General features: G+C 43.9%; 1 protein-coding gene across 1 annotated transcript; it reads right to left on the reverse strand.

Moving 5' to 3' along the window:
- Positions 1 to 14,472: 14,472 nt before the first annotated feature.
- GYPC (glycophorin C (Gerbich blood group)) lies at positions 14,473 to 56,004 on the reverse strand. Its single transcript, XM_066575575.1, has 3 exons — positions 55,850 to 56,004; positions 33,976 to 34,020; positions 14,473 to 18,426 (listed from the first exon to the last, which is right to left on the reverse strand). The coding sequence occupies exons 1-3, from the start codon at positions 55,881 to 55,883 to the stop codon at positions 18,215 to 18,217; spliced, it is 291 nt and encodes a 96-aa protein (XP_066431672.1). The 5' UTR covers positions 55,884 to 56,004; the 3' UTR covers positions 14,473 to 18,214.
- Between the last annotated feature and the right edge of the window lie 16,085 nt (positions 56,005 to 72,089).

Genomic DNA, 72,089 nt, shown 5'->3' on the forward strand with positions numbered 1-72,089 from the left:
CTCGGCGAGGACAGAGCGGCAGCTATTTGTATTGAGCGTATACACAGAGAGCTCAGACCGTTGCCCCCTGCATCTGACCCCCCGAGGGATGTAGTGTGTAAAATCCTCTCCTTTACAGACGCCAGCGACGTATTTAAAGCCGCAAGATTCTCCAAGGACTTAAAGTATGGAGATGCGGCTATACAAATTTACCAAGATTTGGCCCCTTCCACCTTGGCCAAACGTCGCTTGCTGTGACCGCTATTGGAGGTTCTAAAAAATAAAGGGATAAAATACACATGGCTATTCCCTTTTGGACTTGGAATAAATTACCAGGGTCGCAAAATAAACATCCGCACCCCTGAGGAGCTTCAGCAGTGCTGGCAGCTACTGAATATTGATCCTGTGGAGGTGCCGAGCTGGATGCCACTACCGGAGCTTCCAAAGTTCTCTACGATGCCGAAGCCAGAGATTTGGCAACCAGCTACAAATCATAAGTCCCCTAGGGGAAAGAAAAAGAAATCAAGAGAAGATCTGGATAAGATAGACATTTGAGCTCCTTATAGGAAGGATATGTTTTTTTTTCGTTTATTACAGCGAGACTGTTGCTCGCCTATACCCTTCATTTGAGCCTTACGAGGCAGCAACCCCAGGAAGAGTCTAAGATTGGAGCTCGTTGAAAGACTATCTAGATCCCTCCGGAGATGTGGTTGCCAAGTCCGGGCTGTGTGATGACGACGTCGTCAGAGTTCGGAAGTCGAGACCCGGATTGGAGATCCGGGTTGAACCCCACCCAACCTCCTTGTCCGCACGTTTATAGGTTTAGTAGTGTTACAGCTTAAGTGAATAAGATAAAGATAATAGTAATATCAGTGTCTACTAATGCGAGAATCGCATATTGTTATCCAGCCTTACAGGATTAATAGTAACGAAAGTTTCCCCAACTAGACAAGTTCCCCGACCGTGCCTGTCAGGTCAGGCCAACTACGTATAGCCTTAGAACAGGTCTTGCCGCTGCAACACCTAGTTGGCTCGCCCCCAAGAGGGTTCTGACTTATATCAGACCCTCCGGCTGAACCACCCAGCCTAGTTAATTACAACTGTATTTGTCTTTCAAGCAATTTTTTAAGTTTTATTGTCTGTACCGTCCTTTTTTGTATATCCCTTTCCTCTCATACCTTTGACCTTCCCCCCCTCCTCCATCCCCCCTCCTATCCCCAAAGAAAGTTGATTGCATATAACTAATTGGGCTTTTCACTGTTTAGAAGTAATCTCTAATGGACGATCTTCGATTCACTTCGTTCAATGTCCGGGGTCTCAACGCGCCGGCGAAGCGCCATAACATCGCCCAGCTCCTCAGGAGATACGGCTCGAAAATAGTACTTCTCCAGGAGACGCATTTTAAGGGGGACAGGTGTTTCGCGCTGCAAGGTAAGACATTCTCCCAGCACTTCCACAGTTCCCACGCCACATCAGCATCCAGGGGGGTGTCAACTTTATTCCACAAGTCCGTCAACTTTGTATGCGACTCAAAGTATACAGACGGTGATGGAAGAGTCCTGTTTCTAAAAGGCTCCATCAACGGCCTGCGAGTCACGGTAGCCAACCTATACGCACCAAACACCGACCAGGTACCGTGGCTGGTAGCACAACTGGAAGTTCTAAAAAATTTTGCAACAGGACAGATAATCCTTGGAGGAGATCTGAATCTTACATTGAACCCTCTTTTGGACTCCTCCACCTGTCGCTCCCATATCTCTCAGTGTAAACTGAAGAAACTGATAAAAAAACTACAAGAGCTGGAACTGATAGACGCCTGGCGCCTATTATACACAATAGATAAGGATTATTCCTTCTTCTCACAGGTACACGGTACCTTCCAAAGACTGGACTACTTGATGATTTCTTCTAGTCTCCTCACATCACTGAAGGGGGCAAAAATAGATACAGCTACTATTTCAGACCATGCACCAATCCACATAACTTTACAGCCTGCACATCAGCGTCCCAGGGAATGGAGATGGAGGCTGAATGCCTCCTTATTAGACAATAAGGAAGATACATCTGCCCTTGCCGCTCTAGTCGAGGAGTATTTCCAGATCAACTCCCAGGGAGAAGTGAGTGTTCCCATGGTGTGGGAGGCCCATAAGGCCTATGTCAGGGGTTTATTAATAGTGCTAGGCTCCAGGGTCAAGAAGAAAGCCCAGAAATAAATTGACGAAAAACTTATACAGATCGCCAAATTAGAGCAAAAAGTAAAATTCTCCCAAACACAGTCAGCATTAAGTCAACTAACTGAATTGAGGAAAGACCTCTGGTTATGCCTTAACGCTAAATTCAATAAAAAGCATCTATACTGGAGACACACTGTGTACATCCAAGGCAACAAAGGGAGTAAGCTCACCTCTGCACTAATTAAAAAGGCTCGGGCTAAAAATACAATCTCTACTATAAAAGATAGGTCGGGGAAAATGGTCACCTCCACTACAGAGATCGCTAAAGAGTTTCAACTCTTTTATTCAGATCTATATAATCTCCAACATCATTACCCCACCGACGACCCATCCAATTCAATAAATATAATTGATACCTTCTTGCAGCGGTTACCTCTACCAAAACTGACGGATGAGGAAGCCACCTCGTTATTATCACCCGTAACCCAGGATGAGATTAAAAATTTAATAGCTTCATCCCCTCCCAATAAAAGCCCTGGCCCTGACGGTCTGTCCTTGCCCTATTATAAAACCTTCCAACTAACACTAATCCCCAGATTGACCACCTTATTTAATACTCTCCTAGCGGGAGCTCCTCTCCCCAGACAGGCACAAGAGGCCGTTATAACTCTAATTCATAAAGAAAACAAAGACCCGGCCCTCTGCAGCAGCTACAGGCCCATATCCCTAATCAACCTGGACGTCAAGCTATGGGCGAAGCTACTAGCTGAGAGATTGTCCAAATTTATTCCCAAGTTAATTGATGCAGAACAGGTGGGGTTTGTGAGAGGAAGGGAGGGCAGGGATAACTGCCGAAGACTCCTACACGCGTCAAATTATGCCCAACTCCACAACATCCCTCTGGCTCTCATCGGAACGGACGCCGAAAAGGCGTTTGACCGGGTTGATTGGGGATACATGAGGTCTACGCTGCTGCACTACAATATCCCGTCAGAGTTCGTGTTAGCCATTTTCTCCCTATATGCCTGCCCTTATGCCAGATTGAAGGTGAATGACTCCTTATCTCCGGCTTTTAACATAAAAAATGGAACAAGGCAGGGCTGCCCTCTGTCCCCCTCTCTTTTTATCTTGGCCCTGGAGCCCCTGTTGCTACAGGTAAGACAGGACCCTGACATAACGGGCCTGTCCATTGGTGGCGAACTCCTCTCTACAGCGGCCTTCGCGGATGATGTCGTTTTCCTAGTTACAAAACCAGAAACGGGCCTTCCTAGACTTGTGGATCTTTTGAAGGAGTTTGGTAAACTCTCAAACTTTAAGATCAATTTTGAGAAATCCACAGCCCTTAACATCTCTATTCCCTACTCAAGGTACATGGTGTGCAAGGACGCCTCCCCCTTTACATGGTCCGAGATATCTTTAGATTATCTTGGTATCAAGATTCCCAAGAAGCTCAAAAATCTATATAAGACTAATTTTGCTCCTCTGCTGGACCGGGTCAAAATGCTATTAACAAACTATGATATACCGTTCGTATCCTGGTTTGGCAGAAGGAACATATTGAAATCTTATATTTTGCCAACAATCCTTTATAGGATTAGGATGATACCTATCTACCTCCCACCTAGTTTCTTTAAAACATTACGTTCAATGTTTACGAGCTATGTGTGGAGACAGAAGAGGCCGAGGTTGGCATATAGCCTAATGATTAGAAGAAGACGTGAGGGAAGTATGGACCTGCCGAATGTCCAAGATTATTACCGGGCCTCTCAGCTAGGATATTGGATGGACCTAGTACAACCAAAAAGGGACGGTCTTTTACCTAAATTAGCCACAGCCCATAGTATCAGTGGATCCCAAGCGGATCTATGGTACCCTAAAAGGAGCAGTTACAGATCCGGAGATTTTAATCTCCTCTTGAAAGGCCCCTGCGAGGTATGGGATGGTATAAGAGCAAACTTAGCACCAGCCCCCTCCCCGGTTTCTCCTCTGAACCTCATTTATAGACTGATGGATCTATCATTAGATCCGGTCTCCTCCTCGGTCTGGAAGAAATTCAAAGAGCTCACGATAGGAGATCTACAGGCCCTAGTACATTTACCGGTACAAGAAATATCAAACTCTCTGCTCCCAGAGTGGAACCCTTCTTTTCTCCTTAGAGCTACAGTCGAAATAGTCCTGAAAGAATTCATTAGGAAACATATATCGACCAGACCTCGGACCCCATTTGAGCGCTCTCTAATGGAATCCAGTTCAAAGGCTAGAAAAATCTCCAACATTCGCCGGCAGTTTATTGCACCACATCCCTCAGCTAAACCAGCGTTCCTAGTATCCTGGGAAAAAGAACTGGGCATATCATTGTCACAGGAAGATGTTGACAACATCTTCTCTACCTCATATGGCCTTTCTCCATGTGCACTGGCTCAGGAATCTCATTATAAATTATTGATAAGATGGTACAAGACTCCTCAATGGTTACGTGCATATGGGTTGGCGGACCACGATAGGTGCTGGAGGTGTAATGACAAAACAGGCTCGTATTTGCATATTTGGTGGACGTGCGAGAAGTTGATACCTTTCTGGAAGGGGGTAGTTGAAGTGCTGGAAAAGATTAAACAGAATTTCTGCCTCACCCCAGAAATAATGTTTTTATGGAAGACGTCCTCCGCGTTCCACCCGCGTAGGGATACACTGATAGCATATCTAGTTGACGCAGCAAAGGCGCTGATCCCCTTACATTGGAGGCGCGAGAAACCTCCCTCCCTATCCCAATGGAAGGAAAAGGTCGACATGATCTATAACTTGGAGGAGCTGGCGAGCTGGCAAAACAACTCGTATGATAAATTCTTGAAAATCTGGTTTCAGTGGCGCGACTTGAGACTCCTGGACGCATTGCAGCAGTGAATTGAACCAATAAGGTATTATTTCCCGTAGTCCCCTATCCCGCTTCCCGCCCTTGTTTCCCCTCCTGCTATCCCACCTCCATTTCCTTATTTTAAGTGTTAACCCGCACTGTTGAGATGTGAGCAAGGGCCTCCCGTCTTCATTAGCTGGCATCCTTGCTTAGAACAGAAAAGGGGAGGTGCTAACTGGCGGTTCCCTAATTGGTTGATAGAATGGATGCCGCGTGGAGGAGAGCGGGACGTCCTGTACTTCATATTATATGTCTGTACTTTACTCAGCAATATCAGAGTTTACATGTATATGTTCCCTCCTTTGTTTTTGTAATATAAAAATCTGAATAAAAACTGATTTGAAAAAAAAAAAAGAAAAATGGTCGGTACAACAGTGCTCATCACATCCATACAAAATAGGCCACTAATTGTTTACATTTTATATTGCTGTAGATTTCAGTGGATGTGATTTAAACCGAACTATTTTCCATACTACGCCCCCCCCCCCCCCCCCCCCGACACTGGTAACAGTTCAGCAGAAGATGACCCCACTGCTGAGATGTGAAGTTGTCCTGCTGTGATTAGTTGCTGTGGGGCCATGAAGTCAATACGCATCAGTTGGTGTTGATGTAGACGTAGCAAATTTTAACTTTTTATGAACAAGGGTCACTAATGCTCCTGCTTCCAGGTCACACCCGCAGTTCTCATATTCCCACTTTCAAAAAATTCCTTTTTTTTTTTTACTTTGGCATATCTACATGAGGGCCTGTTCTTTGCGGGATGAGTTGTATTTTTCAATGGTACTATGTAACATACCAAATAATGCATAGGCAGACTTTAAAAAAATTAAATGCTACTTTCAGAACTGACAGTAGCATTTAAAAGGTTAACAGCCACAATCAAAGTTCTCTCTGATCATGACTATTGCAGGCGGGTGTCAGCTGTAAGAGACAAGCCCTCTCTACATATACAGCATAAGCCGTGAATGGCTTGAGCTGACCCCACTGCTCAAGGTATGCCCATTTCGGCTTGGCTCACATAAGTGGGTTGGATTCTACATGTGGGAGGCCCACAGCGGATTCTGGCTGTGAGCCCCGCTGGTGTCCCTGTGTATGGCGCTTTACTGTATTGCGCATGACCGCAGAGGCACAGTACCGTTTTTTATTATTTATATTTCCTGCACCGTCTCTTAGCGATGACACCGGTACCTGCAGTCCACTCACAATGTTAATTGCCTATGGGCTGCGGGTCGGACGTCTCCATTGACATCAATGGAGGCCATCCACATTGATTCCACAATAAAATAGAGCATGCTGCGATTTTTCTTCTGCTCGCGGAATACGTAATTCGAATCTGCGAGTGTAAAGGAAAATTCAAAAAGGCATGCCTTTCAATGCCCACAATTTAATGCGGAAAGTCCGCGCGGATGCCAGTTATGTGAGCCCGGCCTTAGGATGTCAATAGCAGTATGGCTAACGTGAAGGGGTTAATTTGTGCCACGATTATTCTGCCCTTTCAATAGCTTTACAATATATTTTGTGTTATGAGAACAGCAGCTTTTTAATGGCTTAAGATAAATTGCAGCGTAATTGCACAACCAAAATGCGTCGACACCAAGGTGAACAAGCCCTCAGGCTGCTCTTACAAGAGAACCGTTAAGGCTGGCTTCACGCGGGCGTATTAAAAGGCGCAAAATTTGTGCACGGGATACACACAGAGTAGAACCCGTTGATCTTCTTGAACTTTCTCATGCATTCCGGTTGCGCAAAAAAATAAATAAAAGAGAACATGCTCTATTTTTCTGCACCAAAAGGTACCCAGAGAAGTCGATGAGGACGAGCGCAAATATGCAAGGAAAAGCGAAAAACATTACGGGATTCTGCTGGAAAAACAACACGTTTGGAACACATGACCCACTTCAATCAGTGCAGGCGCTAATACTACAGCAAATTACGCTGATGCACGCGCAAAAGAGCATTTCGCAGGGATGCACCACTCGGGCGCACACAAATACGCTTCTGCTCGTGTGAAGCCGGCCTAAAGCTTGGGTAATAGAGCTAATTGCTGGGCTGCAACTGCAGGTAACACCCCACAATTACCAGGACAACGCAAGCGCCAGCGGCAGCCGCTACCACTCCTCTAGTAGCAGCCTTAAACCTGTTCTGGCGCTTACAGACACATAAAAGAGAAAACTGGAATCTAATGTGACCAGAGAAGCTGCTGACCTTTATTAGAACAGCAAACATTGATTTAACGTTATAAACCCTAACAGCCACTAAATGTCAGTAATAAGACAGCCAGGAATACCGGCTTAACCCCTACACTGCCGAGCGCAACATAAAGACATCAATAGTTATAATTTTCTACCTAGGAGCAGTATTATAGTAGTTATATTCTTGTACATAGGAGCAGTATTATAGTAGTTATATTCTTGTACATAGGAGGCAGTATTATAGTAGTTATATTCTTGTACATAGGGGGCAGTATTATAGTAGTTATATTCTTGTACATAGGAGCAGTATTATAGTAGTTATATTCTTGTACATAGGAGGCAGTATTATAGTAGTTATATTCTTGTACATAGGGGGCAGTATTATAGTAGTTATATTCTTGTACAGAGAGGCAGTATTATAGTAGTTATATTCTTGTACATAGGACCAGTATTATAGTAGTTATATTCTTGTACATAGGAGGCAGTATTATAGTAGTTATATTCTTGTACATAGGAGGTAGTATTATAGTAGTTATATTCTGGTACATAGGTGCAGTATTATAGTAGTTATATTCTGGTACATAGGGGGCAGTATTATAGTAGTTATATTCATGTACATAGGAGGCAGTATTATAGTAGTTATAGTCTTGTACATAAGGAGCAGTATTATAGTAGTTATATTCTTGTACATAGAGGGCAGTATTATAGTAGTTATATTCTTGTACATAGGGGCAGTATTATAGTAGTTATATTCTTGTACATAGGGGCAGTATTATATTAGTTATATTCTTGTACATAGAGGGCAGTATTATAGTAGTTATATTCCTGTACATAGGAGGCAGAATTATAGTAGTTATATTCTTGCACATAGGGGGCAGTATTATAGTAATAATATTCTTGTACATAGAGGGCAGTATTATAGTAGTTATATTCCTGTACATAGGAGGCAGTATTATAGTAGTTATATTCTTGTACATAGGGGCAGTATTATAGTAGTTATATTCTTGTACATAGGAGGCAGCATTATAGTAGTTATATTCTTGTACAAAGCGGCAGTATTATAGTAGTTATATTCTTGTACATAGAGGGCAGTATTATAGTAGTTATATTCCTGTACATAGGAGGCAGTATTATAGTAGTTATATTCTTGTACATAGGAGCAGTATTATAGTAGTTATATTCTTGTACATAGGGGCAGTATTATAGTAGTTATATTCTTGTACATAGGAGGCAGCATTATAGTAGTTATATTCTTGTACATAGCGGCAGTATTATAGTAGTTATATTCTTGTACATAGGGGGCAGTATTATAGTAGTTATATTCTTGTACATAGGGGGCAGTATTATAGTAGTTATATTCTTGTACATAGAGGGCAGTATTATAGTAGTTATATTCCTGTACATAGGAGGCAGTATTATAGTAGTTATATTCTTGTACGTAGGGGCAGTATAATAGCAGTTATATTCTTGTACATAGGAGCAGTATTATAGTAGTTATATTCTTGTACCTAGGGGGCAGTATTATAGTAGTTATATTCTTGTACATAGGAGTCAGTATTATAGTAGTTATATTCTTGTACATAGGAGGCAGTATTATAGTAGTTATATTCATGTACATAGGAGGCAGTATTATAGTAGTTATAGTCTTGTACATAAGGAGCAGTATTATAGTAGTTATATTCTTGTACATAGAGGGCAGTATTATAGTAGTTATATTCTTGTACATAGAGACAGTATTATAGTAGATATAGTCTTGTACATAGTGGCAGTATTATATTAGTTATATTCTTGTACATAGAGGGCAGTATTATAGTAGTTATATTCCTGTACATAGGAGGCAGAATTATAGTAGTTATATTCTTGCACATAGGGGGCAGTATTATAGTAGTTATATTCTTGTACATAGAGGGCAGTATTATAGTAGTTATATTCCTGTACATAGGAGGCAGTATTATAGTAGTTATATTCTTGTACATAGGGGCAGTATTATAGTAGTTATATTCTTGTACATAGGAGGCAGCATTATAGTAGTTATATTCTTGTACATAGCGGCAGTATTATAGTAGTTATATTCTTGTACATAGAGGGCAGTATTATAGTAGTTATATTCCTGTACATAGGAGGCAGTATTATAGTAGTTATATTCTTGTACATAGGAGCAGTATTATAGTAGTTATATTCTTGTACATAGGGGCAGTATTATAGTAGTTATATTCTTGTACATAGGAGGCAGCATTATAGTAGTTATATTCTTGTACATAGCGGCAGTATTATAGTAGTTATATTCTTGTACATAGAGGGCAGTATTATAGTAGTTATATTCCTGTACATAGTAGGCAGTATTATAGTAGTTATATTCTTGTACGTAGGGGCAGTATTATAGTAGTTATATTCTTGTACATAGGAGCAGAATTATAGTAGTTATACTGTTGTACATAGGGGGCAGTATTATAGTAGCTATATTCTTGTACATAGGGGCAGTATTATAGTAGTTATATTCTTGTACATAGGAGGCAGCATTATAGTAGTTATATTCTTGTACATAGCGGCAGTATTATAGTAGTTATATTCTTGTACATAGAGGGCAGTATTATAGTAGTTATATTCCTGTACATAGGAGGCAGTATTATAGTAGTTATATTCTTGCACATAGGGAGCAGTATTATAGTAGTTATATTCCTGTACATAGGAGGCAGTATTATAGTAGTTATATTCTTGTACGTAGGGGCAGTATTATAGTAGTTATATTCTTGTACATAGGAGCAGTATTATAGTAGTTATATTCTTGTACATAGGAGCAGAATTATAGTAGTTATACTGTTGTACATAGGGGGCAGTATTATAGTAGCTATATTCTTGTACATAGGGGCAGTATTATAGTAGTTATATTCTTGTACATAGGAGGCAGCATTATAGTAGTTATATTCTTGTACATAGCGGCAGTATTATAGTAGTTATATTCTTGTACATAGAGGGCAGTATTATAGTAGTTATATTCCTGTACATAGGAGGCAGTATTATAGTAGTTATATTCTTGCACATAGGGAGCAGTATTATAGTAGTTATATTCTTGTAATTAGGGGGCAGTATTATAGTAGTTATACTGTTGTACATAGTGGGCAGTATTATAGTAGTTATATTCTTGTACATAGGAGCAGTATTATAGTAGTTATATTGTTGTAATTAGGGGGCAGTATTATAGTAGTTATATTCTTGTACATAGTGGGCATTATTATAGTAGTTATATTCTTATACATAGGGGCAGTATTATAGCAGTTATATTCTTGTACATAGCTGGCAGTATTATACTAGTTATATTCTTGTACATAGGGGGCAGTATTATAGTAGTTATCTTCTTGTACATAGGGGGCAGTATTTCAGTAGTTATATTCTTGTACATAGGGGGCAGTATTATAGTACTTATATTCTTGTTCAGTGGAGGCAGGATAATACTAATTATAGTCTTGTTCATAGGAGGAACTATTATAGTAGTTATATTCTTGTACATAGAGGGCAGTATTACAGTAGTTATACTCTTGTACATAGGGGACAGTATTATAGTAGTTATATTCCTGTACATAGGGGGCAGTATCATAGTAGTTTAATACTTGTACATAGGGGGCAGTATTATAGTAGTTATATACTTGTACATAGGGGGCAGTTTTATAGTAGTTATATTCTTATACATAGGGGGGATATTATAGTAGTTATATTCTTGTGCATATCAGGCAGGATAATACTAGTTATAGTCTTGTTCATAGGAGGCAGTATTATAGTAGTTATATTCTTGTACATATAGGGCAGTATTATAGTAGTTATATTCTTGTAGATATAGGGCAGTATTATAGTAGTTATATTCTTCTACATATAGGGCAGTATTATAGCAGTTATATTCTTGTACATATAGGGCACTTTTATAGTAGTTATATTCTTGTACATAGGGGGCAGTATTATAGTAGTTATATTCTTGTACATAGGAGCAGTATCAGGGCGCCCACCCACTGGCGTTTTTTTTTCACTGCGAAATTCGCAGGTTTTTTTTCTGCAGGGGGTCTATGGGACTTGAAATGTAAAAATCGCGATCGCGCAAAATCGCGATTTACCGCGATATCGCGATTTTGCGCGATCGCGATTTTAGCTTTGCATGTCCCATAGCCCAAAGACCCCTGCAGAAAAAAAAAAAACGCTGCGAATTTCGCAGTAAAAAAACGCTAGTGGGTGGGCACCCTTAAAGTAGTTATATTCTTGTACATAGGGGGCAGTATTATAGTAGTTATATTCTTGTACATAGGGGGCAGTATTATAGTAGTTATATTCTTGTACATAGGAGCAGTATTATAGTAGTTATATTCTTGTACATAGGGGACAGTATTATAGTAGTTATATTCTTGTACATATCGGGCAGTATTATAGTAGTTATATTCTTGTACATATCGGGCAGTATTATAGTAGTTATATTCTTGGACATATTGGGCAGTAATATAGTAGTTATTTTCTTGTTCATAGGAGTAGTATTATAGTAGTTATATTCTTGTACATAGGGAGCAGTATTATAGTAGTTATATTCTTGTACATAGGAGGCAGCATTATAGTAGTTATATTCTTGTACATAGCGGCAGTATTATAGTAGTTATATTCTTGTAGATAGGGGGCAGTATTATAGTAGTTATATTCTTGTACATAGGGGGCAGTATTATAGTAGTAATATTCTTGTACATAGAGGGCAGTATTATAGTAGTTATATTCCTGTACATAGGAGGCAGTATTATAGTAGTTATATTCTTGTACGTAGGGGCAGTATTATAGTAGTTATATTCTTGTACGTAGGAGCAGTATTATAGTAGTTATATTCTTGTACATAGGAGCAGAATTATAGTAGTTATTTTCTTGTACATAGTGGGCATTATTATAGTAGTTATATTCTTATACATAGGGGCAGTATTATAGCAGTTATATTCTTGTACATAGGGGGCAGTATTATACTAGTTATATTCTTGTACATAGGGGGCAGTATTATAGTAGTTATATTTTTATACATAGGAGCAGCATTATAGTAGTTATATTCTTGTACATAGAGAGCAGTATTATAGTAGTTATATTCTTCTACATAGCTGGCAGTATTATACTAGTTATATTCTTGTACATAGGGGGCAGTATTATAGTAGTTATCTTCTTGTACATAGGGGGCAGTATTTCAGTAGTTATATTCTTGTACATAGGGGGCAGTATTATAGTACTTATATTCTTGTTCAGAGGAGGCAGGATAATACTAATTATAGTCTTGTTCATAGGAGGAACTATTATAGTAGTTATATTCTTGTACATAGAGGGCAGTATTATAGTAGTTATACTCTTGTACATAGGGGACAGTATTATAGTAGTTATATTCCTGTACATAGGGGGCAGTATTATAGTAGTTTAATACTTGTACATAGGGGGCAGTATTATAGTAGTTATATACTTGTACATAGGGGGCAGTATTATAGTAGTTATATTCTTATACATAGGGGGGGATATTATAGTAGTTATATTCTTGTGCATATCAGGCAGGATAATACTAGTTATAGTCTTGTTCATAGGAGGCAGTATTATAGTAGTTATATTCTTGTACATATAGGGCAGTATTATAGTAGTTATATTCTTGTAGATATAGGGCAGTATTATAGTAGTTATATTCTTCTACATATAGGGCAGTATTATAGCAGTTATATTCTTGTACATATAGGGCACTTTTATAGTAGTTATATTCTTGTACATAGGGGGCAGTATTATAGTAGTTATATTCTTGTACATAGGAGCAGTATCAGGGCGCCCACCCACTGGCGTTTTTTTTTCACTGCGAAATTCGCAGGTTTTTTTTTTCTGCAGGGGGTCTATGGGACTTGAAATGTAAAAACGATTTACCGCGATATCGCGATCACGATTTTAGCTTTGCATGTCCCATAGCCCAAAGACCCCTGCAGAAAAAAAAAAAAACGCTGCGAATTTCGCAGTAAAAAAACGCTAGTGGGTGGGCACCCTTAAAGTAGTTATATTCTTGTACATAGGGGCAGTATTATAGTAGTTATATTCTTGTACATAGGGGGCAGTATTATAGTAGTTATATTCTTGTACATAGGAGCAGTATTATAGTAGATATATTATTGTACATAGGGGACAGTATTATAGTAGTTATATTCTTGTACATATCGGGCAGTATTATAGTAGTTATATTCTTGTACATATCGGGCAGTATTATAGTAGTTATATTCTTGGACATATTGGGCAGTAATATAGTAGTTATTTTCTTGTTCATAGGAGTAGTATTATAGTAGTTATATTCTTGTACATAGGGAGCAGTATTATAGTAGTTATATTCTTTTACATATAAGCAGTATTATAGTACTTATATTCTTGTACATAGGTGGCAGTATTATAGTAGTTATATTCTTGTACATAGGGGGCAGTATTATAGTAGTTATATTCTTGTACATAGGAGGCAGTATTATAGTAGCTATATTCTTGTACATAGGAGGCAGTATTATAGTAGTTATATTATTGTACATATCGGGCAGTATTATAGTAGTTCTTTTCGTGTACATAGGGGGCAGTATCTGGGAATTTAAGTTGATGTTTTGGACATTTATATTATATTTTGGTTATTTGTGTACATCTGCTTTCACCTGCCTATAAATTGTAAAACCATCCTATTTGTTCAGGCTTTATAAAAGTGGAGGATTAGATGCAAGTTGTCATAATAATAAATAATAATCTTTATTTTTATAGAGCCAACGTATTCTGCAGAGCTTTCAAAGCACAGGGGAACAAAAGAAAGACAATAATATATGGCATACACTTATTTGGAGAAAGACGGGGTGGTTCAAGAGGTACTAGTGCAGGAGAGGAGGCATAGGGAAGCAAAAAAATAAATAAATAAACCCAAAATTACATACAATATTTAATTATTAGTAAACAGAACTGGGGGGTCATAAGGAGGTACAGCGGCAGTAGATGTATATGATAAGCATAGTGGAAGGTGTGGGGAGCTATAGGGAGGGGCAGGAGGTATGTTGTGGTGGGGGATTGCATCAGGAAATTAGGTACGCCTCCCTGAAGAGGTGTGTTTTTAAGTCCCGTGCATCGGGGTTTGTCCGGGTGTTTTGAAGTAGTGCACTTTAGAGGATGGATGCTGCTCTAGAGGCGTCATAGAGAGTTGTGAATATAAAACACATACAAGTTGTTACAATACATCATATTTTAATGTACTTAATTTGAAAAACAAGGCACTTAATGAAGATATAATATTGCTTTGTCAGCCAATTGCAGAATCGGCTATACCATAAGTGAGGCTGGATCCATAGCCTGGCTTGCAGCTTCCTTATAATACACATTAGGTATCTGCATGAAACCCAGTTGCCTAATATATTGTAATTAGAGGAATTGCTCCCATAAGCAGTAAACAATCTGAAAAGATATAACAGGCCAGAAAATCATTTTAATTTCCATGTTACCCTTCTATAATGACAGATTGCTGTAAATGTCTATTTCAGCTTTCTTTCTCTGGCCCAACCTCATTGCATCCCTAGGGATCGTCAGTTCCCTGCAGACGCTCCGCTAATTCTGTTTATATCACTTTCAGTATTTGCTTTTAAATTGCTTTAAGATGAGCCTTTAATTTACATTCACACAGGCGTGTCCCTACAGTGAGGCAGCAGTCTGCAGGACCGAAGAGGGTCGACGGGTTCCCATCCGGCAAGTAATTGTTTTTCACTGGCCATATTAATGCATGGTAAAAAAATAACTATAAGCTCCCAACACTATTACTACTGCGGCCATTAAGGGGTCACGATTACTTCTGGGGCCAATAAGGGGTCACTATTACTACTTGGGCCATTAGGGGGTCACTATAACTATTGGAGCTACTAAGGAAGTCAATATTACTACTTGGGCCATTAGGGGGTCACTATAACTATTGGAGCTACTAAGGAAGTCAATATTACTACTGGGGCCATTAAGGGGTCACTATTACTACTGGGGCCATTAAGTGGTCACTATAACTATTGGAGCTACTAAGGAAGTCAATATTACTACTTGGGCCATTAAGGGGTCACTATTACTACTGGGGCCATTAGGGGGTCATTGTAACTACTGTGGCCATTAGGGGGTCTCTATAACTACTGGAGCTATTAAGGGAATTACTATTACTACTGGTGTCACTAAGGTAAACACTTACTTTTTCACTTCAGACAAGTCTTCATAGTTCAAATATGTCTAGGGTATATGGTGCATTGGCACTTTCAATGCCTGTAAAATGAGTTTGTTTTTTTCCGGGGTGGGGGGTATTTAGTACTTCACCACAGGCAGCATAAAGGCTCAGGGCGTCCCTGGATTCATGACAAAGCTTATAATAGTGAACTGCCAATCTGAAAACCCTAAAATGGCAATTCCCTTATATCCACTTCCTACTGGCATTTCTCCTTCTACTACAAGGCTGATGCCTGGCAAGACTGTAGTGCGAACTGCGTCCACTGAAGAAGAAGCATTCTAGTAGTGATTATAACGTACGATGGAAAGTTGCTCTTACTGCGACTCCCTAATATAATAATGTTGCTCCAAAGCAAACTTCCCACTGGATTCTATGAAGTCCTGTAAATTCAGAGCCTATTTTGTAGAAAACATACCAGGTGTAATACAGATGTGATTGTACAATGTAGAACAAACCAGGATTTGGAATGGAGTATAAAGAGAACAGACCAATATATTTTGCATGTCTATCCCAAAATCTCAGTAGTTATACAGAGTGTTAATAAGCCAAAGTTTAAAGGGTATGTTTACCTCTGATCAGCTTTATACGGTTTACATATAGAATACATCTACATAGAAAGTGCAGTCACTGTGTACATACATTACTAACCCTGTACTGATCCTGAGTTACATCCTGTATTATACTCCAGAGCTGTACTCACTATTCTGCTGGTGGAGTCACTGTGTACATACATTACTAACCCTGTACTGATCCTGAGTTACATCCTGTATTATACTCCAGAGCTGCACTCACTATTCTGCTGGTGGAGTCACTGTGTACATACATTACTAACCCTGTACTGATCCTGAGTTACATCCTGTATTATACTCCAGAGCTGCACTCACTATTCTGCTGGTGGGGTCACTATGTACATACATTACTAACCCTGTACTGATCCTGAGTTACATCCTGTATTATACTCCAGAGCTGCACTCACTATTCTGCTGGTGGAGGCACTGTGTACATATATTACTCATCCTGTACTGATCCCGAGTTACACCCTGTATTATACTCCAGAGCTGCACTCACTATTCTGCTGGTGTAGTCACTGTGTATATACATTACTAATCTTGTACTGATCCTGAGTTACATCCTGTATTATACTCCAGAGCTGTGCTCACTATTCTGCTGGTGAAGTCACTGTGTACATACATTACTTATCCTGTACTGATCCGGAGTTACATCCTATATTATACTTCAGAGCTGCACTCACTATTCTGCTGGTGGAGTCACTGTGTACATACATTACTTATCCTGTACTGATCCTGAGTTACATCACGTATTATACTTCATAGCTGCACTCACTATTCTGCTGGTGGAGGCACTGTGTACATATATTACTCATCCTGTACTGATCCCGAGTTACACCCTGTATTATACTCCAGAGCTGCACTCACTATTCTGCTGGTGGAGTCACTGTATACATACATTATTTATGCTATACACACGCTGATCTGCAGCTCTGGAGTATAATACAGGATGTAACTTAGGATCAGTATAGGATAAGTAATGTATGTATACAGTGATCCCACCAGCAGAATAGTGAGTGCAGCTCTGGAGTATAATGAAGGATGTAACTCAGGATCGGTACAGGATAAGTAATGTATGCACACAGTGACTCCACCAGCAGAATGGGGAGTGCGGCTCTGCAGTATAATGCTGCATGTAATACAGGATGAGTACATAAGTAATGACATGCATTTAGAAAGTGGCCGAACACTTGGTGTAGGTGACGTCGATATGTATAAGCAGTATATTTTATTTGAGAGGGTACCATGCACTTTAAATACATTAGTGACAATTGATAAAACAAGATATTCTATTCATCACAGCATTTAGGTTATCATTTACATTCCGCATGGTTACATTGTAACAGCCAACTGCGTGTGACAGTTGGGTCAGTGACAAGATTACAGCAGGAGGTCTCCTGAAGGGGTCTTAAGCCCCATTTACACACACAGACGATTACTCAAAATTTGTCAGAAACAGACAGGTTTGAGCGATCATTTTGCATTAGCTACTAATGGGCTAATCCGCCCATTATTAGTCAACTAGCTTCATTTGCATGTATTTAGAGAACAGCAAGTGGTCTGTTCTCTAAATACATTGTTATTGTTCTCTAGTGGGACAGCAGCTGAAAGAATGTTATCAGGGCTGCCTGCGGAGAACTCAGAGTGCGGTTCATCTTATCAGGGATGACGGACTAAGTTTAGCTCAACTCAGCGATGGACGAAAAGTGCGCAGTAAGTGCACGATGGGCACACATTTACAAGCAACGATTATCGCTCAAAAGATGGCTTTTGAGTGATAATACTTGAGTGTAAAAGGGCCTTTAGTACATTTTCCAGGTGTAACGATGATGGTTTTTGTCCTTTTCTTGATTAAAGGAGTGGAAATTTTGCTGCTTTGAATTTGACAGGTCCTGAGTGGCAGCACCCTCTTAATTCCTCGGCTCTCCTTGCCGGAGGGTCAATGGTCAACTCCTCAGCAGCCGCTCAGCCTGGCAGTTGGATGCTCCCAGTGTTGCGGATAGATTTTCTAGTATGTAATCCAGAGTTTTAGTGATGATCATGAGACAAACGTTTCTGCTCATAGACATACATGTCACACACGGCGCTCTCCTCGCACAGTGCGGTACTGTAAACTCCATCACCACAATGTCACCGCCCGCCACTCAGATGAAGTATTCCTTTTTTGATTCGTCTACGGACTCCTGCAAAGATGGGTCGTTTTTCAAAGCGGTTTCAGAGTTTTCCGCGAATTCGGAGCCCTTGTCCTCATTGGTGCGGTACGTCCCCTTGTGTCGGTACAGGTAACAGAGAAGGATGGCGACTATAAGCAAAACCACAATAATGATGACCACGATGATCACGGCCATCACAATACCTGGGGAAGGGGATAAAAAAAATAATGACTTTGTGATCAGTCCATCAAAATATCAAATGCAACAGAAAACATTCAAAAAGTAAGAATATAGAAATATATTATATAATGTAACATCAGCCATCTGAAATCATTGGCCGCATGCAGACTCTGAGCCTGTACCCGGCCGGCATCGCTGCGTACCTCTTTTACTTGATCTCCATCTGTACTGTGGATGGTCCACACAGTGTGCGTTGGACATGCACAGTACAGATTTTTTTTAAACTCCTGCTTTTGCTGCAGAATTCGCGGTTTCTGGGTCAAACAGCTTCCATTGACTGCGTGTGGGAACCGCAGGAAAATGGAGCATGCTGCGATTTTTCATCCGCGAGCGGTAACCGCAATTGGTTTCCGCTCGTGTGGATGAAAAATCATTTTTCTATAGCATGCTATGGAGGATCATTGCTGCGGAATCCAAGGCGGACGCCCCTCTCCGGATTCCCCACCAAGGGTTTTACTACAGGGAGTGCTATTAAAAGCATGTTGTTTGGTAACCAGACTAACCCCCTTTAAAATGACACATCTGCAAGAAAATAAAACATTTCTCACAAGATTTGTATTAAATCCTTTAAAAAAAAAAAAAAGGATCAAAATACTCATAACAAGCCTGAATGAATGGGGTCATTTGTGGGGGAATCCATTATTTCGATGTCTATGAGCCTCTGCAAACTTGCCTTGATGTAGGAAAACAAAAAATGTACTTAAAATTTTGAAGTAATGTTCATTTTGCAGGTCACCGAAATTACTCAAAAATGTAAAAAAAATTCAAATGTGCTCCCTAAACAAAAGGAAGCTGATGGAAATATACATATCTTTAAAAAAAAAAATAATAATAATAATTAAAAAATAAATAAATAAAAAATATCGCACAGTATGTATGCACACACTCTACCAGGAAAAGGTTTTAGAACACTTCAATTTTTCCATTTTTTACTGATATTTACAATTTATTGTCTCAAATGAACTTTGAAATGAAAGCAGAGAAGAAATAGACAAGTTAAGATGAATATAAATAATGGACTTAGGCTGCTTTCTCATCTGCGTCAGGGGTTTCATTTTCATTTTGGGAGCAGGAATACAAAGTCTTATGAGGGAACCGAACGGTACCACAAGGACTGTTGACAAAGGCTTTTGCCGAAACGCGTTCAGCGTCACCTGTGAGCTGTATGCTTTATTTTATTCAATAAAGAAGGAAATTTTTAACGGTAGCAGCTCTCCTCCATCTCTATTTTCTGCTCATATGGAATCTGGCCGCTTGCCGTCGGCTACTTGAGGATGGAGCTCCTGTTGGATCCCAGATCTTCCTGCAACATTGAAAGTTACTGCTGGTGAGGTGAGCCCACATATTTCTTTTTTGGGGTACCACAAGGACCCCCATTGACTAGAACAGTTTGGTCCGCTCAGCTGTCCGGCGTTTTACAGAAAGAAAAAGTCCTGCACGCAAGACTTTAACATTTTGTGCCAGATCTGAGACTGAACTTTTGAACTGAGGCTCCAGCGCAGATGTGAAAGCAGCCTAACTTTGTTTTACCAAATTAAATCTAGATGTTTAAGTCTTCACAGTCGCCCCTCCAGCTGATATGACAGCTCTACACAATTGAGTTATTCTTTCTACAATTGCATTCAGATATTGTTCAGAAATTTTCTCCCGATGTTGTTGCAGAAGTTCCCACAAATGTGCTGCACTTGTAGGTTGCTTTGCTTTCACCCTTCTGTCCAGTTCATCCCAAATAATGTCAATAGGGTTTAAGTCTGGACACTGTGCAGGTCATTCCATTTTTTGGTGCTTACCAACTTCTTCTTGTCTTCTTAAGTAGTTCTGACATAACCTAGAAGTATGTTTTGAATCAGTGCCCTGCAGACAATCACACTTCCTCCTCCATGTTTGACAATTGGTGTAACACACTCAGGAACTGTCCTATAGCTTACTTGATGGCGTACAAAAACCCAGGGTGATGTACCAAAGATGTCAAATCGGGATTCATCAGTCTATTTTTTTTTCCACTTTGCAATCTTAGCAGTGGCTCTCTTACTGACACTCCACCTGCCAAACCTGCAGATAGAAGTCTTCTCTTCACAGATGAAATGGAAACTTCTACTAAGCTTGAGGTTTTTGTGCTGGGAGGCGCCAATCACACAAACTGTTGACTCTCAATAACTTGTCATCTGATCTTTTAGTGGCCTCTTCCTGTCAGAGTTTACTCCAGTTTCTTAGAAATCTTGGCTTTCTTTGCAATTTGTAGAACTGACTTGAACTTCTAAGGGTTATAATTCTTTGTCTTCTTTGGTTAATTGCCTTTTTCTGGCCATTAGGATAACAATGTGCTCCATCCTGAAGAGCAAAACTGTCCATATCCTGCTCTAGAGGGTGTAATGCAGTCTGTTCCAAAACTGGTTATATAGGATCAGAGGGTTTGAAAGTAATCTACAAAAGTTGGGATCCCTGTAGGAATAGTTTGCATCCAATTTCAAACCATAATTTGCTTTCTGTCCTCGATGTGCTCCCTGAAAAATCCCTTTGGTTAAAATCATAAATTCAGACTATTTTTGTATTTCAGATTAAAATTTCATAATATTTTTAAGTGTTTGACTTACTTTTGAACCCTTGCAACATTTCATGTTATTTGCTGCACTTGAACTGTGTAATGTCAAAAAACAACTGGAAAAATTGTGGTGTTCTAAACTTTTGAGTATCAGTATATGTGACGTACTGCAGTTCAAAATACAAAAAACCCCCAACAATTTGTAAAAAAACTTTACCACAATTTTTCGGTGTATAATAAACATAAATAAATTCTAATCAGTCTCCATATAAATAAAGGATAATACATGGTGAAAAATCATTGTCAGAATTAGGCCCCCTGTCCACGGGCGTTGCGGTATCCCGTTGCGAATCTCCGCCGTGGGAGCCGCCGCTGAATCTCCGACGGTCAGCCCTATCTGATAGATAGGCTGACCGCGGAGAATCGGGGGAATTCGCAGCATGCTGCGAATTGCCCACTGCGAGCGCAGAATCGTAATAATTCTCCGCTCCTGGACCGGTGGCGGCACTTTCCTCAGCAGTACTATGAAAAGCTTTAGAGGGCGTGATTTGCCAGCGGTTTACCGCCGGCGAAATCACGCCCATGGACAGGCACCCTTACTCAGAGGTACAAAACAATTACATTGTTTTCTGTTAAAGAGGTTGCCCATTTACTGGAGGATTCTTTAAGTATAGGCTTAAATGTTTTAACAAAAGCCGGGTTATTTAGCCATGCTCCACAATTCACCACTGCAGCCCCACAGTCCAGACTGTCCTGGTTATGGATCGGATACCACCTGACAGCTGTAGCCAATCATAGGCCGTTACAGTCAGGTGCCATTGTCCTGGCATCATGGCTCTCAGCATCTGAGCGCCAATGCCAGGAGAAGGGCCGATGACTGTTGCAGCCTCAGATTGGCTGCAGCAGTCAGGTGGTATGTGTTCCACAACAGAGACCAGGCTGCAGTGCTGGATAACTGGGGCAAATCCCCCTGATTTTGCCGTTTTACAAAAAGGTCATATAGTGTTTGCAAAATTAAGCTTCCACAACTCAGAGGCCTCTGGAGTTTGTTCTGCTTCTCCAAGTGAGATGTGATTTGGATAAGGACCACTTCAGGCGATGTACTTGCCATTTAAAAAAAAAAAAATTGTAAAAAAAAGTCACCAATAGGTGGCGCTGTAGCTATGCTAATCATGCTACAAATGTTTGATAAGTCCCCTTTGGCTATCAACAAACCTCTCCATTAACAAAACCATGTTTTCCATCACTGAATGCAGTGAGTGAACTCTAGGTTGCTACAACATGCCGATGAATGTGGTTCTTCCGATCTGACACTGATACAGGTCTGGTAGACCCGGTCCACTATAGTGCCCCCTATTGAAGACTTTACTAAATATTTTAATTTTTTTCATAAATGGCAAGTGCATCGTCAAAAATAGCTGTTTTCCGAATTTCATCTCATTTGGAGCAGTAGAACGCCCCCCAGAGGCCTGTGAGTTGGAGAAGTTTAATTGCACTAATCCTGTACTTTAAAAATTAAAAAAAAAATAAAGTTATAAGAAAAAAAAAAATCCAGCACCCTGAACCCCTTAGTAACCAGACTATGTTGTGCCTTAAAGGACTTAGTGATTTTTTTATTGTCGCATTGCAAGAGCCATTACTTGCTGACATATGACATATGAGGGCTTGTTTTTTTGTTGGCCGAGTTGTACTTTTAAATGGCCCCACTGTGGGATACATATAATGTCCTCGTTTATGTCTTATGTCGATGCTCTGTGCAAAACTGTCTTGTCAGTCTGTTATGTGTATTGCACAGCTGCAGCAAATGATGAGTTAATGTCTGCAAAGTGTGAGCTGTCTGTCTGCAAATGTATCAATTTATGTCCTGTCACATGGTATGAGTGAGACTATAAATGTGAGTGCTTGAGAATGGGAAAGAGAGTCAAGAGTCCATCCTCGGGAGCTGACAGAGCAAAGCACAGAGGCACATGAGGGCACCTTCAGCCCTCATGTGTTGAAGACGGAAGAGGAGGAGAGATTTTCCGAAGAGAGAGAGAGAGAGAAAGAGAGATCTTTCCTACACAAGGCCCAGTGCAGAGGTACTCTTCTTCTCAATTGTTCATGCCCAAATGTCCTGAAGTCTGGGACCGCTGGGTGGTGGTACCATCTACAATTGTCACACACACAGGCATCCTGAAGTTGCTGTGTTGAGGTCCTCATCTTAAAGTCTGTCTGTGTACATGTATGTATAGATCTATATCTATAGATAGATATCTATACATTTATATCCATCTACATCTATTAGAGATGAGCGAACGTACTCGTCCGAGCTTGATACTCGTTCGAGTATTAGCGTGTTCGAGATGCTCGTTACTCGAGACGAGTACCACGCGATGTTCGAGTTACTTTCACCTCTGAGACGTTAGCGCGCTTTTCTGGCCAATAGAAAGACAGGGAAGGCATTACAACTTCCCCCTGCGACGTTCAAGCCCTATACCACCCCCCTGCAGTGAGTGGCTGGGGCGATCAGGTGTCACCCGAGTATAAAAATCGGCCCCTCCCGCGGCTCGCCACAGATGCATTCTGACATAGCTCAGGGAAAGTGCTGCTGCTATAGGGAGAGCGTTAGGAGTTATTTTAGGCTTCAAGAACCCCAGCGGTCCTTCTTAGGGCCACATCTGACCGTGTGCAGTACTGCTGAGGCTGCTTTTAGCAGTGTTGCACTTTTTTTTTTTTTTGTATATCGGCCGTGCAGAGCATTGCGTCCGCAGTCTGCAGTCATTGTACAGAGTATAGGGCCAGTACTGGTGAGGCAGGGAAAGAGATATTCAGGCTATATAGGCAGTGGGCTTTTTCCAAAAAATTGATCGCCGTCATCCCGCCAGAGGGAAAGAGTATACATAATATTATACGCTGCCTACAGTATCTATCTGCTAGGGGTAGTAGTCCTAATTAATACGCAGCTAAGCGTTACAGCAGGCTTGCGCAAAATTGTTTCCTGGATCTGCTGTCTCTGTTACATCAGCGCTGTCATCCCGCCAGAGGGAAACAGTATACATAATATTATACGCTGCCTACAGTATCTGTCCGCTGTATCAGCTCAGCATTTTAAAAAAATAGAAGCAAAATACTTAAGGCCTACTACTGGCCTTTGGCCACTTGACTGCTTCGGCGCTGTGAATTCCACTAGCTCAGTCATACGCACCTACGTCTCACTACAGGCGTGCACAAAATTGTTTCCTGGCTCTGCTGTGCGTTCCGTAAGGGAAGTCAGCCTCCAACCACAGGCAATAAGCGGCACATTTAATTACAGCGTTCTGTTTCTGCACTACTGGTAATACAGCATGCTGAGGGGTAGGGGTAGGCCTAGAGGACGTGGACGCGGGCGAGGACGCGGAGGCCCAAGTCAGGGTGTGGGCACAGGCCGAGCTCCTGATCCAGGTGTATCGCAGCCGACTGCTGCGGGATTAGGAGAGAGGCACGTTTCTATCGTCCCCACATTCATCTCACAATTAATGGGTCCATGCGGTAGACCTTTATTAGAAAATGAGCAGTGTGAGCAGGTCCTGTCGTGGATGGAAGAAAGTGCATCCAGCAATCTATCCTCCACTCAGAATTCTGTGCCGTCCACTGCTGCAACTCTGAATCCTCTGGCTGCTGCTCCTCCTTCCTCCCAGCCTCCTCACTCCATTACAATGACACATTCTGAGGAGCAGGCAGACTCCCAGGAACTGTTCCCGGGCCCCTGCCCAGAATGGCCAGCAATGGTTCCTCTCCCACCGGAGGAATTTGTCGTGACCGATGCCTAACCTTTGGAAAGTTCCCGGGGTCCGGGGGATGAGGCTGGGGACTTCCGGCAACTGTCTCAAGAGCTTTCAGTGGGTGAGGAGGACGATGACGATGAGACACAGTTGTCTATCACTCAGGTAGTAGTAATTGGAGTAAGTCCGAGGGAGGAGCGCACAGAGTATTCGGAGGAAGAGCAGCAGGACGATGAGGTGACTGACCCCACCTGGTTTGCTACGCCTACTGAGGACAGGTCTTCAGAGGGGGAGGCAAGTGCAGCAGCAGGGCAGGTTGGAAGAGGCAGTGCGGTGGCCAGGGGTAGAGGCAGGGCCAGACCGAATAATCCACCAACTGTTTCCCAATGCGCCCCCTCGCGCCATGCCACCCTGCAGAGGCCGAGGTGCTCAAAGGTCTGGCAGTTTTTCACTGAGAGTGCAGATGACCGACGGACAGTGGTGTGCAACCTTTGTCGCGCCAAGATCAGCCAGGGAGCCACCACCATCAGCCTCACCACACCAGCATGCGCAGACATATGATGGCCAAGCACCCCACAAGGTGGGATGAAGGCCGTTCACCACCTCCGGTTTGCACCACTGCCTCTCCCTCTGTGCCCCAGCCTGCCACTGAGATCCAACCCCCCTCTCAGGACACAGGCACTACCGTCTCCTGGCCTGCACCCACACCCTCACCTCCGCTGTGCTCGGGCCCATCCACCAATGTCTCTCAGCGCACCGTCCAGCCGTCGCTAGCGCAAGTGTTGGAGCGCAAGCGCAAGTACGCCGCCACGCACCCGCACGCTCAAGCGTTAAACGTGCACATAGCCAAATTTATCAGCCTAGAGATGCTGCCGTATAGGGTTGTGGAAACGGAGGCTTTCAAAGGTATGATAGCGGCGGCGGCCCCGCGCTACTCAGTTCCCAGTCGCCACTACTTTTCCCGGTGTGCCGTCCCAGCCCTGCACGACCACGTCTCCCGCAACATTGTACGTGCCCTCACCAACGCGGTTACTGGCAAGGTCCACTTAACAACGGACAATTGGACAAGCACAGGCGGGCAGGGCCACTATATCTCCCTGACGGCACATTGGGTGAATTTAGTGGAGGCTGGGACAGAGTCAGAGCCTGGGACCGCTCACGTCCTACCCACCCCCAGAATTGCGGGCCCCAGCTCGGTGGTGGTATCTGCGGCGGTGTATGCTTCCTCCACTCAACCACCCTCCTCCTCCTCCTCCTACACAACCTCTGTCTCGCAATCAAGATGTGTCAGCAGCAGCACGTCACCAGCAGTCGGTGTCGTGGCAGCACAGCGGTGGGCAAGCGTCAGCAGGCCGTGCTGAAACTACTCAGCTTAGGAGAGAAGAGGCACACGGCCCACGAACTGCTGCAGGGTCTGACAGAGCAGACCGACCACTGGCTTGCGCCGCTGAGCCTCCAACCGGGCATGGTCGTGTGTGACAATGGCCGTAACCTGTTGGCAGCTCTGCAGCTCGGTAGCCTCACGCACGTGCCATGCCTGGCCCACGTCTTTAATTTGGTGGTTCAGCGCTTTCTGAAAAGCTACCCACGCTTGTCAGACCTGCTCGGAAAGGTGCGCCGGCTCTGCGCACATTTCCGCAAGTCCCACACGGATGCTGCCACGCTGCGCACCCTGCAACATCGGTTTAATCTGCCAGTGCACCGACTGCTGTGCGACGTGCCCACACGGTGAAACTCTACGCTCCACATGTTGGCCAGGCTCTATGAGCAGCGTAGAGATATAGTGGAATACCAACTCCAACATGGGCAATGGTATCCAAGGAGGCGGCAGCATCAACGGTGTAGAGATTATAAAAAAAAGGGTTTTATTGCTCCATAAAATGGCGACGTTTCGACTTAATCTAAGTCTTTTTCAAGACTTAGATTAAGTCGAAACGTCGCCATTTTATGGAGCAATAAAACCCTTTTTTTTATAATCTCTACACCGTTGATGCTGCCGCCTCCTTGGATACCATTGCATTTATTTGGGGTTTGGTTCATGACCCCACAGGTGGCTTGGCATATACAGACTGGAACCTCTGCACTGAAGTGCATGTGTTAGGTGTGCTGCGGGACTTTCCTAATTCCAACTCCAACATGGGCGGCGCAGTGGGAGTCAGCCTCCTCAATTCTTTACAGAAGAGTGGGCCTGGTTGGCAGACATCTGCCAGGTCCTTGGAAACTTTGAGGAGTCTACCCAGATGGTGAGCGGCGATGCTGCAATCATTAGCGTCACCATTCCTCTGCTATGCCTCTTGAGAAGTTCCCTGCAAAGCATAAAGGCAGATGCTTTGCGCTCAGAAATGGAGGCGGGGGAAGACAGTATGTCGCTGAATAGTCAGAGCACCCTCATGTCTATATCTCAGCGCGTTGAGGAGGAGGGGGAAGAGACAGCTTGGCCCACTGCTGAGGGTACCCATGCTGCTTGCCTGTCATCCTTTCAGCGTGTATGGCCTGAGGAGGAGGAGGATCCAGAAAGTAATCTTCCTAGTGAGGACAGCCATGTGTTGCGTACAGGTACCCTGGCACACATGGCTGACTTCATGTTAGGATGCCTTTCTCGTGACCCTCGCGTTACACGCATTCTGGCCACTACGGATTACTGGGGGTACACACTGCTCGACCCACGGTATAAGGAGAACCTTTCCACTCTCATACCCGAAGAGGAAAGGGGTTCGAGAGTGATGCTATACCACAGGACCCTGGCGGACAAGCCGATGGTAAAATTCCCATCCGACAGCGCTAGTGGCAGAAGGCGCAGTTCCGAGGGCCAGGTAGCAGGGGAGGCGTGGAGATCAGGCAGCATGTACAGCACAGGCAGGGCAACACTCTCTAAGGCCTTTGACAGCTTTCTGGCTCCCCAGCAAGACTGTCTCACCGCTCCCCAGTCAAGGCTGAGTCGGCGGGAGCACTGTAAAAGGATGGTGAGGGAGTACGTAGCCGATCGCACGACCGTCCTCCGTGACGCCTCTGCCCCCTACAACTACTGGGTGTCGAAGTTGGACACGTGGCCTGAACTCGCGCTGTATGCCCTGGAGGTGCTTGCTTGTCCTGCGGCTAGCGTCTTGTCAGAGAGGGTGTTTAGTGCGGCTGGGGGAATCATCACAGATAAGCGTACCCGCCTGTCAACCGACAGTGCCGACAGGCTAACACTCATCAAGATGAACAAAGCCTGGATTTCCCCAGACTTCTCTTCTCCACCAGCAGACAGCAGCGATACATAAGCAATACGTAGGCTGCACCCGCGGATGGAAGCATTGTTCTCTATCACCATCAAAAACGTGGACCTTTTAGCTTCATCAATCTGTGTATAATATTCATCCTCCTCCTCCTGCTCCTCCTCCTGAAACCTGACGTAATCACGCCGAACGGGCAATTTTTCTTAGGCCCACAAGACTCAGTCATATAATTTTTCTAAACAATTTTTATACGTTTCAATGATCGTTAAAGCGTTGAAACTTTCACCTGAACCAATTTTTATTTTAACTGGGCTGCCTCCAGGCCTAGTTACAAATTAAGCCACATTAACCAAAGTGATTAATGGGTTTCACCTGCCGTCTTGGTTGGGCATGGCCAGTTTTTCTTACGTACATTAGTACTGTTGGTACACCAATTTTTTGGGGCCCTCGCCTACAGTGTAATCCAATTAATTTTTTGCCCACCAGCATTAAAGCTGAATTTACATCATCAGCTGTGCTGGGCACTGCAATGGGATATATTTATGTACCGCCGGTGGGTTCCAGGGAGCCACCCATGCTGTGGGTCCACAGGGAGTTTTAACTGCATGTGTCTACTTCTAAAGAACCCCAGTCTGACTGGGGCATGCAGTGTGGGCCAAAGCCCACCTGCATTTAATCGGACGTTACCTCAGCTGTGCTGGGCACTGCAATGGGATACATTTATGTACAGCCGGTGGGTTCCAGGGAGCCACCCATGCTGTGGGTGCACACAGAATTCCCATTGCAGAGTTGTACCTGCCTGTGACTATTTATAAAAAAACGCGGTCTGACTGGGGCATGCAGACACCTTGACAGAATGAATAGTGTGTGACACATAGGTTCCCCATTGCTATGCCCACGTGTGCAGCTCCTGATGGCGATGGCACAGGATTATATTTCTCGTTGCTTCTGTACAGCATTGTGGGCTATCGCCCCGCCCCTTTTAAAGAGGGTCGCTGCCTAGCTGTGCCAACCCTCTGCAGTGTGTGCCTGCGGTTCCTCCTCATGGCAGACGCACTTATAAATAGACATGAGGGTGGTGTGGCATGAGTGCAGCTGAAGGCGAGGGGAGGGGGGGTTGGGCCGCATGTAACCCAGGAGAAGTGGCAGCGGAGTGTCATGCAGGCAGGGATTGTGCTTTGTTGGAGGTAGTGTGGTGCTTAGCTAAGGTATACATTGCTAATGAGGGCTTTTCAGAAGTAAAAGTTGTTGGGAGGGGGGGGGGGCCCACTCTTGCCGCTATTGTGGCTTAATAGTCGGACCTGGGAACTTGAGATGCAGCCCAACATGTAGCCCCTCGCCTGCCCTATCCGTTGCTGTGTCGTTCCCATTACTTTTTTGAATTGCCCAGATTTTCACAAATGGAAACCTTAGCGAGCATCGGCGATATACAAAAATGCTCGGGTCGACCATTGACTTCAATGGGGTTCGTTACGCGAAACGAACCCTCGAGCATCGCGAAAATTTCGTCCCGAGTAACGAGCACCCAAGCATTTAGATGCTCGCTCATCTCTAATATCTATCTATCCCTAAGTCTTCCTGAACTTGGAATACGGTCTATTTAAGCCTTGTAACGTTGGAGTGTTTATTCAAGTAAAGTTATTCCGGGCCCTGACCCTTCCTGGGCTCCTGAGGTACTATACTCCTGTCTGTGGCTCATTATTTTCCCTGCCAATGTTCATGCCGGGGGGTACCGGAACAGTGGCAACACCCTTGACAACCTCGTCACCTGTTCTCATATTCTCAACCTCATGACCTGTTCCCTGTTTATTGGGCATTCGCATGCCAGGGGTGTCTGGAAAAGGCCCAGTGCTGCCCTGGCCTTGGCTGCGTGCGTCCCTCTGGGAGGGAGCATGGTAAGTGCCGCCATGTCATCAGATTTGACGCAGAGCTCCAGCTCAAGTCTGACATGTGTGAAAAAGACCTTAGAGGATTGCAAACAGTTTCTTATTTTCTCCTCCATGTTCCTAGGATGCCTAAACTCCGGGATCTGATCTCGGACTCCTGCATCCACTGCGGTTACATCTGTCCATACTTTGGATATTACATCAGAGGTGGCTGTCATACCCCCAAGGAGGTTGCTCAACTCTTTTCCACTTAATATCATTCTGCACAGAAAGGCCATATTGCCGTGGAGCGGAGAGGTGGAGGTGATCAAAAGTCATGTTTTTATCTACATAATGGAGATAATCAGTATTGACTCTGAGACAGAGATATGCACAGAATTAAAGTGACCCTCCGGTTCTGGACAAACAAAGATGGCCGCACCGCTTCTGACTACCTGATGCACTCTGTGTATTAGTATTGGTAGTCTAGGACACTACATTTTGCTTTGATTGGCCAGTGCTGCCCATGAGAGCAGCATGTTGGGTCTTAGACTACCGATACATACTAATACACAGAGTGCATCAGTAATCAATACCAGATTTCCATTTTCCATTTTTCTAATCTGCTTTTATTTTCTGATTTAAGGTTTTTCAGTCTATTGTCTGCACATGGCTATTCTTGCCTTTGTTGCACTTAACAGCATTTAGAGATGCTTTACATCAGCCATAAGGGCTGTAGACACAAGGGAACAGGAGGGGACTCATTGAATTCTATGGAGATTGGTATGTTTCTATTTTGACTATTTTGTGCAGGGAGAAGGAAGAGGTGAGCTGTGACTATCACTTATAGACTTCTATGGGAGAGTGCTGTGGGCCTGCTCTGTGACCTGGGCAGGAAGGAGAGGAGGCGAGGTGTGCCATCTATAACACAGCATAACAAATAAAAATTAATTTTCTGGTGCCTTAGATATTTAAGCTGATCTTTGCTATACCTGATACGCTGATTCCAAAAATGGTAGTAGTTTTTTTCTATCAGCTATAGTTTTAGAGATATGGCAAGTTATTGTTTACATATAAACAAAAGCATTACCTCAATTGATGCACACTTTTTTTTTTTTTCAGGTATGCATGCTGTATGCATATATCTCGAGAATGAAAGCTGATAGGAGAAAAGTAAATTCATATTTGAATTCTACGCTTCAAATACGTTACAAATCATCTGTAAAATATTTGGCACCAAAGTATGTGTTGGGCTGTGTAATAGAATGATAAGAGTTGGAAGGGACCTCCAGGGTCATCGGGCCCAACCCCCTGCTTAGTGCAGGATCACTAAATCATCCCAGACAGATATGTCCAGCCATTGTTTGAACACTTCCATTGAAGGAGAACTCACCACCTCCTGTGGTAACCTGTTCCACTCATTGATCAGCCTCACTGTCTAATATCTAATCTGTGTCTCCTCCCTCCCTTTGCTGCTGCATCACATTGTTGACTCATGTTCAGTCTGTGATCTATTAGCATACCAAAGTCTTTTTCACATGTGCTGCTGCTTTGCCCAATTCCTCCCATTCTATGCTCTATCATATGTGCAGGGAGGGGCAGAGGTAAACTAACAATTTATTTATTTATAGGCTGTGGAGGGAAAGGAGATATGCTGTTGTAAAGGGGCGCTGGATGGCTGTGTTAAGTTACCACTTGTTTTTGTTCATTCTGTTACTTGTTGATACAGTGGGGGTGACGCCCTGTTGACCGCTTGGTTGCTGCGAGAGTTTTGGTCAGTAAAATACTGGCAAGTTTTAATGGTGTTTTAGAAATGTTGCTGAGAATTCACTGGATAAAGATGCTGAAGGTGTCCGTGAACTGGGGCTACGCCTAGGTTTGGAAGCAGCAGGACTTGATACAAACGTCTGTTTATCTTGGCTACACCAGAGAACAAGAGGCCTCGACACAAGCAGTTCTAAACAGTCACCCGCTGCGCATGGTCCTACCTTCACTAATAGGCCATGGCTCAACAACTAAAGGCTGGACAGTTGATTAAAAAGTTCATCTTGAGCATTAAGACCATATCATGTGGTCCCGTCCAGCGCATCCAAATATTTCTCTATTACACTTCTCCTATGTTAAGAGGGGCTTGGAATAGAATGTTCCCTCAAGACTATGCAGAACTCTACCCTTGCTTGCTGGGTTGCTGTCCACACAACTGTTAAAGTTGACTGAGGGACACACTAAGGTGCAGTCCTTTGCACCCGAGGAAGCCGAGATGGGCCGGTTCATCTCTGAGATTGGTATCACTATCTCAGCATGGACGGGAGACTGAATCATGACTGTGGTTATGGTGAGGCTTATTAAACTTTCATGTTCAGGATTGGAACATTCCAACACTAGTTTAGGCAAGTGGCGCACTCCTTGAAAATACACTATTAGCACAGCCAGAGGCGTAACGTGAAGCTTCTGGGCCCTGATACAAAATCTGTAATAGGGCCCCAACTCTAATGCTTTAGTCATAATACTGGGCTCCCTGTATGGAAAAGAGAAGCCTTATGGGCCCCCTAAGGCTCCTGGGCCCGGGTGCAACCACATCCCCTATAGTTACACCCCTGGGCACAGCTGGGGCGTAAGCATTATTATCGGAGGTGACTTATACATACTAAACAAGGAAAACGTTAATCCGGCAACAATGAACAAACAATGCAGGGCCGCAATTAAGAGTTCGTAATTCCGGTATAAGCCTTGTGTGGCGTAGAGTGTTAGGGCAGCAGAAATGCAGCCCTAAGCTCTCGCTCATGACCTGAAGGTTGCGGATTCAATCCCCACTTGGTTCAGGTAGCCGGCTCAAGGTCGACTCAGCCTTCCATCCTTCTGAGGTTGGTAAAATGAGTACCTAGCTTGCTGGGGGGTAAAAGATGACTGGGGAAGGCAATGGCATCCCGTAAATACAGTCTGCCAAAAAAATGTCACGATTTGACGCCACCCTACGAGTCGGTCATGACTCGGTGCTTACCTCAGGGGACTTTACTCGTTTACTTCTGTTAACCGGTTTGTAAATGGCACTCAGTGCGTATTCCCTGTACTTGGACAGAAGAAGGAAACAAAGTCCTTTTGCTAATATCAAAGACTCTTGAGATTTCTGGTTCCGGGTTACTTACAGTCCTCTGCCGATTGCCTTTGGTCATTTATGCCAAGCCGGGCACCTAAGACTGTGCATGAAGATGGCCGTCCAAGTGTGGGTGCAGGGTTGTCAAGACACACTGTCCAATATGCCCATTGGGCGTTAGCTTCTATTTGTTTTTTGTCCTGTAGGGCCCAGTAGCACTGAAGACCTCACACAATCAGAAGGCTCTGAATTCTCTCCCAGCACAGGCGCACGCCAATTCTGCTCCTTTTTCGGTTTAGGATAGCATGTGCAATCAGACAACCACAGCCCTAGACACCCTCGGCACCCTGTTCTTAAAGTCCTAGACCTCACAAAAGTATGTATTAACAAGCAAAGCAATAAACAAGGTAAAATATTATTGCATTAACCGTGTTTTGCATTTACACTACCAGCTCTATCTGGCTAGCCCATTGCCCCTCTATACTGTGTCACTTATTGTGAATGGTGGATCCTATGTTATGTATATATAAGTGTAGTCTCGTTATCCTGCCTGTGATGATAGTGAGATGGCGGCTGAAAAGTTTTCTCTACAGAACAGGAAGTATCAGATTATTGTTAGGCTTAGTGGTCAGTTTGAGAACTGCAAGATTTCAGGAAGTTTTTTTAATATAGATCGTGACATCAACAATAAATCCTACTTATCTGAGATAGAAAGGCAACAGCACGTCCGTGGAGGAAATCCAACTGCCAGCCTCGTTGGAGTTAATTGTTAATGTGAGAACAGAGTGCAGGTAGTAGTATTCCACGGTGCAGACGCAAATCCACGTGAACACCACTCATGCATGGGATGTGGCTTTTCATTGAGTGAGGTGCTGAAATCCGAGTCATACACAACACATATGAACTGGGCCTTATACCATTCCTGATCATTTCTTATTTTCTTCTTCATGTTCCTAGACTAAGTGAACTCTTGAGAACTGATCTCACATTCCGGTATCTACTTGGTTACATCTGCCCATGCTTTGAATACTAGATCAGAGGCGGCTGTCTTACCCCCAATGATGACACCATCTGTTCCATTGCTGGAGAGTTCTGTAGCTGCAAAACATCAGAAAAGAGAGCGTTATTTAATGTGAACTCCACGCAGAGAACCACGTTGTTGTTGCCTGATAGGTGCAGATAGGTGGAGAGGGTCAGTGTTGCTAATACGAATATGCACCATCCTAACAAAAGCAATTGGACACCTGAAATCCAACTGCCAGAATCCTAAATAGTATTTATTTCCATATGTTATCACTTAGTGGGGCTCCTTTGGACCTAATGACATCGGCGCCCCTCCCTCCCACGTTGCATACTTTCTACTGCTGTCTGATAAACTTCAGCTAGTATTTCCCTCCATTCATCCTGCAAATGTCTGGCAAGTTCTCTCAAAGAAGAGCAGACGCTGTTCATATTTCCTGACCTGATGCTCCAGTTCATCCATCCCAAAGATGTTCAGTAGGGTTCAGATTGGACTCTGTGCAGTCGGTCCAATCGTGGGACATGCATATCCTCAAACCAACGTAAAAGAATGTTAGATTCATGAAAAGACATGTTGTCTTATTGGAAGTATGGCCGACCATTCCTAGAGTACTACCACATTGTCAGCAGCACATTATGGTCTAGAATGTCAGGGTCCACCTCCCTGTTCATGGTTCTTGTCACCACAACCAACGAACTGAGACCATGCCAGTAAAACATCCCCAGATCATAATGGAACCTCCACTGTACTTAACTGTTGGCACAACAAACTCAGGGAGAAGGTATTCCCCAGGTTCCTCCACATCCAGGTACCACCATCTGTGTGATTCATCACGCTTTAAAACATTCTTCAATTGCTCAACTGTCCAATCATGATGCTCCTTGACCTATAGTAGATAGAGCATTGCATCTTCTTTGAGAGATGTTTGCAGGATGTTTGCTCGCCAGATGTTTGCAGGATGAATGAAGGGAAATACCAGCTTCAGTGTATCAGACAGTAATAAAAAGTATACCATGAAGAGTATCCAATGTCATTAGGCTAAATGAGCCCCACTAACTATGAACATATGGGGATAAATACTATTTTTGATTCTTGCTCAGGCTTCCTATTTCTTTTGGTAGGGTAGTGTATACAAGATTAAATATGAATTTAACTGCATAATGGAAACAACACAAATCATGAAGGAAAGAACAAACCCCCCTGAGATAAAAACCTGAACATAGTTAGTGGAAATCTCTGAAAATGTCATTTAGCAGCGCCGTAGCTTAGATATCAGGAGAGCGCAGCACATCCTGTGCTTGTCATGTTCATGCATCTGTTCATTGTGTGTGTCTTCTGCATCATCCCTCCTGCACTCACAGGATGCAGCAACTAATTTGACTTTAGGAGAGGACTACTCCAGGGCAGGCTACCCTCTGGATTGGTGTAGAACCCCCACCCCATGCCAATCACGCCGTCAGTCACTTTTCAGTATTGTTTCCCACATTCAGTCTCCTTCTCTGACTGAGCTTACAGCATTCACACAGCTCCTCGCTGTCAGGCTGTTCCTGCAGGTTTATCTCGAAGTACTATTTGCAAAATCAGATACTCCCCGAATAATAGAACATCACGGAATAGCTTTGCATGCAGTTGTCCAATTATATAACATGATTAAATAATTTATTAACTGGAGGGTTTTTCTAGGAAAAACTGTGTACAGAGCAAGATGGGTCCACCCCACAAGCAAAGCTGCAGAGCTGCAGTAGTGGCAGTTACAATTGCGTCTCCATATTCAAGGAGGCCCCACGGCCCCTGTGACACATAAAACACCAGCGTTATACATTGTAGATTCCTGCATTAGGACCCAGGGAAGCATCTGGATTAATCCCTGTAGTCTGCTGGCTAAAATATCATTTTGTCTTAGTCTCCGGCCCCTAGCCGGCAGTCGGGGCGCCCCCAGGGCACTAGCCGGCAGTCGGGGCGCCCCAAAGGGACTGGCCGGCAGTCGGGGCGCCCCAAAGGGACTGGCCGGCAGTCCGGACGCCCCAAACGGACTGGCCGGCAGTCCGGGCGCCCCAAAGGGGCTGGCCGGCAGTCTGGGCGCCCCAAAGGGGCTGGCCGGCAGTCCGGGCGCCCCAAAGGGGCTGGCCGGCAGTCCGGACGCCCCAAAGGGGCTGGCCGGCAGTCCGGACGCCCCAAAGGGGCTGGCCGGCAGTCCGGACGCCCCCGGGGCACTAGCCGGCCGGACGGACGCCCCCGGGGCACTAGCCGGCCGGACGGACACCCCCGGGGCACTAGCCGGATGGACGGACGCCCCCGGGGCACTAGCCGGACGGACGGACGCCCCCGAGGCACTAGCCGGACGGACGGACGCCCCCGAGGCACTAGCCGGCCGGACGGACGCCCCCGAGGCACTAGCCGGCCGGACGGACGCCCCCGAGGCACTAGCCGGCCGGACGGACGCCCCCGAGGCACTAGCCGGCCGGACGGACGCCCCCGGGGCACTAGCCGGCCGGACGGACGCCCCCGGGGCACTAGCCGGCCGGACGGACGCCCCCGGGGCACTAGCCGGCAGTCCGGACGCCCCCGGGGCACTAGCCGGCAGTCCGGACGCCCCCGGGGCACTAGCCGGCAGTCCGGACGCCCCCGGGGCACTAGCCGGCAGTCCGGACGCCCCCGGGGCACTAGCCGGCAGTCCGGACGCCCCCGGGGCACTAGCCGGCAGTCCGGACGCCCCCGGGGCACTAGCCGGCAGTCCGGACGCCCCCGGGGCACTAGCCGGCAGTCCGGACGCCCCCGGGGCACTAGCCGGCAGTCCGGACGCCCCCGGGGCACTAGCCGGCAGTCCGGACGTCCCCAGGGCGCCAGCCAGCTAAGTAATTTATAAGATTAAAATTCACAGGGTGTTTTTTTTTCAGTCCTGAAGTCCATATGCTCTTTTTTTTACTTTTACAATGGGCCAAATGATGTAATTATTTGGCCCATTTTTTATTGGTACACTTTATATGGTTACATGCAATAAAAACTGGTTGCAATCTCATCTCAATTACTGCAAAAAGTTTTTTTAATAGCACCCATAGACTTGAACGGACACTTTTGACCAAAAATAGCAACAAAATCAAATAATTTAAAATGATATCCTTCATTTCCGTTAACTTTTTTTTTTTAAGGGTGGAAAAATGCTTTGTGAGAATATACCCTAAATTTAATTTTCTCGTGAGTGACAAGGCTATGAAGAGCAAGAAAGAAAGATCAACACATGTGATTAACTGCTGTACTAAATGCTGGAGGTTGGGCATCATTTTAATGACAAATTGAGATAAGTGAATATTTAAATCTCATCTCCATCAAGTCTCTAAAATGGGAAGTATTCTTATTAACACTGAAAGCAGAAGCAATTCAAAGAGATACCACAATGGTGGCCAACGTAGAGCGGAAACAACCTAAACAGTGTCAATTAATACTTTTACAGGAGTTTCACTGGTTAAATTTCATGAGCGGCCGAGGGTCTCGATGACCTATCTGAGAAGAATCTGCTCTCCATGTGTCACAACATCCAGGAAGACAGAAGCGCGTCTGGGGCCGCCAAAAAAAGCCTTGTGCCAGAAACACGACAAAATGGTATTTTTCAAAGTACCAAAAATAGAAGCAAGATAAATAACTCGTCTCCTGGCTCCGATTGCGCCGTGGGTGACAAGTGATTGACAGCAGGTGGCGGAGCGGGCAGCGAGAACCGACATCCTACAGATGGTTTCAGCAAAATATTGTCGTTCTGCAGGAAAAGCGATTGTCCTACTTCTGATAATGATTCCACAGCGAACGATACTTTATGGCTTTTCTTGTTAAAACCTTTAATTACAAAAGAGAATCAAATTCTGTCTTATATGTAAAACCGCGGAATGCTGTAATCCTAAGAAAGTCACAATATTACACTTTTAGTGAAGTCATTTGCATATCAGCAAATAAACGTCCACGTCCTCCGGGATTATCATACAGGAGCGGATTAACTGCAATGTACAAATATTAGAATATCCGCCTCAGAAAGGTGATGAGAGATAATAAACCTGTAACAGCACCAGTAAATAAGGTTCATGAGCTCTCGCCAATGTCAGAGCCTCTGCAGCTGTGTCTTATGTATATAAGGAACACGATAGTTGCATTCTTCTACACAAGAGCAGTATTGTAGTAGTTATATTCTTGTACATGCAGGGCAGTATTATAGTAGTTATATTCTTGTATACAGGGGCAGTATTATAATAGTTATATTCTTGTACACAGGGGCAGTATTATAGTAGTTATATTCTTGTACATAGGAGCAGTATTATAGTAGTTATATTCCAGTACATAGGGCGCAGTATTATAGTAGTTATATTCCAGTACATAGGGGGCAGTATTATAGTAGTTATATTCTTGTACATAGGGGGCAGTATTATAGTAGTTATATTCTTGTACATAGGGGGTAGTATTATAGTAGTTATATTCTTGTACATAGGAGGCAGTATTATAGTAGTTATATTCTTGTACATAGGAGCAGTATTATAGTAGTTATATTCCAGTACATAGGGCGCAGTATTATAGTAGTTATATTCCAGTACATAGGGGGCAGTATTATAGTAGTTATATTCATGTACATAGAATCAGTATTATAGTAGATATTTTTTCCTTCCTCTTCTCCCTGCTGCCTCTCTGATTCTTCATCCTTTATACTCTTACATCCCCCTGCAGTCATGATTTCTCTCTCCTTCTCATTCACTCTTGCTTCTCCCTCTCTTCTGCCTCCCACTTTACCCATGTTTCTTCATTGCTTCTTCTTGTCCATAACCCTTTCCTTCCAAACCCTCAATCCTCCCCTCATAGTTACCCACATTTCCTCTCAAGTTTCTTCCTCTCCCTCCACTGTTGCTTCCACATCTCTCCTCCTCGCTGCCTCTGCTTCCTCCCTACTTTTTCCTCCTTTCCACTCTTGCACCCCTTCTCTATCTCGCTTGATCTCTTCTCATACTTCCTCTGTTTTTTCTTCATCTCTCCAGCCTCCCCTCCTGTCTCTCATTCATTCATGGTTCCTCTAAGCTTCCTCTTTCCCTCAGTTGTTGCCTCCAACTTTCTCCTCCTTCCCTCTACCCATGCTTCTTGTTTCCCTTCACTCTTGCTGCCCCATCTCTCCTGCCTCCCCTCCTGCCTTCCTCTTCGCCAGAACTTCTCTCCTTCCTCCCCTTTTCGTTATTCGCATTTTCTTTCCGATTCTTACTCCCTTTTACTTTTGCTTCCACTTTTTTCTGCTTTCCTCCGCTCTACTTATGCTATCCCCCTGCTTTTTCCTCCTCCCCACTCTCGAACCCCGTTGCCTATCGCTACTGATCTCTACTCACGCTTACTCTCTGCTTCTTCCTCCCCTCCACTGTTGCTTCCTCATCTCATCTGTCTTCAATCTATTAATGCTTCCACTCCGCTTCTTCCTCCCCTCTACTCTTGCTTCCACTTCTCTCTGCTTTCCTCCTCTCTGCTTATGCTTCCTCCTTGATTTTTCCACTTTCCACTCTTGAACCCCATCTCTTGGCTCCCCCTTGATCTCTTCTTGTGCTTCCTCTCCGCTTCTTCTTCCCCTCCACTCTTGCTGCCCCATCTCTTCTGCCTTCCTCTTCCCCAGAACGTCTCTCCTTCCTCCCCTCCTCTTTACCCACATTTTCTCTCCGATTCGTCCTCCTCTCTACTCTTGCTCCCACATTTCTATGCTTTCCTCAGCTCTACTCATGCTACCTCCCTGCTTTTTCCTCCTCTCCACTCGTGAACCCCTTTCCCTACTGCTGCTGATCTCTATTCATGCTTCCTCTCTGCTTCTTCCTCCCCTCCACTGCTGCTTCCTCATCTCTCCTGTCTCCCCTCCTGTCTCTCATCTATTCATGCTTCCTCTCTGCTTCTTGCTCCCCTCCACTCTTGCTCCCCCATCTCCTGCCTCCCCTCTGCTCCTGCACATAGCTGATAAACAGCTCAGCTCCTCCTTGGGAGTTATCAGAAGCTGCTGGAAATAAAGTCAAGCAAGAAAGATAAGAGACATGTGTCGGAGTCCTCTGCTGCACTGTACACTCATGGCAGGGGGCCACATCATTAGGAATAAAAGCTCATTAGGTGAGGAAGGAAGCTGAAACTTCAAACTTAACCCCCTTAGTGCTGGAACAGATGTCAGTATGAGGATGTGGCGGAGGGGAGGGGGGAGGATACAGCTGGAGAAGGAGACATCTCACTGGGATGGAGACAGGCAGATGGTAATGGGTGATATAATCAGTTTCAGTAAAACCGGCTGCAAATCACTGGTACCAGAACTGGTCATGCTGGTTAGCAGAGCTGCTGAACAGGTTATACCAGCATCAAACCAGCACCAGAGATGTCTCCATCCCTCACCACAGCCATGAGCTAGTTGGCGATGGCAGCAAATCTACAGTAAGCTGAGAGTGGGCTGTCATGTGAACATCTCTATCCCAGTGCAAAAGTGACTACTTGTATATTATTCCAAATAGATATGGGTTGGGGGGATTAAAATTTCTCCTTGGAGAGAGCACCTAGAAGGTGTGAGGAGACTTATAAGGCCATGGATGCTCCTCTGGGAAATGTATGCAAATGACAATGGAACAATGCCTCTACAGCGCCAACTATTAGAAAGTAAAATTCTTACAAGTCTAAGTAGACACAAGCGCTTGTGGCTGTGGGAGTTGCACATTGACAGACATGAGAGGTGAGATACCTGACAGTGAAGGTCAAATGACCATATACAACTGTCCTTAGAATCAAAGATGGCAGCTTCTGCCTGCTGGGGTTTGCCACCCAGGACTCCTGCACTGAGCTGAATTCTGCAGGAAACAGACAGCTTCATTCCTACTGCAGTGGCCAGGTTTGGTACTGCAGGCCAAGTTTTCATTAATTTCAATGGAAATTTTGTATGTACTACCAAGCCTGGTCACTGCAGTAGGAGCAAAACCGCATGCTTCCAGCGGAAAAAAAAAAAATACTGTACAAATGCAGAGGCCCAGAAAGCAGCTGATCAACAGGGGTCCAGAGAGGTGGACTCCCGCCAATCTGCTATGGATGGCCTATCCAGAGTTTAGGCCATCAATAGCTCATGACTGGACAACCCCTCTAAGTTGTCATGCAGTCGTCCCCCAGTCAATCTGGCCGCATACTTTTCCAAGGCACCAATGATCGGTCACATCTCTCCCAAAAAGGAACTAGCGATCTCCGAGTCTAAGGATGGCCAATAATGGACAAAAGCCGTCTAGAGACACCCCTGGAGCCGAGTTAGGTGCAAAATGCCTCTCAGTAAGTGCCCACGAAGTCTATCCTAGAACGAACAGAAGATTCATAAGCCGCTTCAGTATTTTACAAGAGAGGCTTCCTACAAATTACCATTCTAGACTCCTCGCACGTTACCTCCAGCTTCCCGATGTCTTCTTCCCAGTTTCAAATTTTCTTTTTATTGCAATCTCGGTTAATAAGCAGAAGGTTAAAAACAGAGACCCAAAAAATCAGTGGGGAAAAAAAAAAAGTATTTTCCGGCGGCGGGGGTGAGATGTTATATTGTCTTGTCGGTTTCTTGCCCTCCTCCTCTGGGCACGGTGCCCTCCAGGTCTCCGCCAGCTTTAATTGAATTTAGACTATTAATTTTATGAACTAATGGAAAAAAAGACCCCTGGGATGTTTTATGCATTTAGCACAAAGTGTTCAAAAGAATGGAAAATGAGCCCTTTCCAAGTCGGCTGTGGATATCAAGAACGCGTGAAGGCATCCGGCAAATGACCAGACAACGCCAAGAGACATGATATCATAAAGCAGCTGTGCGGCCGCGATTGTATCAGAGTCTCTGTAATCCGAACCTTTCGTGTCGAGGTCAGCTTATCACTTTGTTACTTATAAACAATTGATTGTACACAAAATGATGAGACACAAAATACACTATGAAGTGATAGTGTACCAGAAGTGGAGCCATAGCAGACAAGCAGAGTCCCTGTATAATGATGGGGGCCAATGCTGAACCTGCAGCAGAACAGTTTGGGCATCAAAATTAGAAATTATTATAAGTTGTAGTCCTCAGCCGCCGGCAGAATATCATTTCCTGCTTACGGGATTCATAAATTTCACCTCCTTGAACTGATGCTTGTGATTAGTTGTTGAGCACTGCTCAGCCAATCAATGCAGCCCTCCATGAACCAATGCGACAGCTGTGATTGGTTCACCGAACACTGCATTGATTGGCTAAGCAGCACAATTTATCAATTAGTCAATCAATGCTGCGGCTCAACGAAATAATAAATTCCGATGCCACAACGCGATAGCTGTGACTGGTCCTTCTACAGCTGCTCAGCCATCGCATTGGTTCATCGAGTGCTGCATTGATTGGATGAGCAGCGCTTAAAAACAAAGCAGAACCATCACTTCCTGTAGGCAGGATTTAGGAATTCCGCAACCAGGATCTTCTGTCGGCAGCCGAGAACTGCAAGAAGCAGCGGGAGGGACCTGGACTAAGCCTGCTAGATAAAATTTAATAAGACATCCCCTGAAAGAAAACCTAGTTCCACTTTTGTGGCAAAATTTATACAAGGCAGGATCTTATTTTCGGGGGGAGACACTGTCTAATACTGCTCCCTATGTGCAAGAATATAACTAATAAATTACTGCCCCTTATGTACAAGAATATAACTACTATAATACTGCTCCCTATGTACAAGAATATAACTACTATAATACTACCTCTATGTACAAGAATATAACTACTATAATACAGCCTCCTATGTACAAATATACAACTACTATAATACTGCCCCACTATGAACAAGAATATAACTACTATAATACTGCCCCACTTTGTACAGGAATATAACTACTATAATATTGCCCCCTATGTACAAGAATATAACTACTATAATACTGCTCCTATGTACAAGAATATAACTACTATAATACTGCCCCCCTATGAACAAGAATGAAACTACTATAATACTGTCCCCTATGTACAATAATATAAGTACTATAATACTTCCCCTATGTACAGGAATATAACTACTATAATACAGCCCCCCTATGAACAAGAATGTAACTACTATAATACTGCCTTCTATGTAAAAGAATATAACTACTATAATACTGCCCTCTATGTACAGGAATATAACTACTATAATACTGTCCCCTATGTACAAGAATATAACTACTATAATACTGTCCCCTATGTACAAGAATATAACTACTATAATACAGCCCCCCTATGAACAAGAATGTAACTAATATAATACTGCCTTCTATGTACAAGAATATAACTACTATAATACTGCCATCTATGTACAAGAATATAACTACTATAATACTGCCCCCTATGTACAGGAATATAACTACTATAATACTGTCCCCTATGTACAAGAATATAACTACTATAATACTGTCCGCCTATGAACAAGAATGTAACTACTATAATACTGCCTTCTATGTACAAGAATATAACTACTATAATACTGCCCTCTATGTACAGGAATATAACTACTATAATACTGCCCTCTATGTACAGGAATATAACTACTATAATACTGCCTTCTATGTACAAGAATATAACTACTATAATACTGCCCTCTATGTACAGGAATATAACTACTATAATACTGTCCCCTATGTACAAGAATATAACTACTATAATACTGTCCCCTATGTACAAGAATATAACTACTATAATACTGTCCCCTATGTACAAGAATATAACTACTATAATACTGTCCCCTATGTACAAGAATATAACTACTATAATACTGTCCCATATGTACAAGAATATAACTACTATAATACTGTCCCCTATGTACAAGAATATAACTACTATAATACTGCCTCCTATGTACAAGAATACAACTACTATAATACTGCCTCCTATGTACAAGAATATAACTACTATAATACTGTCCCCTATGTACAAGAATATAACTATTATAATACTGTCCCCTATGTACAAGAATTTAACTACTATAATACTGCCCCCTATGTACAAGAATATAACTACTATAATACAGCCCCCCTATGAACAAGAATGTAACTACTATATTACTGCCTTCTATGTACAAGAATATAACTACTATAATACTGCCCTCTATGTACAAGAATATAACTACTGTAATACTGCCCTCTATGTACAGGAATATAACTACTATAATACTGTCCCCTATGTACAAGAATATAACTACTATAATACTGATCCCATGTACAAGAATATAACTACTATAATACTTCCCCTGTGTACAGGAATATAACTACTATAATACTGTCCCCCTATGTACAAGAATATAACTACTATAACACTGCCTTCTATGCACAAAAATATAAATACTATAATACTGCCCTATATGTACAAGAATATAACTACTATAATACTGCCCTCTATGTACAAGAATATAACTACTATAATACTGCCCCCTATGTACAGGAATATAACTACAATAATACTGCCCCCTATATACAAGAATATAACTACTATAATACTGCTCCCATATACAAGAATATAACTACTATCATACTTCCCCTATGTACAAGAATATAACAATAATACTGTCCCCCTATGTACAAGAATATAACTACTATAATACTGCTCCCATGTACAAGAATATAACTACTATCATACTGTCCCCTATGCACAAGAATATAACAATAATACTGTCCCCCTATGTACAAGAATATAACTACTATAATACTGCCCTCTATGTACAAGAATATAACTACTATAATAGTGCCCCCTATATACAAGAATATAACTACTATAATAGTGCCCCCTATATACAAGAATATAACTACTATAATACTGCTCCCTACGTACAAGAATTTAACTACTATAATACTGCCTCCTATGTACAAGAATATAACTACTATAATACTGTCCCCTATGTACAAGAATATAACTACTATAATACTTTCCCCCTATGCACAAGAATATAACGAGTATGATACTGGCTTCTAAGTACAGCATATAACTACTATAATACTGCCCTCTATGTACAAGAATATAACTACTATAAAACTACCCCCTATATACAAGAATATAACTACTATAATACTGCTCCCTACGTACAAGAATATAACTACTATAATACTGCCTCCTATGTACAAGAATATACCTACTATAATACTGCTTCCTATGTACAAGAATATAACTACTATAATACTGCCTCCTATGTACAAGAATATAACTACTATAATACTGCCCCTTATGTACAGGAATATAACTACTATCATACTGCTCCCTACGTACAAGAATATAACTACTATAATACTGCCTCCTATGTACAAGAATATAACTACTATAATACTGTCCCCTATGTACAGGAATATAACTACTATAATACTGTCCCCCTATGTACAAGAATATAACTACTATAATACTGCCTTCTATGTACAAGAATATAACTACTATAATACTGCCCCCTATGTACAAGAATATAACTACTAGAATACTGCACCTTATGCACAAGTTATATTCTTGTACATAGGGGGCAGTATTATAGTAGTTATATTCTTGTACACAGGGGGCAGTATTATAGTAGTTATATTCTTGTACATAGGGGGCAGTATTATAGTAGTTATATTCTTGTACATAGGGGGCAGTATTATAGTAGTTATATTCTTGTACATAGGGGGCAGTATTATAGTAGTTATATGAGGAATATGACAATCCTTCTATACTTTAGGTCCATGTTGTTGGTGTCTGCGTAATTAATGATCAGTGAATGATGAGACTGTTCTGTCAGTGTCTGTAGTGTTCGGCGCTCGTTACAGCCGCAGGCTTCTCCAGGAATACAGCGTATAGTAAACAGAGTTAATTATGAATCAGGTGATCTGACAGGACGGCGGCGGCAGCTGCTGTGCAGTGTCCCGTGTGAGCAAACAGTAACATGGAATCTGTTAGAAGTGGAACTTATGGCTTAAAGAGAAATTATCACCTTATTTCCTGTTATGTTAATTAAATGTAACAGAATAGAAGTGCGTCCGATGTCCCGGGAACTGGGGACGCTAATTATATAGTGGTGCGCACCTGTCCTACACGTCACGAAAAGTGTTCGCAATCACGGTCATGAGATCTGATTTGTTAAATGATTTTGAAAATGACTTTAATGCGGTGTAATTAACTGTGAATAGCAGATGGAGGAAATGAAGTCACTGCGAGTATCGCCCGGTCTAGTGTGCGCGCATGTAGCAGAGCCAAATCAGCCATTTCTCGGCTACGACGGCTCATGTGAATGAACTCTAATCATAAATTGGATTTTAATAGAATCTAAATGTGTAAGTTAAAGCCAACTCAAGATTAGGTGAACTTGTAAGAGATTGAACACGAGCTGTGCCAAATTACAAACTCGGCTCTACTATATCCTACCTGCTCTGTTCAGGCCTGGCCATAGAGGGGAAGCCTTGGCACAGCATAAATCAAACTGGTCATTTTTTCTTTCCAGTGCACATCACTATTACTTTACCACTACCTGGATTTGAGTAGTTTGTGCTATGCTAAGCTCTGCTACATCTGACACGCTGCACCATTGCATTTGACATACTCCCATACGCACCAAAATAGAACATACTGAGTTCTGCACTTCTATATATGACAAACTCAGTTTGGCTGCACCTGATCATTTCAACTGGTTGCCTTTTCCATGTGAAGAGCAGTCAAAGATCAGATTAAGGCCTTATTCACATCTCCGTATGCGAGTTGTGTCCGAGGTTCTCGAGCGCAACATCTATTGGACAGCACAAGGACAAGGGGCGGGGACAGTGGGAACTAAATGACCAAGTCTTGCAGATTAGATTGCCAAAAATGGGACACGCTGCGATTTTTTATATTTTTTTCCATGGACCATGGGTCTGTGCGGGGAAAACAAAATGCATGTTTGTAAAGGCCCAGTGAAGTCAATGGCTCCGTGTGCGGCACTTTGTGAAAACGGACAAAAATTACGGATGTATAAATAAGCCCTAACGCTAGGGCAGGTGTCATGTGACATCACGTCTTGGTAAAGTCGCGGGACAAAAGAATATCGTAGAGTTGGAATTTGTGCAACTTGCAGTTAGAAAACAAAACATCCAGATTGCAGATCTACATTGATGTCTATGGATGAAAAAGTCGCTTCCGACACGCGACCAAACTGATTTGGATTTTCTGCATCATTTGTGTTGAATTCATGTTAGGGCGCAGGTCATAATGCAAACTCATTGACAATCGCTAGATGTGACAGTAGGGCTGCGCACTGAGTATGGTAGCACGACATGAAGCCTCAAACAGTCGCGCAACTGTATTAGAGCTGCTAAGAAGCAGCCAAATCGCAGGCAGGTCGCAGGAAAACTTGCATTACAGCGTAAGATGGCAACGTAACAGGCTGCTTGTGTCTTGGAAATTTTTTGACTGCCGGATTGAGGTCACATTAAAGGGGTATCCAGGCACCTGCTGCCAGGGCCGGTATACACCAGGGTCGGAGTAGAAGCTACTGCTCCGACCCCTGTGTAGTGTCCGGCGCTTGTAATTGCAGACACAACTCCCATTGATTCCAATGAGACCCAAGCCTGCGATTCCGAGTGCTAGCCACTGCACACGGGTTGGAGCAGCAGCTTCTACTCAGACCCTGCAGCACTAATAGCGGGCGCAGCCTAAAAGACTCCTGTGAGGCACAATGTAAGCCCATTGGCAATTAATGCATGCAATGTTGCAATGCAACATTGTGGTCTTTACCTCTTGTGGCCCAAGTCTCTGTGCAGCCCTGTCCTTGGGGAGGCTAGGGAGCAAAAGAAGAAATAAAAGTCTGCTCAGTGCAGTATAAAAACACCAAAAATCCTGCTCACATCCCTCGCCGCTCCTGTTTCAATGGCGTCCCTTTCCCTGCTGTATTCTTTTTCCAGCTGCAGCTATGAAGTCACATCTCAGGGTCATGTGATCACTGCAGCCAATTCCCAGGTGATCTTCAGTTACATTTATCTGGCACTTGGCTGCAGCGATCACATGACCCCAAAATGGGATGTCATGACTGAGCCAAAGGAGGAGTGCAGCAGGTGACCGGACACTGTCAGAATGCGAGCTGCAACGGATGTGATTAGGACTTTTTTCTGCTTTAATACAGCACTGAGCAGACTTCCATTTAAAGGAGTTATCAAAGACCTTTATGATTGATTCGCGGGAGTCTGCTGCTCAGAACCCTTTCTCATCAGCTGATGTCCTTCCTGCTGTCAGTATGGACAGCGCTGGAAGAAAATGGCACTGCCTACAGATGGCACTGCCTACATTGCAATAGTCCAGATTGGTCCTGCAGGCACAGCTGCCACTGAATTCAATGCAACATCAACCCTGGATGTTGCAATGTGGGCAATGCTATTTACTTCCAGAGCCGCCTGCACTGACAGCCGGCCAAGCGGTCACTTACTGATGCCCTGAAGATAGCTCATTAATAGTTAGGGTTTTGGCTAACCTTTCAAAGCGGTTGTGCCAAGAAGGCATCTCTTCCTCATAAGCCCCATTAGATACGAATATCATAGAGGGTCGTTCCTCACTTGGGACCCCCCTCTATGACCCAGAACAGATAGCTGCACAGTAAGAGCAGCTCCCATCTTGGCCGACCTATTGCCATCTTGTTAGAACAGGATGGCTATTCCGGTCTTGCAATGGTGTATTTCCGCTGCAGCGGCTGCAGTGAAGAAGCTCGGACGGCCGAGGCTTCTTTCCCAGTAAAATCAACCATTGCTGGGGGTGCTGAGAGCGGGACGCTGGGCAATCAATCGCCCGTTTGCCCTGAACCCGGCATTCTAGGAGGACTTGCGCATCTTGGCAGAAACCCTTTATTTTTTTTTTACCCTTTTAATGGTGTTCTTTCTTTATGTTGTTGACTCCTTGACCCAACAGCTTGCACTTTGTTCTACTGCAGGAACACCGCTGTTAGCAGGGAGAGAGGGACCTGTGATTTCTCACATCCGACTTTAACATAACCAACGCCCAAAAAGAAAAGAGTTCCCACAAACATCCAGCCACAAACATCTCTTACATATTTGGCGGATATCCAATATGGTGACCACCTCGTTCACCTTTCTGATATTCAATATGGCGACCGCCTCGTTCAACTTTCTGATATTCAATATGGCGACCGCCTCATTCAACAGTTCTGCAGGAACTCGCCCGTCACTCTTGTCTCTCCGACTACGGCTGGCTGGCAACCACGAGGAGCTGCCACTATAGCCATTGTCACCCAGCTTTGCCAGAGACAGATAAATGGCGTTTTTCGGAGGATGACAGAAGACAAGTGAAGATCTCAGGATTCAGGGGAAATGTTTTTCGTGGCGTCGCGACCTCCCGGATCCGCTCACGGGACTCGCAGGAAGCAGAAATATCCTGTTTGTATTAGTAGGAGATTGACGGCGCGGCCGTTCTAGGACAGATGGGGAGCTAATGGAGTGTGCTGGTACAATGTGCGGATCTGTGTACCCTGAGCCCCAGGACTGTGTACATGGGAGGGCGGCAAAAGCTGAACATACGGCGACGAGGGGAGCGCAGCATCAATCACTGCACACTGCGGCTGCAACCCGCGCATTTCTCTCCTGCTTATTTAAAGGGCCAATAAACCCAGATGAAGCAGCTGCTCCATATATAACGGGATGATGATGGCGGCGGCGAATGTCCTCACATAGACGAGTATTACAGGGGAATTTGAGAACGGCTGTGGGGAAAGCAACGTGTTTTAGGGATGAAATGCGACAAGTCGATTGCAGGGTGCTTTGAAGTGTGTTCTTAAACATCCCGAAAGATGCTGCAAAAACCCATTTGGGGGGTCCTTATAGTGGATCCTACGATTAAAGGGTGTGCAGGACTATTATACTGATGTTCAATCCTGCATGACCACCGCGCCATTCACTGGCTGCGGAGAGCTGCGCTTGACTATCTCCATAAGGCCGGCTCATGCGACCGGGTCAGACTCCGCATTCAGGGAGGCCAGCAGGCGACCCTGCGTATGGTAAGTAACTGTATTGCTTATGACCACAGTGGCTCGCCGGCAGTCATGGTCAGTACAGTTTTTTTTTTTATTTCCCACGCCGTCGCTTAGCAATGACGCCGGCACCCTCAGCCTGTACGCAATGTTAATTGCGTATGGTCTGCGAGTTGCACACATCCATTGACATCAATGGAGGCCGTCCACGCGGAATCCACTGTAAAATAGAGCATGCTGCAATTTTTCTTTTGCTCGCAAAATACACAATTCGTACCCTCGGGTGTGAAAGAAAATCCGAAACTACATGCCTTTCAATGCCTGCTTTTTACCGCGGATTGTCCGTGTGGACGGTGATTGCGGGATCAGCAATTTAAATCCGGTCCTGTGAGATAAGCCTAAGGCCTCCTTCCCACGAACGGATTTCCGCCGCGTAATTCGCGGCGAAAATCCGCTGCGTTGCCCGCAGCTATTAGGTTCTATTGAACCTAATAGCACAATGCTCACGATGCGTAATTCCAGCGCGGAATTACGCACCGCGATTTCTCCCGTCCTCACCCGCAGCATGCTCTATTTTCTGCGGGTGAGGACGGGCTGTACGCACTGACGGCTTCCATTGCAGTCAATGGAAGCCGTCCGTTCACGCTATCTCCCGCTGTAACCAGCGGGAGATAGCGTGAAAAAACGCTTTCCCACCCACCGCCGCGCGTCATCTGACGCCAAATGACGCGGCCGGCCGCGTCACGTGACACGCTCGGTGACGCGGCGGTGGTGGGCGGTGACGGGCGGTGACGCGGCGGTGGTGGGCGGGGAAGCGATTTCACGCTATCTCCCGCAGGTAAGTATAGGGGCTCTGGGGGGCGCCGTGACGGGCTTCACTGCGTAATATTACGCAGCGGACCCCGTCACGCTCGTGGGAAGGAGGCCTTAGTCCTCTAGTGATATTGAATAACGCGTTAGTAGCTTATGTGCGGCGCTACACCGGTCACTTACAGGGAACTCAGGGTTCACCTTAAGGTTAAATAAAAAGCGCAAAAAAAGAACCCCACGTGACCAAACCCATTGAAGTCCATGGGTTCTATTCACTGCGTGTTGCGTGCCCCAAATTTGGGCGTGCAATACGCTATGTAAATGCGTTCATCCGCAGCATGACTCCATGTTCAAATGAAAAACGCACAGATTTCATATCATGTGAATGAGCCTTAAGAGTTCCTTTAGGTCGGCTTCACATGGGCGTGCGTGTATTTGCGCGTGCACGAGCGTAGCGTTTTTGTGGAATGAACAATGCTTTTTCGCGTGCACATCAGCCTATTTTGTGTGCGGCAAACAAAGATGCACCGATTGAAATTTGCTAGTTAGTCCCAGATGTGTTCTTTCCCAGCAGAATTCCGTAGCATATTACTCATTTCCTCGCCTATCTCACCCCAACAACTTCTACGGGGACCTTCGGTGAGCAAAAATGCTGAAAAAGAGAGCGTCTTCTATTTTCTTCTTTTTGCGCGACCGAAATACAAAATTCGGAAATGTGAACAGACCATTGAAATCAATGTCAATTTTGCACACGCAAATACGCCCGTGTGAAGCCGGCCTTAGAGGTAGTTTCACACAGGCGATCGCAATATCGCCGTGAGAAAATTGCGGCAATACTGCAATTTCTCTCATGAGATGTCTGAGCGTCAGCGCTGCTTTTTTTCGCAAAACATCGCTGCCACTTGCGATTTTCTTATGAAGAAGACAATGCTAATATTAAAAACGCATCGCACGTAAAGGCTCTATAGGGAAACATGGGCAATATAAAAGAGAAAGCGCAGAACGATAGGGCACGCCGCGATTTTTTTAAACACGACGTCACATAAGTTAAAACATCGCGAAAGTGAAGGAAACCATTGAAAATCATGGGTTTCACAATTCTGCACTTGCATTGTGCGAAAGGCACAGGATTTTATCGTCCATGTAAAACTATCCTTAAAAGGGTTTTTCAGGACCGACCTGACCTCTCCTCATGATAGGTCATCAACAGTTGATCGGCGGTGGTGGTCTGCCACTCTGGATCCCGACGATCATGTTTTCAGTGTGTACGGAACTAGCAACCGACATCCACATCCGCACTGCAGCGGCCCGGGTGGGTTTGCATTGCATTCAATGGGAGCTGTACCTGCTATGCTGCAATGTGGACAGGACTGCCCGCGTCTGACTCCATCCGCACTGCTGCTGGGCCACATAACAGCTGGGGGTCCCGAGTGGCAGTCCCCACCTATCAACTATTGATAACCTATCCCGATCAATAGTTCAGTCCCAAAACACCCTTTAATGGAAAAATACTGCCAACGAGTCTCTACGAATGGTCTGTTTAAATGGAACCTCCTGCAACGAATTGGTTAAACTTGCAACAGCGCCGAGGCACGAGCCCCCCAGTACCTAAAACCTCAGATAACGCACTACAGCAGTGCTATCAGTCTATTTAGAGCCGTAGGTGTTTCTTGAGTAACTGGGTGATAAGCGTTCCAGATGCATTCAGTCTCCCACTGCTCTTCCCTGGCAATCAGGGTGGCAAACATGCCAAGTTGTGCAGCTCTGGCAGATAAGAAGAAGAGCAGAAGAGACAATGGTGGGCATCACCCAGCTTTCCCAGACATGGATAACATGTATTCTGCACCAGCGTTCCCAGTACTGTGAGTGACAGCCGCAGTCTCGCTGGGATTTCAGCCTGGATGCCGCCTTGGCGCACGTTAGCCTGGGTCAAATAAGAGAATTCAACTGGAGTGTGACAGCCCTGGCATGTGTCTAGAGTTTCTCACACAGCCTGGTAATTCTACGCACAGATAAATCCCCCTGCAGTTAGACCCGGCCGCCCCCCCCCCCCCCCCCCTCCGCCCCTCTCGCTTTTCCAATCCTCATGGAATTTTGGAATATTTTTAGAAGTAAGAAAAAAAAAAAAAGACGCTTCCTGTACGGCACCGCTCCCCCTGCTCCTTGTACATAGGGGATCTTTCACACGGACGGAAGCTGCGGAATTCCCAGGGGTCACAGCAAACACAAAGAAGGACATATATGGGGCGAGTCATGGTTGGAGTATCCCCACTATAAGAGTAACCCCTGTTTCAGAACTAGTGCCTGCAGTGGGCCATGTATGGGTTCGGGCAAGCCTACTTAGGCCGATGTAAATCCAGTAACCAAGCTGGGGATGCAGCAATGCACCAGGGTTATGCCAGCAGACATGCTGGTGACATGCCAATGCTAAAGGGGTTTTCCAGTGAAGTACAATTGATGACATATCCTGAAGTCCGCCGCTGAGGACCTTGGGCAATCAGGTGATTGGTTGCCAATTGTCAGTGCCACAACACAGAGGGAACAGAGACGAAGCATTTAGCTCTGACTCCTATGTAGTGGTCGTCACTTAGAATTGCAGGTGCAGCTGTCAGCACAATCAACAAGAACTGCGCCAGCAGTTAAAAATGCCAGCCAATGCACAGGGCGCTGACAGCGGGCATTCGATCAGCTGAATCTGCACCATCTGATGGAAATTTTGATGTAGTTGTTACCAACAGATTTCTCCGTTACAATTGGGGGGGGGGGGGGGGGGGATTCTTGTGGATCAGCTGCAAATTCGGCAACAAAATCCTCACCAATGAGATTTTGGTGCAGAAATGTCCATTTTGGCTGCGTGTGAACGCACCCTGAAGTTGGTGGTGCAGCATAGAACTACTATCTGGAGGGGACCGCACTAGAACAATAACATATCTCAACAGGGCCAATGTAAAGGCTGGTGTCACATGGGTGAAAGCATGTTTTACTGTACTTTGTACACGCAAATTATGCAAATTTTGCGCACGCAAACAAACACACAGCCATGCTCCCATCTATTGAATTGGGCTTTTAGGTAATTAGCTCAATATGTGCTATTTTTGTGTGCAAATATGCTGAAAAATAGAGTATGTTGCGTATTTTTGGCCGTTAATTAAATATACACGCAAAATACGCTGATGAGAATGAACCCATTGAAATCAATGGATTCTATTCACTGCGGATCACGTGCGCAAGTTTAACACTGTGCAAATATATTTGTGTGACAGACCTTAGCCGACTTACAAGCCAGTGATGCGGCGTATGTATTGCAGTGCACGCAAAAGTCAGGCAGTAAGCGTAGCCTGACTCGCCTCAAAGCCAGGCAGCGGGGAGAGCCCGGTTTATTCTGTAGGGATCAAGTGCCGCCATAAACATCAGGCACCCCAAGGTATTGCCTGTAGATAAAACATGGTGTATGCCACGAATCTTGCTCACAGAGTATTGCTGTGTATTTTCTTGTGGTGTGGAGCTTATTAGTCGAGTAAAGGCACAATCTGCACTGCTGAGACTGCTTTCACATGGCTGTGAAAATCATGTGAGATTTGTGCGTTGCGAGACGTACAAATATGAACTTCATTCTTTTGAATGGAGTCATATACATGAGCGTTTTTTGGTTTTTTTCCCGCATCACAGGACAAAAAAAATTGTGGCATGTCCGATCTTTGGGCTTCCCTCAGAATGCCTCCCCCATTGTTTTCAAGGGGCTAGGAAAACACATCATAATGCATGCGATGTGCACTCGAGATTTCCCATTGAAAGCTATAGGAGACACTTATTGATCTTCCGACATTTTAAAGCCGCGCTGGAGGATCGCAACTATACTGAAGCGATGGGAGGCAGTTTTGATACAAAAACGCCTTGCATCCATGGGAACATCGCACAAGCGCGATATCACGCTCGGCCATGTGAAACTAGCCTCACTGCAGGATTCGGTTTCAATTCCGCACCAAAATCCGAATAGCAGTGCGAATCGTGGCGCTGAATAGGAGGGCGTACTCTTCAACGCTGTTGTGGAATATTGTGTCCCATGGGAAAAGGCCCCTCAATGATTTATCTGCATATAACTGCTGGAGATGAGGAGATCTCGTGCATCATGATGCTCTACCTTACAGAAGCGATCGGGTTCACAGGAAGAACGCCGTGTTTGTTGCCTTTTGGTATTTCTGCAGAATTTTTCTTCATTGACCTCAAAGCAAAAGCCCCTCCTCAAAAAACTGAAGCACATGTCCTAATTTTCCACATGGGATATTTTTAACTGTTTGTTGCTTTAAATACAATTGCAACATTGTTGCATCGTGATGTATACATTGTATTGCCATGTGATGTTATTACTTCTCAATGCGATCCCAGCCCTATGGGAACCTCAGCACTAGATTGCAAGCTTCAGGAGTATAATGCATACAGTAGAAGTAAAGGTGAACGGTGACCCTACAGCAGGCAGCTCATATACTATGTGCCCAATGACATATATACAATGTACAGGTTATGTTTGTGGAGGAGGCAAAAAACAAAAACACATGACTGGCCCAGATTACCCTGCGGGCCTGCTTACACGAATGCATGTTAGTCAGCAGATCCTGTTATGTTATATACTATATGCATGTGGAAGGCAGAGTGGGCGGCTGCCTAGAGCACTATTGGAGTTGGGGGAGGGGTGCAATTCAAGGATTAAAAAAAAAAAAAAAAAGTTGCCTGCCTTCCCATATATACAGAAACAGAGGGGGGTTCAGCCATACAAACATACATGACCATTACACACACAACATACATGTTACTGGGCCGTTCATAGTCCAATGTTGGGGGTTAATTCTGAAACGCCTCCCTTGGCCATCAAGAGAATTTGTTACACCCCTGGCAAAGAACTGGTTATTGTATGAGGGACGCTGATATTTTTACACTATGGCAACTTGTTTGGAAGCATGTAGCCGGCCACATGTGACTCAAGTTCCTAAGCTGATGTGTCCTAGATTGCAAGCTTCATGGCCCTGCTCTAATGCATGCACCCTGTGGACATGCAGGCTATAGTGATACTGTGGGTGATGTCAGTAATTGTATCTCTGGTGGTGAAGAAGTTAATACACGTGTGTGAGGTCATGTCATGAGCACAGCTCATACTCACAGCTAGGAGCGGTCATACTTTCAGGTGTAGACATGGTCACAGGTCCCTCCTGGGTTGCTGCTGCTTGTAGTAGTGCATGCAAGGAGGCTCCAAGCGAAGGGCTCCTGTTGCTCAGTCAGTTTCCTGACCTCTGTAGAGGAAAAACATGTGTCAGTGGGTTGTGGATCCTTCAGGAGGGGAGGGGCGCACAAGTTTACAGATAACAGGAACTGTTTTTAGGCAGAGGCTGCTGCTATCAGGGCTGCACTTCTGGAGAAAGTGATGCATAAAAAGAGGGATTCCCAGAGAGCGGCAGGAAAGCAAATAACACAAACAGTAAAATGACAAAATATAAAATACTAACATGTAACATAAAAGTGACTATAAACAAATAAGTGTAAAGTACAAAGATGCAAAAATCTAATAAAAATGTATCAAATACAAGAAAAACAAATAGCAGGACAGATTGCCTGAAAGTGGAGAAAAGCAAGTAAATAATTCAGTAAGGGCCCGTTCACACGGGCAGATTTGCGCGGGCGATACACAGAAAATAGAACCCATTGATTTTAATGGGGCTCATTCACATTTCCATATTTTGTGCACATATTTTGGTCGTGCAGAGAAAAACAAAAAAATAGGACATATTCTGTTTTTCTCTATATTTGCACACTAAAAGTCCCCACAAATCAATGAGGGTGCGCAAATGTATACGCAATACGCAAGGAGATGCGTGCAACTACATAATTACACTGAAAAAAAAAAGCACATCTGGAACTAATTAGCCATTTCAGTCAGTGCGTTTTTTGCTGCGTGCAAATGTAGATGTCCTGTGGGGGCAAAAGGTACAGTAAAATATGCCGATGTGCACGCAAAAGAATTGTTCATTCTGCAAAAATGCAGAACTCAGGCGTGCGCAAATGAACTTACGTTCATGTGAAGCGGGCCTTAATATGCTTTCACATGGGACAAAATAAAGCCCCATTTACACGCAAAGATGTTCGCTCAAATTTTGTTCAAAAGATAGGGAGAATGACAGTTTGAGAGATCATTTTGCATAGGCTGCTAATGGGCACTAATGCCCATTAGCAGCTTATTAGCTTCATTTGCATGTAAATGAGCCTCCTTTCATACAGTTATTTGCATACAGCTCCTTTGTTCTGCAGCTGGACTGCAGCTGAAAACATTGTTATCAGCACTTCTGTGGAAAATCACAGTGTGCGGTCCCTGCTATCAGCTGCCCCGCAAAACGATGGATTTTAAACTCAACATAAAATCATCGTTCGTCTGAAAAGCAAACAATGGTAGCATTTACACGCAATTATTATTGCTCAACATAAAATCATCATTTGAGCGAATTTTGAGCAATAATTGTCCCTTGTAAATGGGGCTTTAGTCCATGTGGACATTTCTGCAGCACAGTGTTATCACCATGGGCTTGAATTCCACATCTGTTTAATCCCAAACATCTTTAATGCAAAATTGCGAGACTAAATTCTGCAACAGAAAAGCTTTTTGCTGTGAAATTAAAGATGTCTTAAGGCCCATTTACACAAGACGAGTGCCGGGCAAATGATGCCTGACACTCGTCCCTGTGTCTCCGTGCTCCCGTGCTCCTGCAGCAGAGCTGGCTGGTTCATGGAGCGGCCAGCAGGGGGGAGGGGCAATGCAGAACATTTCTCTCCTCTCGCTCCCCCGCCCCCCCCTCCATTGAGATAACACAGTGGCCGTTTGCTACTGGACGGCCGCTGTTTAAACTTAACGATGAGCGATAAGCTTTAGGGCTTATTCGGACTACCATATATCGGCTGGGTTTTCACACCTGGCCGATATACGGTGTCCTTGTCTGCAGGGGGAGGAGGATGGAAGAGCCAGGAGCAGGAATTGAGCTCCCGCCTTCTTTCCGCCCCTTGCCACTCTTTGCAATAGGAGGGGGCGAGACTGGGTGGAGCTAAGTGCTGGTACTTAGCTCCGCCCCATCCCACCTCTCCCATTTCAAATAGTGGCGAATGGCTGGGAAGGGCGGGAGCTCAATTCCTGCTCCTGGCTCTTCTACCCCCCCCCCCCCCCTGCAGACAAGGGCACCGTATATCGGCTCGGCGTGAAAACCGAGCTTATATACGGTCATCTAAATAAGCCCTTATGCTGCATAAAAGATGGAATGCAATACACTTGCATGCTATGTGAAAGGAATCCGTTTTGTCTATTTTTTATACCTCACCCATTGACTTGAATGGGTTATTCTCACCTCAGGATCAGACCAAAATAGGATACACTGTGTTGTTTCAGCTCATGTAAAAAGATTAGAACCATTGAAATCGATGTGTTCTATATCCCTGTGAGGTTGGTCAGATTGTAAAGAAAAAAAGCCTATGTGAATAAGCCCTAAATGTAAAATGAGAAAAAATATTAAAATGTAATGAATAAAATAAATGAAAATAAGAAAATACAAATAACAAAAATATCAAATGCAAAAAAAAAAGACAAAAATAAGATCTTTACGGGTTTTTTAGGATTTAACAATCTATTCCTTGCAGCTCATGGGTGTTTTTCTATTCTAGCCACTTCTGTTGTCCCTCCATGCCCCCTGACTCACCAGCGGGTTGGGGATCCTTCCAGCCACCCGCCTCCATTCATAGTAAGCAGGCAGTCTGTTTACATGGAGCGATATGTTGTTTGGTTTTCTGCAGTTAGAGCATTTATGCTGAGCGATAATTGTTCAGATTCTTGCTGGATCATGGGATTCACGATTATTACCCCGTATGAAGGCACCATCAGATCAGAATCCCTTTTGGGACCTTTCACACGGGATGGAATTGTGCTGTAGGATGCAACGAAATCCGCAGCTCTAAGGGCTCCTTCACACGGGTGTACTAGCAGAGAATAGAATCCATTGATATCAGCGGGCGTCTGGTCGTAAAATCCCTCCATAGACATGCTATATTAAAAGATTCTTCCCTGCCTATGAGCGGAAATCAACTGTGATTTTCCGCTCACAGGGGAGAATCGCAGCATGCTCTATTTGCTGTGGAAAATCGCACGAACGGCTTCCATTGCCGTCAATGGAAGCCATCTTCCCCGACGGCGTTTATGCAGTGAGCACTGCGGAAGTATCGCGGGAATTCGCAACATAGGCCAGGGCCGGCACGTCACGCCCTGCACTGCCCATGTGCACTGGTTCGCTGCCCGAGACATTCCGGGCAGATCTGGACAGGTGAGTATTGGTCTCAGGGGGTCACCGGGTCTGAATCCGCTGCCAGATTTTGCAGTTGGAATCCGACCCGGCCGTGGGCAGGAGGCCTAAATAGCCTTTTAAATCAGGAAGGGGGGGGGGGGGGGGGTGTTGGGAGCATATGAACCGACCCTGCGTTTGCAAAATAGCAAAGTACAATGCTCAGACACGTGCAAAAAACAACCTCCTTCAATGCTGGAATATGTTGCTTATGCACATCCTTCGTGTGAAGGAGCCCTTACTGCGGATTCGATGCGGAATGGCAGGCAGGTTTTAAGCCATTTTCAGTTCTGCATCAAAATCTGCAGGCAGCCGCTGGATTTTATGTAGAATTTATTGTGGCTTGCGGTGCGTTGTGCGGCCGATTCCGGCCCGTGTGAAGGGTCCTGTTTAAAGTCTAAATTGAACTATAAAATGTACAACTTGCTAACCAGATTTTTACTGTTTCTGTTGTATATTTGGTGTTTTTTAACAACATGTTTTGGGTTCTTTTCAAAAACAAACAAAAACGCTTGCACGTCAAAATATATTTGTTGCATTTATGACGGCACAAACATTATGTGGATGGCATAAGAAAAGCAGGTCTAAGTAAGTATGCCCCATAGTCTGTGGAGGACCCCTAGCCATCCCCAGTGCACCCAAATGCCCCATTTAAATTCAGTGGTGCCAGGCTTGCCTGACCGAGGCTCCATTGACTTCTGAGAGCTCATTCACGCAGGCATATGCAATGTCGGTCCGTGATAAACGGGCTGATTTCACTGCGTGAGTATGTGTAAAAAACGTAGTGACGCTCATGTGACATCCGTGTTCACTGTGTTTTTTGTGCTACCATGGGGGATTTTGATGAATGAAACCAATTTACTATAATGGGTCCATGTGCTGCCCATGGTCAAAAAATAGACAGAACATATGGCTGTATGAATAGGCTATTAGGGATAAACAGGCAGTGGTGCACTCAGCAAGCTTTCTCTGTCTTATAGAAGTGAATGCAGTGGTGGTCAAGCATGTGCACTGCCATTACATTCACAAGCCACATTCAGGTGCCCTGATTTCAGAATTTCTTGGGGGTCCCAGCCATTGGGACATTCATCTAGTATCCCGTGGAAAGGGGGTAAATATCTTTGAAGGAATTTTCCGGTTGCAAATTGTTGATGGCCTATCATCAGCATAAGTTATCAATAGTAGATGGGCATGGTCTGTTGCCCAGGACCTCCACACATCATCTGTTTCCCAGGCCAGCATGCTTTTGCACTGAGCTGTTTTCTCCAGGAAGCATATAGCTCCATTTTTACTGTTGTGGCTAGTCTTGGTATTGCAGGCCAAGTTCCCATCCCTTTAAATAGGAATTTCACCTGTAATACCAAGCCTGGCCACTGCAGTGGGAAGGGAGCTGTTTGCTTCTTGCAGAATTCTGTAGACAAGTGCACCAGCCTGGCAAACAGCTGATCTAAAGAGGTCCTGGGCAACAGACCATGCCAGACTACTATTGATAGCTGAGTATAGGCTGCCAATAGTTTGCAACCGGGCACCCCTTTAATGGCAAAACCCCTTTAAAACTGTTATATTCTACATCCGTGATATGTCAATACATTTTTTAACTGCTGAAATTGCACAACCCCTCCCCCACTGCCTGAAATATAAAACTACTGAAATGGCTGGATTTTATTTTACGTTCTGTCCCCTTTAAATGCAGAAGTAGTGAACTCTCGGGGAGTTCCTGGATGACTCTGTACCAGTTACACCGCACACAGCTGAACAGCTGCCCTATTTACTGTTCAGGAACGTTACGGCGGGCGCGATAAGGCGCAGGAAGGCTGCGCAGACCCCTGCGGTCGGGATGGGGGCAGCTGCTGCCTTGTTGTTCAGTGGGTGAGCTCCACATTTCTGGAGTCTCAGACCGGTCACAGTTGTTCTTGAAATGTCTCATCCCTCTCCAGATACTAATAATATTACAGGGAGTCCTCCAACAGCTGCGCAGAACATTAACCCCTTCACTGCCTGCAGGCTGCTTCACCCCACATGACCTACACATGACGTAGTGACTGAGACAAAGCAGCCAATGTGCAGGGTGGATCCACTGATACTGCCGGAGAGGAGGCCAATGCAATAAAAAAAAACCTAATATCTGCTGCCAGGTCATTCTATCTATCTATCTATCTATCTATCTATCTATCTATCTATCTATCTATCTATCTCATATCAATCTATCTATCTATCTCATATCTATCTATCTATCTATCTATCTATCTATCTATCTATCTATCTATCTATCTATCTATCTATCTATCTATCTATCTATCTATCTATCTATCTCTCTCTCTCTCTCTCTCTATCTATCTATCTATCTCCTATCTATCTCTCATATCTCTCTCTCTCTCTATCTATCTCATATCTGTCTTTATCTAATATATATGTATCGATCTCATATCCATCACTTTATCTATTTAGCTCTCGGTCTCATATCTATCTACCTATCTCTCATATCTCTCTATCTCATATCTCTCTATCTCATATCTATCTATCTATCTATCTATCTATCTATCTATCTATCTATCTATCTATCTATCTATCTATCTATCTATCTATCTCCTATCTATCTCTCATATCTCTCTCTCTCTCTCTCTCTCTCTCTCTCTCTCTCTCTCTCTCTCTCTCTCTATCTATCTATCTATCTCATATCTGTCTTTATCTAATATATATGTATCGATCTCATATCCATCACTTTATCTATTTAGCTCTCGGTCTCATATCTATCTATCTACCTATCTCTCATATCTATCTATCTCATATCTATCTATCTATCTATCTATCTATCTATCTATCTATCTATCTATCTATCTATCTATCTATCTCATATCTATCTATCTATCTATCTATCTATCTATCTATCTATCTATCTATCTATCTATCTATCTCATATCTATCTATCTATCTATCTATCTATCTATCTATCTATCTATCTCATATCTATCTATCTATCTATCTATCTATCTATCTATCTATCTCATATCTATCTATCTATCTCATATCTATCTATCTATCTATCTATCTATCTATCTATCTATCTATCTATCTATCGCATATCTATCTATCTATCTATTGATCTATCTCATATCTATCTATCTATCTATCTATCTATCTATCTATCTATCTATCTATCTATCTATCTATCTATCTCATATCTATCTATCTATCTATCTATCTATCTCATATCTATCTATCTATCTATCTATCTCATATCTATCTATCTATCTCATATCTATCTATCTATCTATCTATCTATCTATCTATCGCATATCTATCTATCTATCTATTGATCTATCTCATATCTATCTATCTATCTATCTATCTATCTATCTATCTATCTATCTATCTATCTATCTATCTATCTATCTATCTATCTATCTCATTATTGTATGTATCCAACTTTTATGGAAACCAACACTGAATTGCCACTTTATTAGAGACCCCCATAGAGTAGCACGCTGGACATCCTTCAGTTAAACCGCAGCAAATCATGGCGTAGATCCCACTGGATGGTGAAATCTTTCTGTAGGAATTTTGGGCCCTGCGGACAGAAAGCTTTTTATAGTTGCTGCTCGCTCCAAATTCTGACCTCCCATCAGCATGGTGCAACTGAAATCTGGATCCATCTGATAGGCGATATTTTTCCGCTACTCAGTGATACAATTTTTGTGCACTTTTTCCTGATGGACTCTCACCTTTCTGTTTTTCGTCTAAACGATGGCGCTGGAACTGGTCATCTGCTGTTATATCCCATCCGTGCTAAGGATGACGAGTTATGTATTCGGATACGTTAGTTGGAGCTCCAGTGTTGTATGATTATGCAGCTCCTTTTGGTCAGAATGATTCCTGACATCCTCCCCTGACCCCTTTGGGTGATGAATTGTTTTCATCCACGAAATCCCCTTTTGCTGGATGTTTTTCCTCAATCACACCATTCTCAGTATACTCTCCACACCGTTACATGAGGAAACCCAAAAAGTTGCCAGTGATATGCCATCCCAGCCCCGCTAGTCTAGCACTGATGACCAGACCTCGTTGGATCGCTGGATTTTCCCATCTAATGTGGATTCACTTGAAACTGATCCACGTAAAACTTGGTCACGTGATTTTATGCTGCACTTTGGGGTCACGGGGAGAATTTCCATACAGGGAGGCGCCGATCATCGGAGGGCCGGGGGCTCTAATAAAGCAGCAGGGTCTCTAATAAATGGGCCTTTTAGTGTATGTGTCTCCTGGTAACAGACTACAAACAATGTGTAGTCTGAGGGCTTATTCACACGTCCGTGTATCGGCCGGGTTTTCACGCCCGGTCGATATACGGTGTCCCTTTCTGCAGGGGAAGGAGGCGGGCCGGGCCGGGAGCAGTGCCCTGAGCTCCATGTGTTTGATAACTTAGAACTTGATAACTTGGAACTTAGCTCCGCCCCATCTCGCCCCTCCCATTGCAAACAGTGGCGAGGGGCAGAGAGAGGGCAGAGAGGGGGCGGGAGCTCAGTGCACTGCTCCCGGCCCGGCCCGCTTCCTACCCATGCAGAAAGGGACACCGTATATTGGTGTGAAAACCTGGCCGATACACAGACATGGGAATAAGCCCTGACCCTGTACTAATACTCCCTTCTATCTATTTCCTACTTTTTGTTTATCAAACACATGGAGTTTAGTAAGAAGTAGGAGCAGACAGGAGGGTATGTGACTGCAGGATGGGGCATAGGTCTGCAGTGGAGCGGTTTACAAAAAGTGATACATGTTAATCAAGTCAATGAATTTTTTTTTTCTATATTAGCTTATTAAGGCTCGTTTACACGCAAACACAATCTTTCAAACAATTGAAAGATTGACAGTTTGAGCGATCATTTTGCATAAGCTGCTAATGGGCACTAATGCCCATTAGTAGCTTATTAGCTTAATTTGCATGTAAAGCCCCATTTACACAGGTCGAATGTCAGGCAAACAATTTCCAACACTTGTTCCTGTGCGTCCTCGCTCCCGTGCTGCTGCACAGGAGCATTTATCGCTGGCTCTCTGACAGAGCAGCCAGCAGGGGGCCAGGGCAGCTGGAGGAGATTTCACTCCTCGCTCTCCCCCGCCCCTCTCCATTCACTTAACACAGCGGCCGTTCAGCTCCTTTGTTCTCCAGTGGGACAGCAGTTGAATACAATGTTATCTGCACTCCCGTGGAGAAACACAGAGTGCGTGCCCTGCTATCAGCTCTGAGGTCAAACAATGGATTTTAAGCTCAACTAAAAATCATTGTTCAGCAAAAAGCCAATGCTAGTAGCATTTACACGCAAAGATTATTGCTCAAAAGACAGCGTTTGAGCAAATTTTGAGTGATAATTGTTGTGTGCAAATGGGGCTTAATGGGCACTAATGCCCATTAGCACTTTATCAGCTTAATTTACTTGCAAATGAGCCTCCGGCAGCTGCTTGCAAATCCCAGCATTAGATCTGGCCTTTGCACTCAGCTGTATTGTCTTTGCATGGGCTGTTAGCTGAAAAGAATGTAATCAGCTGCTCCCACGATGAAAACAGCATGAAGTCCCTGTTGTCTGCTCTCCGGGTGAACGATGGATTTTATGCTCACCTAAAAATCATTGTTTAGCTGTATAGTGAAAGATGGATGCGTTTACATGCAATAATTATCGCTCAAAAGCCATCGTTTGAATGACGTAAATGTGACTTTAGACGGCTTTCACACTTGCAATAAAATTGCGCAATGCCAGAGAGAGTGAAAACGCAAGAATTATTAAACTCGTGCTTTTCAATGGTTCCATTCCAATTTGCGATGTTTTCACTCATGTCAGGTTGGGAGAAAGAAAAAATCGTGGCATGCTCGATCTTTCTGCATTTTGCTTTTTTTCATCTCCCATGTTTCCCTATGGAGATTCCTTTTTATCGCATTGCAAAGCACGAACATGTGTTTTTAGAAAGTCCTCTTAACTTTTGCGACAGAAAATAGCAAACGGTAGCGATGTTTTTGCGGGAAAAAGCATTGTCTATGCTCAGAAATTACAGGAAGAAATACGCGATTTGGCCGCTATTTTCTCGCAGCAAAATTGCGATCGTTAGTGTGAAGGAGCCATTAAAGCAATGAGACAAATGTTGGCCGGATCGGCGGATGGACGGAGGCTTTAGTTGTTGTTGAGATACTTGGAGTGCTGATGGAAGTGGCCCCTTGCATCTGCAGACTCTAAGTAAGCAGCCTGTTAGTATGCACAGCCCATAGTTCCAGGAGTTTGGGACTGATCTCCGCCCCTACGGTGAAACTGTTAATTTTACTTCATAAACAGAAATTATTTTAGTGAATCCGCTTACTCCGGCACTTCATTCTGCTGCAGATTTCATTTTCCAATCAAATTAATTTCTTCTGAAAAATAAGTTACAAGTCGTAAAATGAATTAATGCGTAGTGCTTGTGCCGGCAGAGCAGAGCTGAACGTGCGCTCTGGGAGGTTGTGAGCGGCATCTCAGCTAATTGACAGTGTGTGATGGGAAGAGAGCATGTCTAAAGGGGGTAGAACTGCATACACAGAGAGTTGAAAAGCGCCCTAAGTCCATCAAGTTTAACCTTTTCCTACTCGCCTCATATTAATTATTCCATCTCTGAGCCCCCTCCAGCTCTCTAATAACTTTATCTGGGCTCTATACTCAATATGCAGTCACACCAGTGCTCTATAAAGGGAACATATAATGTTTTCTTCTCTGGAAGCCAAGTCTTTATTAATGCAAGGCAATATCTTGTTGGCTTTGGATGCAGCAGACTGGCATTGAGTGGTGACATTCCATTTACAATTACACCTGAAGTCTTCCCCATCGTAGACTGATCCATTCATGTTAAACACCGATTTTATTACCACTAAATCCCCACATACAAGTGCAGGAAAACATGCCCTTCTCTCTGCTTCCTGCTCACATGGTTATGACGTCATCAAAGGTTGTGCTGCTACTGTAAGACCTTTGCTATCGCCTATCTATCTATCTATCTATCTATCTATCTATCTATCTATCTATCTATCTATCTATCTATCTATCTATCTATCTATCTATCTCCTATCTATCTATCTATCTATCTATCTATTTCATATCTATCTATCTATCTATCTATCTATCTATCTGATACCTATCTCTCTATCTCAGATCTATCTATTTATCTATCTATCTATCTCAGATCTATCTATCTGATACCTGTCTATCTATATATCCATCCATCTAGTATCTATCTACCTCATATCTATCTATCTATCTATCTATCTATCTATCTTTCTATCTATCTATCTATCTATCTATCTATCTATCTATCTATCTATCTATCTATCTCAGATCTATCTATCTATCTATCTCATATCTATCTATCTATCTATCTATCTATCTATCTATCTATCTATCTATCTATCTATCTATCTATCTATCTATCTATCTATCCATCCAGAGGTGTAACTTGAAGCTCTTGGGCCCCAATGCAAACCTGGAACGGAGCCCCCAACTATAATGTTTTATTCATAGTATTGGGCTCCCTATATGGAGAAAAGAGGCTTAATGGGCCCCTTGAGGCTCCTGGGCCCGGGTGCAACCGCATCCCCTGCATCCTTTATAGTTAAGCCCTTGTATCTATCTATCTATCTATCTATCTATCTATCTATCTATCTATCTATCTATCTATCTATCTATCCGCTGATATCTATCTACCTCATATCTATCTGTCCGTCTGTCTGTCAATCTGATATCTATCTCATTTTTAACGTATCTATCTATCTATCTCCTATCTATCTATCTATCTATCTATCTATCTATCTATCTATCTATCTATTTCATATCTATCTAGCTATCTATCTATCTATCTGATACCTATCTCTCTATCTCAGATCTATCTATTTATCTATCTATCTATCTATCTCAGATCTATCTATCTGATACCTGTCTATCTATATATCCACCCATCTAGTATCTATCTACCTCATATCTATCTATCTATCTATCTATCTATCTATCTATCTATCTATCTATCTATCTATCTCAGATCTATCTATCTATCTATCTATCTATCTATCTATCTATCTATCTATCTATCTATCTATCTATCTATCCATCCAGAGGTGTAACTTGAAGCTCTTGGGCCCCAATGCAAACCTGGAACGGAGCCCCCAACTATAATGTTTTATTCATAGTATTGGGCTCCCTATATGGAGAAAAGAGGCTTAATGGGCCCCTTGAGGCTCCTGGGCCCGGGTGCAACCGCATCCCCTGCATCCTTTATAGTTAAGCCCTTGTATCTATCTATCTATCTATCTATCTATCTATCTATCTATCTATCTATCTATCCGCTGATATCTATCTACCTCATATCTATCTGTCCGTCTGTCTGTCAATCTGATATCTATCTCATTTTTAACGTATATATCTATCTATCTCCTATCTATCTATCTATCTATCTATCTATCTATCTATCTATCTATCTATCTATCTATCTATCTATCTCATATCTATCTATCTATCTATCTATCTATCTATCTATCTATCTATCTATCTATCTATCTATCCCATATCTATTTATCTATCTATCTATCTATCTATCTATCTATCTATCTATCTATCTATCTCATATCTATCTATCTATCTATCTATTTATCTCATATCTATCTATCTATCCCTCTATCTCATATCTATCTATCTCATATCTATCTATCTATCTATCTATCTATCTATCTATCTATCTATCTATCTATCTATCTCATATCTATCTATCTATCTATCTATCTATCTATCTATCTATCTATCTATCTATCTATCTATCTATCTATCTCATATCTATCTCTCTCATATCTATCTACAGAATGGTACTCGCCCCACCCCTGTATAACTTTCAGGGAATTTGTTTATCTCTACATGAACTTGGTTGTTTGGAGAAGCTGAAGGAAAGAGAGAGGAGAAACAAAAGCTCTTCACATTCTTTTATGACGTTAGTGATTCTGGAATTTCCTGACCTCTCCCGTGAATCCACTTCTGCTTCGTGTGAGGAAACATTTGGGAGTAATATTGACCCTGCGTGTCCGTCCCTGGGAGTCCATTTCCCACCATATAAACGTTGCTGTGAGAACCGCAGCTTCTCGTTGTCAGCCAGAAGCTCAGGCGGCCGGCGGATTATCCGATCATCAGTTCGCGGGAATCCTCCCTCCTGTCCTGTAACACAACCGTTATCCTGCGCTGCGACTCCTAAGCCATCAATCCGCGCAGTAATAACCGGTGTGATTATATCGATCAACTCCTGCCATATCGATCTGCAGCGCTTATCTGCTAACTCAAAGATGTCCATACAAAATCCAATATTTTCTGCACACAGTAGGGGTGGGGTGGGGTATATTTTTGCAAATAATTTTATAAAAAATGATAAAAAATGAACGAAGTTTGCAATTTCACTTTTTCCATTTTGTGTTCAGTGTTGCTCAACTTGGTCGCCTGGGCGATAAATCTAATTGGGTTAATACAAAATGATTTTTGGATAAAATCACATTTCCTGTTATGTCTGTTGCAGAGGTTATCTTGCAGCCAATCAGCAGCCAGGTCACTTTCCTCATGTCATCAAATGTGTCCTCTGTTGTCCAGGAGTTTCATTGGACATCTGCATCACATGACCTAGCCATATATAACATAGGCACAGTGTAATAAATGGCCATTTTATAGTTGCGCACAGGACAGAGAAGCTGCATCATGGTTATATGCCTATACAATCTGTGGTCGGTTGTTAGGGACAGATATTCTACAGAGGATTTATTGCTGCTGGGTGTGAAAGCTTGTAAAGGGGTTTAGATAATTCAATCATTCTGCACCAAATGGGGACAACTCATAAAGATACAAGATGCACTCCTGTGATCTTCTGTTCTTTTTAATCAAAAAGAAAATCAAACAGGGAAACAACAAATACACACAGTGCATGTTAACGACCTTAGACGTCCTTCAGACATGAGTCTGGCGACTACTAATTATTTTCAGGCCTTACGTAGCTAGCAGTGGTTTTTTGCAAACTACAAAGGTAGCTGATAAGTTGCATAAAACTACACTAAAAAGTAAACAAACAAAAAAAAACATAAAAAGGAAACATGAAGTAAGCAGGGGGGGGGGGGGACATGTCAATGGTGGTAGAGGACGGGCCATGTTAGCACTTCAAGTGGCTCCCACTGAAGCAACAGCTCAACGTGCCCAATGCCATTCCTTATTAGTGGTTCTGTCCATGCAACACATACACAGCATGCAGAACAGGTAGTAGAATGGATGAGTGTGCCACACATCAATCAGTCTGCACCAGTTGGCCATGAGTGTCCCCCTTATACTCCACGTCATGCCAGATTCCCTGTATCCTCTGAAGCAATCCACATGGATCAGTCTGAGGAGCTGTTTGATCATTCAGTGTGATAGATGTCAATGGGGCAGTCAAAACAACCAGAGGGAGAAGACCAAATCATTGAATTCACTGATGCTCAACCATTTTTTTCCTCCAGAGAGGAAGATGAGGATGGGTCTGTGTGTGCAGTCAGACCCGCGATAGAGGGTGAGCCAGTGTAAATAGCAGCCATTCAGTACTGTACAGCCGCTATGTTAAGTCAATTGAGAGAGGTGGGGGAGCACGATGAGAGAGACCTCCTGCGGCCGCTCCACTGTGAGACAGCAATATTAGCTCCCGTGAAGTGGGAGACGCAAAGCAGAAGTTAAGCCGCCACCGTCAGCACCACTTTCACCGACATTGACATCTACCCCAAATCCCAGCATATATCAAGTCAGCAACAAGCCCTCCATCCCGCAGCTATGGGAACGTAACAAAAAATACCAGCCCAATCATCCACGAGCACAAAGCCTGAACACAAGTACTGCACAGCTACATGCAATGGAAATTCTACCCTTCAGACTAGTGGACACAGACACTTTCTGCAACTTGATTCTCCGTACTAACCCACAATACCAGATGCCCAGCTGTCCCTTCCCTGCACCGCCATGTGAGAGATAAAGTGTCCCTTGAAGAACACTGAAAATGGCAGGTACACCTGACCATTGATATGTGGTCCAGCAAGCATGGCCAGGAGCGTTACATATCCTTAACAGCACACTGGGTCAACATCCTGCAGGTGGGGCATAAAACTGAAAATGGTGGTCCATGTTTCATGGTACCACCAAGAGTTGTGGGACATTCATCCAAGTCTATCCCCTCCTCACCTTCCTCCTCCTTCTTCTCTTCCTCCACTTTTCTATACCACCATTCAACACCTACCACATCAACACAGATATCCGTATGTGACAAAATCCGACCTCCATATAGCGCTGGATGTGGTAAGTGCCAAAATGCTGTCCTAAAACTCATATGTCTAGGGGAACGCAGCCACATGGCCAAAAAGCTGCTGACGGCTCTGCAGACCAAGGCTGACCCCACACAATCTGAAGCCACGCATGGTCATGTGTGACAGCAGGGCTAACCTGCTGGCAGCTCTTCACCTCGGCAATCTTACACGCCTTCCTTGCCTGGCCCATATGATGAACCTGGTAGTGATGTGCTTCCTCAACTATTACCCAGGTTTACATCCGGTGCTGGGTAAGGCCAGGAAACTGTGCTCACACTTTCGGAAATCATACCCAGCCACCTTTCGTTTGGCGAAGGTGCAGCAACAGTTTGGGCTACCACCCGACCGTCTCATATGTGATGTGCCTACATGGTGGAATTCCACATTGCATCTTTTACTAAAGCTAAGCCAGCAGCGGGGAGCGTTCACAGAGTACCTGATGCTGTATGCCGTTAGCAGACGCTATATGGAGGTTGGGCACTTGACACCAGTAGAGCGGCTGCAGATCAAGAATGTGTGCGCTGTTTTAGTATGCTTGGGGAAGCGATGAAAATGGTCAGTTGTGATGATGTACTGATTAGTATGACCACCCGTGTTGTCTGGTTGCTGGGACAGATTCCGCAGGACCCTAAGGACAATGATGTGTTCTTGTCAAAGGAGGAACAAGGGATACCAAGCTCCTAACTGTCTGGCCAGTCCACCATTACTCAACACTACAAGAAAGGTGGCTTTGAATAAGAAAGAGGGACTTCATCTCTAACATGTTCCTCCACCAATGGGAGAAGTATAGAGGTGGAAGAAGAGGAGGGGGATACTATTGGATATTATTATAAGAATGATGTTCTTTCCATCCATCATTAACCACTTTGCAATCCAATTTTGAATTCAGGGATTCCTAGGGGGCTTTCTTTTTCTGTCATTTTACAATGGCGTCATCTGCTGGCTAGAGCCAGTACTGCAGTATGTGACATGCCGAAGAGGCTCCCGACAACAAAGCGGCCAGTAATATACAGTAATAATAGCCTGCCTTATGCCTTCCGAAATTGGAGCTGTACAAGCTTCAATCAGAATGTTGCAAGACGTCAGACAGTGGATTGGAAACGGTTAACTCAGCTACTCTACATGGATGGCGGGACACTATTAGGCCTGACTGCAAGAAATGTAGGCCATCCCCCTTAGGCACTTTGAGGCATATAAGTACTTTTATGCTGTCACATAGCCCACATCAAAACTAGAGATGAGCGAGCACCAAGATGCTCGGGTGCTCGTTACTCGGGACGAACTTTTCGCGATGCTCGAGGGTTTGTTTTGAGTAACGAACCCCATTGAAGTCAATGGGCGACCCGAGCATTTTTGTATTTCGCCGATGCTCGCTAAGGTTTCCATTTGTGAAAATCTGGGCAATTCAAGAAAGTGATGGGAACGACACAGCAACGGATAGGGCAGGCGAGGGGCTACATGTTGGGCTGCATCTCAAGTTCACAGGTCCCACTATTAAGCCACAATAGCGGCAAGAGTGGGGCCCCCCCTCCCAAAAACTTTTACTTCTGAAAAGCCCTCATTAGCATGGCATACCTTTGCTAAGCACCACACTACCTCCAACAAAGCACAATCACTGCCTGCATGACACTCCACTGCCACTTCTCCTGGGTTACATGCTGCCCAACCGCCCCCCCCTCCCC

This window comes from Eleutherodactylus coqui, chromosome 8, assembly GCF_035609145.1.
Source record: "Eleutherodactylus coqui strain aEleCoq1 chromosome 8, aEleCoq1.hap1, whole genome shotgun sequence".
Taxonomy (NCBI): Eukaryota; Metazoa; Chordata; class Amphibia; order Anura; family Eleutherodactylidae; genus Eleutherodactylus; species Eleutherodactylus coqui.

Coding starts and splice junctions, on each gene's coding strand:
- GYPC (XM_066575575.1), bottom strand. CDS start 55,883: ATGTCTACACCTGAAAGTATGACCGCTCCTAGCT. Junction 34,021..55,849: donor AAGTATGACCGCTCCTAGCT/GTGAGTATGAGC, acceptor GATGTTTTGCAG/CTACAGAACTCTCCAGCAAT. Junction 18,427..33,975: donor AGATGGTGTCATCATTGGGG/GTAAGACAGCCG, acceptor CCCCTTCCCCAG/GTATTGTGATGGCCGTGATC.